Source organism: Mixophyes fleayi, chromosome 9 (assembly GCF_038048845.1).
Source record: "Mixophyes fleayi isolate aMixFle1 chromosome 9, aMixFle1.hap1, whole genome shotgun sequence".
NCBI classification, from domain to species: Eukaryota; Metazoa; Chordata; class Amphibia; order Anura; family Limnodynastidae; genus Mixophyes; species Mixophyes fleayi.
This window is the reverse complement of record NC_134410.1, coordinates 104,417,562-104,489,650: the sequence shown is the minus strand read 5'-3', so window position 1 is coordinate 104,489,650 and position 72,089 is coordinate 104,417,562. Positions and strand designations below refer to the sequence as shown.

The following is a 72,089-nucleotide window of genomic DNA, read 5'->3' as shown; positions in this document are numbered from 1 at the left end:
TAAGAAATGTGAGTACTCACATACATTGAGCTTCATCTCTGGTTATAATAAGGAGAACAGAATAGCTGTGTAAATGATTAGGAAAACAATTGACAGATATTAAAATTAGACCCTCTTCTTGAATCTGTCTTGATCGAGAATCCCATGTTCATACACGACACAGTCCCCTATCTCAAATCGATACCAATCCCTCCCTTTCCATGGCAAAGCCACTTGAACCTCTAAAAGGTGGATGAGTACACATATGCCATACTATTAGAAATATCTATGAATAGTTTTATGAACCTGAAAGGTACAATAAGATTATGTGATTTCCATTAATGGACGGCTTTGCTTACAAAGAGAATGTCTTTTTAATAATTACTCTGTCTAATATAATTTTCTGTTACATTTCTTCCTCTTTTCATTGAAAAATATGGTATTGTTTTGTAGCATATTGTAATAAATATAGTTTTATAATTTATAGAATAGTTAGAGCTATAGCCACAGACAAAATGCAAATTGCTCATATTTTATTTTCATTCACCTAGTGCTGCCCACAAACACAGCCCTATATCTATTCAGCAACGTCTAACATATATATTATGATAACTTAATGATAGTGAAAATTTGTACTTTATTAGGCAATTATTCCGTATCTGTAAGCAAAAATAAATATTGCAGCTAACCTGTAATTTTCTTTACGTACATTAATTAGGAATTATCTTTTATATGTGGACAAGAATAAAGTTTATAATTTACATGTAATTTTCGTTCTATGTCTGTGTGTTCAGCAGCTTTCTATTTTCAATAACTGTAGAGTGTAAACTATTTTTTCTTTGCTTCTCTAATATTGTAACAGTGTGGGTTCACATGGCATAAAACAGGCTTAAATGTGCTGGGCATATGGTAGAGTAAGTAAACATATGTTCTTGAACTAGAGGCACTAGGTCTATTGCTGGAAATGCCAAATGATACCTATTTTTCTTACAATAAGGTCCCAGCTACAAGTTAGGTGACATGAGTTGGGTTTCCGGGCTGATGAGCTGACAGTTAAACCATGGCTGGTGGCAGTGAGTTCCATGTTATTTGACATCACTTGTATCCTAGCAACGCTGATGTTTATTTTCACCAGTCCGTGTGGCAGTTGGAAGTCAGTCAGGCAAGTTGCATGATCTGGTGAAATGTCTTCAAAATCGGAGAAAAATATTTGTTTTGAGGAAGAGGAGTTTGAGATTTATAAGAGGAGAAAGAGAAGGAAGGTTTTAAGGAAGAGAAGGATTTCTGATAGCTCAGAAGAATATGGGTCCATCAAGAAGAAGGGTAGAAAGAGGTCTACAGCAGAGTCACATACTAAAGGTTTTGGAAAGAGTCTACATGTTGTAGAGGAATGTATAATTATCGAAAGTTCAGACGATGGTGGTTCCATGGTTATGGCAAACCGAAAGAGAAGGATATCTGCAGGGTCCAAAGGGAAGATTCCTAAGAGTCTACATGCTGAAGAAGGATGTATAATTATCGAAAGTTCAGAGGATGGTGGTTCCATGGCTATGGCAAACCGAAAGAGAAGGATATCTGCTGGGTCCGAAGAGAAGATTCATAAGAGTCTACATGCTGAAGAAGGATGTATAATTATCGAAAGTTCAGACGATGGTGGTTCCATGGTTATGGCAAACCGAAAGAGAAGGATATCTGCAGGGTCCGAAGAGACGGTTCATAAGAAAGAAGAAGAGATGGATAAGGGGAGAAAGAAACAGATTTCTGAGGAGGAAGAAAGTGTCAGCTTAGAGGGTTACTTTTATCAAATTGATTCCATCAAGACTGGAGATAGAAAGAGACAGAAAACAGCTGGGGAGGCCATTGGTGTGGAGTGGAGTTATAGTAGACAGAAAGGCGAGTGTAGTAAAGACCAGGAAATAGCAGGTATGGTAGCATCGATATATAAGACACGAAAAGCAGTAGAATTATAATGTAAACCTATTACAAAGAAAAAAAAAAGCGGTGGTTAATCATATGCGAAACACTAGGGATTTTTATAAAATCTCATTAATATTTATTGTTATGTATTGAAAAAAATTATTTGTGAGAATATTGTATGTTAAAATAATAGTAAGAAAAATGTGTAGAATGAAAAGAAGTCACTAAAATACAGTATAACAAATGTAATATATAATCTGTTACTGTGTATCATTTAATTAATCAATCTCTATTATTTTCGCATTCTACTTATTATTCAATTGTCCAGAGCTTTTAGGATTGTCTATCAGATCTACAATAATGTCAGTATAGGAAAAATGTTACAGATCAACAGATTAGCAACGTGATGGTTTTCCGATTTTAATGATAAATTAACTTTAAGAAAATGCTATCCAATTATTTCACGGTTACACTAAAACATTGAGAATATCATAGCCAGCAATGCAATAGGTTATATATAAACTTGGGTATATTGTATAGTGTTATAGCAGTTGTGTAGAAAGGTTATTATATCTGTATAGCAAGCAGCATCTATTATATCTAGTTTGTAATTAATTAATATCAGTACAGCGTCATGTTGTAACTTATACTGGCAGCAACTTAATATGTTTATTCCCTCACTTGTAGTCATTTGTCAGTCATCTGTATAGCCTTACTATAAAACTCTTAGTGCTTATTAGCAGTATTGGCCCTTCAAATGAGGTTTTTAGATCTTAGTTCATACAGTATCCAAATTCATATGTTGCCTATATTTTACTGCAAGCAGAATAAGTTACCTTATAAGGCAATAAGTAGTTCAGGAAATGCTGCCTAGTTGTACCTCAAGTTTGCTGGAGAAATGTTAATCCGCGACATAGTTTCTGTTTAAGGATTCAAGTATGTTCCATAATATTGTAACAATCATATTGCAAAGTAATTGTATAAATATAATAAACAACAGAATCTGCTCAATCATGTTTTTTTTAATGAATTAACCCCAGTTTGAATCCCAGTTTGATTCGTATTGGTATCCCATTTATCTGTTTGTTTCTTCATTTATGTTGAATTACTAATCTATTTACCTAGCAGACCCAGAAATTTTAGATATGGGTAAGTGTAATAACGATCAAATCAGTTTGTTTGTGATCTTCTTGCAGATGGATGTTTAACTAGTGTTAATTATATCGAACAAGTCTGCAAGCTACTTACATTTTATAGTACTAAGCATTTTAGATTTGATAGTTTTATGTGTCCGTATACTTAGTTTAATATTTACTATAGTGTTGACACCATACATTATTGGTCAAATAGCACTAAGAGGTATTAGATTATATTATTCATTAGTTCATTAATTTAGGGGCTTAATTTTTAAAACAGTAAGCAGAGATAGAAACGCAGACATGCATTTTGCTTGGTCTTCCTTGGTTTGTATATGAGGATCGGAAGGGCACTATCGGTGTTCACAGGTTTATCAGTGCAAACTGCCGGAGGATCCATTAGGATACCAAAGACACGGCCTACGATACCCAGAACCACCTGATTGCATTCTGTCGGCTGGATATTGAGACCGCAATCAGCGCTTACCATCAGGCGGCCAGCCTTCCTCCAGGAATACAGTGCTTATCATCAGACTTATTACGGGTCATATATAAACTGCAGTCCTTGGGAGGACGGATATCATCTAACGGAGTAACACTTTTATTCAGATTTGAGCCTACAACGGTATTTATGTTATGAAAACTATATTGGTTAGCTATAAGTTTATCTGCAAGTTGGAGAGTCCATTGGTGCATTTAAGGATCAAACAGTGCATGATTTATCATTGTGGAACACCACATGTTTCTCACACGCCAAATGTATTGTGCTTAATTGAGTTTATAGATGTGGTGTGTTATATGTTCCGTCACTGAGCGCTGCAGTAACTGCTTATAATCAAGAAAATAATCCCAAATATGTGTTTAAATGGTCTTTTGCAGGATTTTCACCCTTCTTGGTGTTTCCCCTTCTTTTGGGGGTAAATTTATCAAACTGCGATTTTCTGGCTAGTTTGAAAAGTGGACATGTTGCCTATAGCAACCACTCAGATTCTAGTTATCATTTATTTAGTACATTCTACAAATGATAGCTAGAATCTGATTGGTTGCTATAGGCAACATCTCCCCTTTTCAAACTAGCCAGAAAAATAGGAACTGGATAAATATATAAATATACCCTTTGAATTCCATCTGTTTGGCCCGGAAGTCTCAATTACTGTGGGTCACTGGTGGTCATTCTCCTATTATGACTGGGATCCACCATGTGTCTTTGGTAGGTAATTATTTATACCAAATCACTATATGTTTTTTTTTTTTAAATTCAACTCTTTTTGCCATTCAAGACGCTGACAATCCCCCTGCTGCATTATGACAGCTAATGCTTCTGCTATAAGTGTCAGGAAAGTCTTGTAATTCAGTGTTTTCTACACATAGAAGCTTTTTACGTGTCAAGAGCCCCATATGTGCAATGGGAAGGTTCAAAAAATATATGTAGGTGAACTTTAATAAGTACCTATCACTTACACACAACTGCAACTTTAAGTAGCATTTCACCCATAACTGATAATCTACTATTAGATAGAGTTCCCTAAGTCAACATTAAATGCTGAAATTTACCTCTCAGTTACTTGATGTGCAAGGAGGACCCCACAGCCTCCAACAGTCCTTCTGCTGCTCATGTTACTACTATCACTGCTTTCCTGATGCATACAGGCAGCTGGGTTCTTGGTGACCTTCCCCTGTCATCTTTCCAGTGCATGCAAATGGGAAGTACACAGAAAAGGGGCATCATCACTGCAGGTGTGTGTTGGTATATGGGGAGAGGTCATAGTATACAGAAGAGCAGCACAGGACCGTTGGAGGGAGACAGCGCATCAGACATAAGTAAAACTCAGAATTTAATATTCACCCCACTCAATACTAGATTTTGCATTTTTTATAGCTTCTTTTTAGATACCTAAACCTATGTTATATTTACTCTGAGTTATTATGATGTTTTTATTTATAAAGCGTTGACATGTTACACAGCACTGTACATTGAGGGGATCATGACATGACACAAACAAATTACAGACAATGATATGAAACATGTTCCAATCACTACAAAACTCCCAGAACAGTCAGCTGCTGACCACTACAACCGTCCCCATCATCTATCACAATTGAGCGTCCCTCCTCGGCTGCTTCTATAGGAGGATTTTGCTATTGTGCTGATCAGACACCCATGTGGCTATCAGTCTTTTGGTGTAACTACACAGCCTGGTGTTTTACTTTAGTGTCATGCTGCTGCTGGAAAATGAGCCAGCACAGTTGTTCCCCATGTTCAACGGCAGCTGCTGTCACCAAGGAGCAGAGGAAATCACCGAAGGAGGAATAAAGATGGTGACAGCAATAACAATTGACATATTGGACATTTAAAATCACTGGGTCAAGGGGCCAAACATAAATGCATTTGTGAGACATAAAGATGCAAAATTTAAGCACATCACACGGGCTCAACATGCTCCGTTTGCCCATATCATGTACATGCGCTTGCAGAGGCAGATCATGGGTATATTGTGCAATAAGTAAGGACATGAAAACAACAGATATGTCCTAATACTCCCACAGTATGCCGACTATTAGATACCATTACTGATAGTTACATTTTAAGACTAAGTTTATTTGCAAGATTCACAGCACAAAGTATTGGCATAGTAGATTCACATTCCCCGTGCCAAAATAGAAGTTTAAAATGACCCGAGTAGAGGAACAAAATTCAAGATAACCTGAAACAATTCCCCATAGTGTTGAATATCAGGAAAATGAAAGTGATAATGATAGGTGATATATTCAACAATTGTAGGGGTGAATCTACAACTTGTGTATTGATCACCAGGATATTGATTGTGATGTAAAATGCCAAGTTATGTGTATTTATCTGTTGATGGCTGGAGGATCACCAGGTTTTATTATGTACCGTGAGAGTTGGTTTCTGCCTAGATTGAGCCCAGACAGATATAAAGGATGGGGCCTCCATTATGTGAACACTGTTGTAATATGAAGAAACCCTGAGTGGACAGGCAGACACAAACAGTACAAGGAGACAACTGAGAGGAAAACATGCACATAGGACTGGGAGACACACTGGCTAAACAGGGAGACGCAATGAGACAGGGAGACACAATGAAAAGACAGGGAGACAGATAGACCAGGAATACTCAGCACAGGGTAAATCACTGACAGGACAGGCACACACTGACAAGACTGGGAGACAAACTGACATGACAGGGAGTTACACTGACAAGACTGGGAGACTCTAGCAGGTAGAGGAGAGATGCTGGCAGGAGAGAGAAGACACTAATGTTACTTACAAAGACAGGGAAGCATTATTATGATACACACATCTCAGAGGTGAAATCTCCATTCCTGACCCAAAAATGGCAATCAGATAAATCCCCTGGGTCAACCACCCCTGCAATGTGTTCTAGTAATTACATATTTCATATATGATTACTTGTAAGAAAGGGATCAAATACATTTTTAATTTCTGTTAGTGATGTCATTATCACAACCACATGTGGCAATGAATCTCGCACTTTAACCGCTCTTACAGTAAAGAAACCCTCCCTATGCTGATGGCGAAACGCAGGGCCATCTTAACAACATTATGGGCCCCCGGGCAAAGCAGTGCACCGGGGCCCCTACATATATATATATATATATATATATATAGATATAGATATAGATGTATAGAGATACAGATATAGATATAGATATAGATATATAGAGATAGAGATAGATTGATGTACTTGTTCTGTAACCCTTGAAGGTTTTGTTTGCAGGTTTTTTCTTTTGCAGGAATATTTATTCTAATTAAGAGCCCTGCCTACGGGGCCCCCTTGCCCGTGGGGCCCCTGGGCACCTGCCCATCGTGCCCAATGGAAAAGATGGCCCTGGCGAAACGGTCTTTCCTCCATTTACAATTGATTGTCCCTTGTTACCTGTATTTATGTTGATCTCTCTGTTGTACAAATTACAGTATGCTGATTCCACTACTGTTACAGAAATGTTTAACACTATAGAATACATGCATTTTACGTTTACAGTTATCTCTGAATGGTAAATGTTGCATTGTTCAAATCATTTTCTCCCCATAAGGAGGAAGTGGTGTTCAGAAAGCTGGTCCTGGAGGTACAGCGTCTAAATACATCAAGAGGCTTTCCTTTTACCATCAGCTCGGCCAGGGCAGCTTTGGGGAGGTAAGTCTTGTGACAGAGGTTGGACAACTCAAGTCAGATGACAACTGTGTGACTCCCAGCTTGTAGTAGAAGAAGAATCATGAACAATTATGTCGTTACAACTGTGCTGACTGAAAGCATATTTCTGTTATTACTTCAAAAATGTCAATTAAATTCTATATTGTTAAAGATTTTAATGATTTTTAAAAGTCTTTTCTTCTAAATTATAACATGTTACTGAAACCAGAAAGACAATATAACTTAACTCTCAATAACATTGACATACACATAGGAATGTAAATATATTGAGCTACCTGGGTGGTTCTACAGGTAATAAAATAAATATCACTTGTGCATGTCTCTATCTCTAGGTCCTGCTTGCTGAAGACCCTCTAACTGGTCAGCAACTGGCAGTTAAGATCATCCAGAAGAGGGATCTGTTGTTGGAGGAAAGGGAGCTGATGATGGTGGAGCGCAGGGTGCTAGAAGTTGCATCTGGTAGCGCCTTCCTCGTCCATCCATATCTTGCCTTCCAGACAACGGTATTGGTGTATTTCTTGTTGAAACAAAATCAAATTCTCTCTATATCTTTCCACATCTGACACCTATACAGGTTTCATCTTTTGTTGGTTAATGACATTGATATAAGCAAGTATGCTCACCTGACTGCGCTAAAAAATAGTTGTTGCTATGTTCTTCTATGTAAACATATTCTTTTCCATTGTCTGTGTCCAATCAAACAGAACCACCTATTCCTGGGGTTGGAATACGCAAGTGGCGGGGACTTCTTCAAATTCTTGCAGAGGAAAGGCTGTTTGGACATCACCAGCGCAGCGTAAGTACCTCAAATGTAAATTTGATTGTTCTAGTCTTCAGGTAACAGGAATGGGTACCCAGGAGGATGCCCCAAATTTGGTGTGCAGGTGGACAATTCATATTAAGATGAAGTTGTCCAAAAGTTAACCACTCCTTTAATAACAATAAAATACAGATCTTGCATGATGCAGTGTAGTTTCACAAGGACTGGAGCATGTTCAGGATAATCACTTTATCAAAGTGTGTTTGTCGCACCTTATTTATTTGATCTTTATCTCCAGCACGTCTGTTATTTCCTAAGTTTTATAGTGGGTGGGAATCGACCAATCGGGAGCCAATCGCATAATACAAATGTTTACAGCATCACAGAATATCAGTGAGTGCGCTACATTGCTATTTTGTTAGTGATAACAAAGGGTCATGTGACAGGGGCAGTGCTATGATGTTAGTAGGGGAATGGGGGCAAGCAGTAAGATAAAATACTGAGGGGTATATTTACTAAACTGCTGGTTTGGAAATAGTGGAGATGTTGCCTATAGCAACCAATCAGATTCCAGCTGTCATTTTGTATAATGCACTAAATAAATGAAAACTAGAATCTGATTGGTTGCTATAGGCAACATCTTCACTTTTACAAACCCGCAGTTAAATAAATACACATCTGAGTGTTAGATAACAGAAGGAGCAGGATCCCCCAACAACAGTGTAGTGACATCAGGCTTTCTTCCATCACTTATTTATAACATGTTACATTAATTTCTTCTCTTTAAGGTTCTATGCAGCGGAGATCACATGTGGGGTGCAATACCTGCACTCTAAGGGTATCATCCATCGGTAATTATAGTATTATTCTCAATTTCATACACAATCAAGTCCAGGGGCTAGATTTACTAAGCTGCGGTTTTGAAAAAATGGGGATGTTGCCTATAGCAACCAATCAGATTCTAGCTGTCATTTTGTAGAAAGTACTAAATAAATGAAAACTAGAATCTGATTGGTTGCTATAAGCAACATCCCCACTTTTTCAAACCCGCAGCTTAGTAAATCTAGCCCCAGGTCTTTTACTTACAGTGATGTCTATTTTCTAATTATCCTTCAATTTAATATTTAAAACACTGTCATCACTAACGGCCCAGTGTCTGGTGAACATTTCCTATCCATAGCAGTGCTATCGCCCTAGTTACAGAAAAGATTCTCCAGGTCTTGAGTCTATTTACCAAAGATTGAGACAGTAACAGAAAATTTTAAGAAAAAATATTTTATTACTTCAGTAAAGCATGTTTCCCCATAGAAATTATTGTATAATATTTATTTTTAATATGTCTATAATATTTTTTAAAACTTTTTTTCAACAAGTGGAGCTGAAAGCCCAAGTCTGCGCATTTAGTTCTACAGGGCATGTGTGAATCAGATAGCCGGGCACACATGGGCATAACCCTGGCCCGACTCTTACCACTCTGGCCAGTATCACCGGGCAGCTAAATTATATGTTATTATTAAATCATGTGATTGGTGGTTTTCTATTGCTGTGAGGAGCAGAGATAAAAAAAAAAACATCCATATGGCCTGCATTTAATAAATAGGCCCATAAGTGGCGCTGTCCTAGCGGGCAGTTGTCTGTAACATTTGACCTCTGTAATACTACTGATAAGTAAATTATATATTTGTCACTAGGTAAAACAGATAATTACATTTTTCTCTCTTTAGAGACCTAAAGCCTGACAACATCTTGGTGGCGGAGTCCGGTCATCTAAAAATTGCCGACTTTGGTCTTTCAATAGTCAATATGTTTGGGGAGAGGACAGCCACAGGGTGCGTTGGAACTCCTGGATTTATTGCTCCAGAGGTTAGTAGTAAGGTATATTTCTACTGTTTTATGAGGACATAATATCTTATGTAAATGTTTTAATAGATCTGAGAAAAACCTTTAAGGAGCTGTATATTTTATTTAACGTTTAATAGGTACAAATATTAACACATATCTCTACTAAACTTCATGTAAAAATGTACTGTGAATATATACTGATTTATAATGTAATATGTCATTTACTAAATAGATGTGGGGAATGTGGCACATACTATGGTAAATAAGCACCCACTTCCCTAACAATAACTGTTCACTCAAGTTATTGCTAGCGGAAATTAATTATTGTAGCTGCATAAATACATGAATTTAAATTTTCTATGTAATATACATTGATGACAGCAATATATTTAATCAGTAATATTGGATGGACTTTTCACGAGGCAGTGTTGGGTCAGAAACTCCTAATCCTATTTGCTGAATAACCAGCTGTTCTGACATTCACATTATCTTCATTTTTCTAAAACACAAAGAGTGACAAAGAGTAACCGAGTGAAAGAGAGGAGATGATAATAACAAGGAATCAGTGCCATAGAGACACAGAGACATTGGATAAAGTAGACTATCTAATGATAGATTAACGTTTGATATAATATCTCTCTCTTATGGTAGATGCTGGCAGGAGAGGAGTATAACGCCGGGGTGGATTGGTTTTCATTTGGAGTCATCATTAAGGAAATGATTACCGGAACATCTGGCTACAATCGCAGACGGGCCATAATACCAGGGGATGTGGCTAAAGACATCATTAACAAGGTAGATTTTCTAATCCATATTATAGTGTTCTGCTCTACATTACTCAAAGCTTAATTGACTTATTGCAAAATGAACAGTAGAATCTTACATTAGTATATGATTATTTATGTGGATATTTCACACCCCATATGTTGTTCTTTACCGTACAGTATTGGTAGTGTAGACTTGGATTACTTACACTGGCTCCACAGGAACACTTTCTTCTCAGGGTATCACACCTATTCACCATCAGTTCTGGCCTCTGGGACAAGTAGTAACCCCATGCAGCTTCATATTTAGGATGTCTGTCATCACAATCTTTATACCCACATACACACCTCAATGCTACAATGATGACAGAAACTCTTTTTTTTCTGGTTTTTCAGCTCCTGTGTAAAAATCCATCCCAGCGTTTAGGAGTCAATGGAAACATCCGCCAGCATCAGTTTTTCATGCATATAGATTGGGTCTCGCTGGAAGCCCTTAGAGTTGCTCCCCCACATGTTCCTGGCCCAGTAAGTATATGGAAAAAGCTGCTTTGCTTAAAAACAATGTGTGAAAATACATTAAGGGGTATATTTACTAAACTGCGGGTTAGAAAAAGTGGAGATGTTGCCAATAGCAACCAATCAAATTCCATCAATCATTTATTTAGTACATTCTACAAAATAACAGCTAGAATCTGATTGGTCGCTATAGGCAACATCTCCACTTTTTCAAACCCGCACTTTAGTAAATCTAGCCCTAAGTGTTATTTACAAATCTGGATAGATCCAGGTCTCCAAAACAAATGTCATTTTGTCATGACAAGACCTTATACCTACCCGTGTACAGAAAAGGACATGGCTTAGCATATAAGGCAACTGTGCCTCATATTTCACCATAATGCAAAAAGAGATTTCAGGAATATTGACAAGTTTAAATGAGCTTCAAGTGATTGAGACTGTATATTTAGGGGCAATCTTAGTGCTGGTGTTTGTCGCTCAGTACCCTAATGTACAATTGTAAATCAATTTTAATTTTACTCACGTTAAAAATTGGTTGAGATCAGGCTTTGCTTCTACCTTCAAGGAGATGCCTTCTGCTCCAACTAGGTGCACTTTATATGGTATATTGCCCTTATTCTGCTATGGAAATTGGGGGGAAAAAAAAATAGAAAACAAAAAACCCACATTAGATAGAAGTACAAATGTGATACATGAATAGAAGACAGGTCAGATGTTCTCTATTTGAAGATACACATGAGGCCTATTGAGCAGTTTGTCAGGAAAAAAAGGGAAATGTGTAATGTTTAATTTAGAAGAGAAGAAAAGGTGACAATAGGTGCGAGTTTGAAATGACTTTTATGACATTTGTACTGCCATGTAACATTATTATGTAGTATTATTTTATATGGAATACATTATATTCTATTGCCCGGGCCATGTGCACAAATGGAAGTTCACTTATTAAACCAATATATATAATTTCTAAAGAGTATTTTAAAAGATATAATTTATGTGTTATAGTTCCCCCCCCCCCCCAAAAAAAAAAACAAATTACAATTTTACTTTTATACAGTATTACTTTATTGTACTGTGACATTTGATAAGAAGGCTCTCAAAATTCATGTCTGCTTGTGAATGATTTTAGCCATTAATCGCATCTTGTTCATCTCATGGCAAATTGTACTGCAAAAGCTCAAACAATTTAATTAGTAAAGTATAGCAGAACCAAACTTTGCCTTTTCATAACTCTATTTAGCTTTCGTGAAGTTCTCATCATGGTTTCAATACATAAACATTTATTTCTTTTTTCCTGTAGCCAACCATTAGAACGAGCTCCGGAGTGTTTAATATTGACCACATTGAGAGAGAAGAGGCTCGAAGGTCACCAATAAGAGCAGAGGACCAGGAGCTTTTTGCAGGGTTTTCCTATATCAGCCCCAAGTGGAGGACCTTCCCATGAACACCACTTTGATGCGAGTGATATGGCCTCCCCAGCTACTGTAGCAGAGTGCCCCCGGAATAGTGATAATAAGGTGCTGCCAATCGGAAAGGCGAAACAGTGGAATCCCTACAAGGACAATTGGTACAAGACTTCAAGGACAATTGATACACTCCCATGTGGAACCCTTTTGCTGATGCTCCAGTGGATACATCGCGATCAAGTAAGATCTGTGCGATACTTCACATGCGCCTGTCCAGAGGAATAAGAAGACTGTCACGGGCACTAGGAGTTGCTACCCGAGTTTCACCAGATGGTACTCTGCTGGAGAGGCGGGGATATGGCACGCACCTCAAAGCAGGCAGGTGAATGATTGGAGCGACACAACAGCAGGAGAGTAGAGATAGTCTGAGGCAATCAACGACTTGGAGTTGTAAACTGGAAACTGGAGATAATGTAGACACGAGGAGTGAACGTGGATCGGTGATGATAGGTAGAGGAGGAGTCAGTGGTCTGCGTACAGCAAGTTGTACCACTGCTCTGATGGGAAGAATAGGATGGGTGCAGGTAGGTAGCAGGGTAGTCGGTGGTCTGCGTGCAGCAAGTTGTACAACCGCTATGGTGAGGAAATGGGTCCAGGTGTAGGTAGGTAATAGGAAAGTCAGTGGTCTGCGTGCAGCAAGTTGTACCACTGCTGTGAAGGGAGTGAGGACTTGTCCAGGTGCAGGAGAGTGAAGTTGAAAGGCAAACTGTGGCTGTATGGGAACAGCGCGAGTAGAGCAATGTCTTGGAAGGCACAATGAATAGTCTGTATATATAGCTGGTGCCTTGCAGTGGGGAGAAGCTGATCACAGCAGTTTATGCACAATGACGCCAAGTAGTAGCGTGAGTAGGTAACGAGCTTGAGTGACAGCTAGTCCTAACTGGAGCAATGCGAAAACACAGTCTATATGGGTACCTGTACCCTGCGCAATAAACAACAGTGGATGCAACTGGTATGCGAGTAGAATAAATAATAGTCAATAGTTAGTAATGCATACCCAGTTGTGTAGATCCGGAATCAGCTGGGAGATGAAGCGTTGTAGCGGTATGGGAACCGCCGCTGAGTTGAGCAGGGAAGCAGCGTAAAAGCTGTAACACGATCAGCAGGGTATCAGCGTTGGAACGATCAGAGGACCGCTGCTGAGTGGAGCCAGGAGCAGCGTGGAAGCTGTGACACGATCAGCGGAATGATAGTGTTGTAGCGGTGTGGGAACCGCCGCTGAGTTGAACAAGGGAGCAGCGTGGAAGCTGTAGTAAGAACAATCTGCACACAGTTTGGAAACTGTATAACGAGTAGAGCTGGAAGCAGTTTGGGATCTGCACACACCTATAGATGTTCACTGGGAATGAGACTTCAAGATCAGGCCCCTACCTAGGGTTGCAGGTGCCTCAAATAGGGTGAGGTGATTGATCTGTCAATCACCTCCATGGACAGGTGAAGCTACTAGCGAGACCTGCGCATGCGCAGATGGCAGGATAGCGAGCGGCCACGATTCCACACAGGTGTAGGGAGAAAAGATGGAGGACCTCGCACCAGCGTAGAGGCACTCACGGTCCGGTGAGTGACAAAGACTTTAAAGAGATTTTGGAAAAGAAGGATTGTCCGCCAGATACTGAACCTGTTACATTTTGTCGTAGTCTGCATTATTATGATGGCCAATCTGAAAGGGTGATTACGTGCCTGCAGGGAGCATTGCAGTGGCAAGGAAAATAGAAGAAGGACAGATGTGCACTGCTGCAGAAGCCAGAAGAACTGTAATGGTTAAAGTGTCAGCAGCAAGGATCCTTCACACGCAACTATCGAGAGAAAGAAGAAGACGACTTTGAAGAGAGGTCTCCCTCTTCTGCAGGAGACAAATTGTAAAATGTTGCATAAAGTGCAGGACTGGCCGATGGCCGTGGAGGAGATGGTCCCTGAAGAAGGTGGTAGACTTTAGAAGACTCTTCACTGGGGATTGCTGAATCCTTGGTCATGTGATGGTTACAGTAAGGTTTTGCAGATGGCATTTACAATTGGTGGAGCTGAGTACAGCTAGACAGTGAGGAATCCCTACAAGGACAATTGGTACAAGACTTCAAGGATAACTGATACATCCCCACGTGGAGGCCTTTTGTGGCTGACCCAGTGGCTGCATCCTGATAAGGTATAATTTCTGCATGTAGTGTTTTCTACCTGCAGACCCGGTACATTATGATGTAGTGGGCAAGTACACAATGGCCATCGTGGGAATCATTCTGACATACAAGAATGTGAATGTGTGCATGCAAAGAACATTGTAACGGCAAAAAAAAGGAATGAGGACAGATAAGCCCAGCTGTAGAAGCCAAAAGAACTACGGTGTTGGATGTGTCAGCAGCCACATGATTGTCCGGAGGGCAAAGAAGTAGGCTTTGAAGAACGATCTCCCATTGCACTGGAATTTGGAAAGAGGGATCGGCAGAGTCTTCTGGATTGCAGGTGATCATCCTATCTGGACAGGTGTCACGGGCACTAGGAGTTGCTTACCCGAGTTTAACCAGATGGAACTTTGCTAGAGAGGCGGGGTTATGGCACGCACCTCAAAGCAGGCAGGTGAATGATTGGAGCGACACAACAGCAGGAGAGTAGAGATAGTCTGAGGAAGTCAGCGACTTGCAGCTATGGTTAGAGGTAAGTCAGCGACTTGGAGCAGTAAACTGGAGGCTGAAGATAATGTAGACACGAGGAGTGGACGTGGATAGGTGATGGTAGGTAGAGGAGGAGTCAGTGGTCTGCGTACAGCAAGTTGTACCACTGTAGTGATGGGAAGAATAGTACTGGTGCAGGTAGGTAGCAGGGTAGTCGGTGGTCTGCATTCAGCAAGTTGTACCACCGCTATGGTGAGGAGTCTGGTCCAGGTGTAGGTAGGTAATAGGAGAGTCAGTGGTCTGCGTATAGCAAGTTGTACCACCGCTGTGATAGGATGACTTGTCCAGGTGCGGGTAGGTAGCAGGGAAGTCAGTGGTCTGCGTGCAGCAAGTTGTACCACTGCTGTGAGAAGGAATGAGGACTTGTCCAGGTGCAGGAGAGTGAAGTTGAAAGGCAAATTGTGGCTGTATGGAAACAGCGCGAGTAGAGCAATGTCTTGTGAGGCAGAGATGGAAGGCACAATGAATAGTCTGTATGGAGTAGATGCCTTGCAGTGAGGAGAAGCTGGTCACAGCAGATATGCACAATAACGCTAAGTAGTAGCGTGAGGAGATATCGTAGCTTGAGTGAAAGCTTGTCCTAAATGAAGCAATGCAGTAACACAGTCTATATGGGTACTTGTACCCTGTGCAGCAAACAACAATGGATACAACTGGTATGCGAGCAATAGGCAATAGTCAGTAGAGCATACCCAGTTGTGTAGATCCGGAATCAGCTGAGAAGTGAAGCATTGTAGCGGTATGGGAACCGCCGCTGAGTTGAGCAGGGAGCAGCGTGGAAGCTGAAGCACGAGTAGAGCTGGAAGCAGTTTGGAAACTGCACACAGGAGTAGAGCTGGAAGCAGTTTGGAAACTGCACACAGGAGTAGAGCTGGAAGCAGTTTGGAAACTGCACACAGGAGTAGAGCTGGAAGCAGTTTGGAAACTGCACACACCTATAGAAGTTCACTGGGAGTGAGACTTCAAGATCAGGCAACTACCTAAGGCTCCAGGTGCCTTAAGTAGGGAGGGGTGATTGATTCATTAATCACATTAGTGGTCAGGTGTAGTTGTTAAAGGGAACTGCGCATGCGCAGTGCGACAGGATGGCGGTCGGCCGCGGTTCCACACAGGTGTGAGCGGGAAAGATGGAGAACCACGTACCAGAGTGGAGGCACTTACACTCCGGTGAGTGACAACAGGAATCAGAGCAAGATGCGGATGTTCCAGAGGCTGCATCGTGATCAAGCAAGATCTATGCGCACTGCTTTCTCTTCCTCCAGACAAGTTACATTTTGGCATAGTTCACAAAACCATGATAGACAACCTGCAAGGTGCTTACAATGCAGGAGGTGACCGTGTGCCCATAAAGAGCATTGCAGCGGCAAGTAAAGGAGGAGAAGAACAGTTGTGCCTGGTTGTAGAAGCCATAAAAACTAAGGTGTTGTAAGTGTTAGCAACCAGTACACTTCGCATATGACTGGAGGAAGAAGAATACTTTGTAGAGAGGTCTCTCGTTATTGGAATATGGAGGGAAGGATCGCCGGTCCTGCTGAATACTGGATTGTAGGTGATCATCCAATCTGGACAAGATCCCTTGCAAGGTTACCCACGTCTGCAGGAAGCAGAGATCGGGAATGGGAGGCAATGGATACAGTGGACAACTGGTTGGTGCCCTTGGAGGAGGGGGTCCCTAAAGAAGTAGGTAGATCTCTGAAAACCCTCCACTCTGGTTTACTTTATCTGTGAGCATGTGAAGGTGACAGTAAAGCATTGCTGAACAACATTTATAGCATTTACAGATAGGTGGAACTGAGTATGGCGAGACAGTGAGAAATCCCTACAAGGACAATTGGTACAAGACTTCAAGGATAATTGATACACCCCCAGGTGAAACCTTTTTGTGGATGCCCCAGTGGCTGCATCATGATCACGTAAGATATATGCTGTTGTTTTCTGTTCCAGCAGGTTCGTTACATTTTCATATTCGGCAAGTTCACCACGTCCAACCTGTGGATCATCCCGGAGTACAAGTGACCCAGCATGGTGATATCAATGGAGGAGCTGACTGCGTGTCTGCAGAGAGCATTGCTGAGACAAAAGAGAGGACAGACATGACTGGGTGCCGGAGGCAGAGACCGGGGGATGAGAGATACCGGATACTGTGGACGAATGGCTGATGCCTGTGGAGTAGATGATTCCTGAAGAAGAAGGTACAACTGAGCAAATATCTGCTGAAGAGGTACCTGAGAGAGAAAAGTTACTTTGGAGAGCACAGCTGGTGTGGTGTTCTGGTACATGCCACAGAAGAGACTCTCTGAGTACTTACTCTTGGTGGGGAAGGCAACTGTCAGATTTGGGTTCTGTACGGAAGAGTACTACCAAAGAGATTCTGGCAGGTACATTTCCGGATATACCAGTAAGCGAACCTTGGACCCAGCTGTCGGGAAGGATAAGTTAGTTTTGGGAACAACAACAGAAAAAGTACGGAGAAATGTAATGGAGTACACCCAGAGCATTCACAGCGAATCTGAACAGATTCGCTGTCAGCCTATGATGCCCAGGATGGCGAGCAAATTACGGCTCATCGTCCACCAATTTAGTTTGACGCCTCAGCGACTGTTGTCACTATCAAATTTGTTAAGCTTGTCTAAAGAGATGTGAGATGGGAGAGAGGGATTTCCACAGAGTACATGTCTCCTTACTCATCTCCCGTCCTGTTGCCTAGCAACGGGACGTACTTTCGGTGCGCCTGGCGCACATGCGCAGTAGGGCTCGCATACCGTTGCTAAACAAAGGGACGCATCTTTCTCCATCTTTGCCGGCAGTCAGGTGTTCCTGACTGCGTCGGCGTCCTCCTCCTATTAGGGGCTTGGCTACGGTACTTAAGGCACCTCCTCCCACACACCTGTGCCAGAGTATTGGTTTCACCTCTTCAGTATGCCTTCTCCTGTTCCCTGTTTCCATTATTTGTCCTTTGGTTTCTGACTCCTAGCTTCTTCCTGACCACTCTATTTGTCCTGTGATTTGGCTCCATTGACTATCTGGTTACCGATCCCTGGCAGCTCCTGACCTTCCTTTTGGATAATCCTCGTGTACTGCGCTATCGATTGGTCCTTGACCCGGACCGTACGACAATTCCTGCTATCTCCCACTGCATTGTTAACTAGCTGGGAGAACCGTGACCTGCGCACCTCACGCAGCCAAGCCCAAACCTCTTTGCGGGGGTCCCTGGTGAATACCTGGGGTGCGTTAGACTCCGTGCCTCCCTGTTAAGTAGCACCAATATCAGTCAGCGGCATTCTCAAAGTTATTATCGTATTTCTTTTATCTTTGAAAGCCATTCCTACCCCCAAGAAGAGGTAGAGGGTATTGGGAGGGTGGAACCTCTTCTTGGGGGCAGGGGTGACCTTCATAGTGAATTTGTGCTGGAAAAGTTGATCAGCCAATCTATTTATTAGTATGTATTCTACAGTAGAGTGGTCTTTGTGTTGTATTCGGGTTAGTAGAATGCTGTTTTTGTTTATTAATTGTTTTAAAACATTGTATGTTAGTACCGAAAAGGACACCCAAGTCTGCAGGAGGCAGAGACCAGGTGATGAAAGATACCGGATACAGTGGACGAATGGCTGATGCCTGTGGAGGAGGTGATTCCTGAAGAAGAAGGTACAACTGAGCAAATATCTGCTTAACAGGTACCTGAGAGAGAAAAGTTACTTTGGAGAGCACAACCGCTGTGGTGTTCTTGTACATGCCACAGAAGAGACTCTCTGAGTACCTACTCTTGGTGGTGAAGGCAACTGTCTGAATTGGGTTCTGTACGGAAGAGTACTACCAAAGAGATTCTGGCAGGTACATTTCCGGATATACCAGTAAGCAAACCTTGGATCCAGCTGTCGGGAAGGATAAGTTAGTTGTGGGGACCTTAACAGAAAAAGGAGGGGGAAATGTACCCCCATAGCGGTCACAGGGAATCGGAACAGATTCTCTGTCAGCCTATCGATGGCCAGGATGGCGAGCAAATTGCGACTCATCATCCGCCATTTCAATTTGACGCCTCTGCGACTTTTGTCACTAAGCCAAACCCCTGTGATGGTCTGTGTAGACCAGGTGAAAATGCAAGTATCAGAAAGGCGCCAGAGTGCTAGAAGGTGGAACCCACCTTCAGTTAAGAGAAGCAGACTGATGGCGCAGACTGAAAAGAGCAGAGCCTCTTCAATCAGGTGAAGCGTTAAACAAAAGAATAGGCGCCGTCATCTGGAAGGACTGGAAGAAGAGGAAGTAATGGGGTTAAGATCTGTTTTCTGCGTGGAGCAGGTAAGTATGATTTCCAGATTTATTTTACTTTCCCCACTGACACCACTGTTGGCCTCAAGGCCTGTAGAGATATTTTCGGACACTAGGCCTGGGGAGCAGTTAGTTGGGCACAAAGCCTGTGGCTAATAGAGTGCTTAGGCCTAATTATTTTTTTGTTGTTATACACAGTTATTCAGGCTTTGAACCCTGTGCAGCATTTTACTAGGCATAGATTAAGGTGGGGACACAAAATTTATTCTTAGTGCCCGTGCACACATTTTACAGGCACTAGTGGGGACAAGTTAGGCAGTAAGCCTGCTACCCTATCATCATTAGACACCAGAGATTTCAAGGATAATTGATACATCCCAATGTGGAGCGTCTTTTACGAAGTCCCAGTGGCTGCATATTGATCAGGTAAGATCTGTGTGTGTTGTTTTCTCTTTCCCCAGACCCATTATACTAACAGTTTAGGATTGAAATAGAACTGAATAGGTATGAAATGGGTGCAGAGTTTGTACATAAATATATAAAATGTATATTTCCCTATATATGTATGTTTCTGTCTTTATATATTTATGTTTTGTATTGCATTCTGTATATATATGTTTATGTCCTACTGTATTTACATTATGTTATTTTTTGACCTTTTACTTAACATTTATCAGATACAAGCATTAACAGAAAATAAAGCCATAATGGTTGCAATCGAGTAGGATTTGAAAGTTGACAAAATAGAGTAAATGAAATTATAACAAGTTAAGAATTTGGAAAGTGGGTGTTGGGGGGAGAGTTTGAGGTATTCTTTCTGATATCTCAACTTGCAAGGTAAGCTAGGTACATACTACAGAATATGTCTCCCAATGTGATATCTTTAACATTTTACCAACGACCAAAAGTCCTGATCAACATGCCGATTAATGCGTACACATGTACTCAATTTTACACGATTTTCCTTCAGATCTGTGCTCTTCATATGCCAATACCATCTGCTGAAAAGATTGTGACTCTGTAAACTCTAAGAAGATCTGCCTACACTGCTGATGGTAAGTGCATACACACTGCAGAATTTGCTCGACATCGTTCCATGTGATTTTTAGTCCGGTTATAAAATAATATTAAATGATACTATGTGCTTTGGTGCATTAAAAAATGATTGGATGGGCGTACACACTAATGCAATATCAGACCTAACAGTCTTTTGTCGTGTGATTTGGCACAATAATCAGGAGAACAACCTGTAGTGTGTACCTAGCTTTAGCTGTATTTATGTATAATAATCAGAGTACAATAGTAGGAAAGCTTACTGTGTTTTGATAATAACCGGCATTATCAGGGAAGGACTGGCACATTTTAGCCCTGGGGCAAGACTTGACTTGGCAGCCTATTAGGGACATTTTAAAGGTAAAAAAAAGCAGATGGCCCAGTGACCCAGCCCAAGATAGCACATTATGGGACCGGGGGGCACATGTTCCCCTGCACCCCAGCCAAGCCTGCCCCATGGCATTATGTGTTATGTAAGTTAAGGGAGGAGTCTTGGGGATAAGGTGTTAGATTATGGTCAAGAGGGTGTTTGTGAGCATTGACTTTGGTGCAACAACCACGGGACCCATACCTGGTTAAAGGTATTTTCTTTATCGTGTAGATGGCAAGTGGCATTTCTATGCTGGCTGTCAGGGATAAGCCCCCTCTAGCTACTACTTGCTTTAATATCTAATCATATATCCCATCAGTCATACAATATAACACCTCTATTTTGTCAAGAAACCGCTCCTGATCCCCTTTATCTGACACAAACCGCCCTCTGCGCACTAGTGACTTGGAAGCTTACTGTAAGGGAACGCAAAAGATTCAAGCCCAAATCTCACACTCACCTCTTTCTCTAAGAGTACAGATTTACTGGTCCTTTTCACAACACAGACACCCGCTTTCACACCTCTCCACAAACTGCCACTAGCTACCTATAAGGCCCGTAGCAAACCTATGACTTAATTATCCAATTGCACAAACTCGGTGCTCTGGTAGCTAAACAGTTAACCCTTCACATGTTGGTTTCTAAAGAGTTAACCCAGCTAAGCAATCTCTCTCTTCTAAACAGGCAATGAATTTGTATAGAGGTCATTAACTATTACATTTTTAAATGTAATATACAAATTATACAATGCATACAGGTTACTAAAAACAGCTAAGATGACATGACATACATAACAAGCAAAACAGTTTCAAATAAAGGGATTAAATTCAGAGTATAAATTACAGATAACTGGTGTATTCTGGCCAAGGGAAATTGGCGTGAAGATGGACAGCTTATCAATAATGATTGTTTTCCCAAAATATTGACAATGTCTTGTAACTGGTCTCAGCTTTTAAAAGACACCTTTACACCTTACCCCCACTCCAAGGGAATTGTGGTCTGTGACACTTTTTACAATCACCATTTGCATGTTGCCTGATTTACTACCCAATTCTACTATGTGACCTAACTTTTCTGTAGAGTGTTACACAGACCAAATTTTATTAATAGATTCCCTATAAATCTACCCATGTATTGATACCAAACAGGCCTAAGTATAGGGTATCAGTTGAGCTTACTCATTCCCTCAACCTCTCTGTGTGGCAGAAATCTTAATTTGACATATAAACTGCCCTTCAACATGCTATTGAGGAATATATCACTACTTTTATTGATTTTAAGTGGCATATTTGAAAACTGAATTATTTTTGTCTATATAAAATATCAGCACATGATCTCCTTGAGCCAGACACCATGCTGAGCAGTTCCTAAAAGTCTCTTCAGGTGTCAAAACTCCATCCTAGGCCAGGACATAGCTCATCACAGGGGCTTTTGGAGCTGCCACAGGTGACACTGCTATCTTCTAACACCGGGATGTGCAGAGCCACCAAATACACACACCGCAAACTCTCTGGCTTCCCATTTTACATTTTATTTAGTAGCTCAATTTATCAATGGATTCATTTGATATACTATATTTACACTACAGTTATGATTTAGGCCTTATTCCCCACAATTATGTGATAGGTTAATCCTTATAACTGTAATTCCTCTATGATCACTACACTGGTGATAAACCAAATATAAGATTTAAGAGATATGTGGGTTGAATGTGGTGCCTCCATGATTTGGCGAAAAGACATTTAGCCACTGTCAAGATGAAGAAGGTTAATTCTGAGAGGGTGATATATAAATCTAAGCAGGTTTTGTCTATTGCTCAACAAATCAGTTGATTTATACTGATGATGACATTGTGTTTAAGCTTATTTATTATTATTCATCTGCTATTATCATTGTAATAAGCCCATGTTATCAGTTTTACTTTGAGTTCTTTGCTGTCTGATTCTCAATGGAGCAAAAAATCCACTTGTTGCAATAGTTGTAAAAATTAAAAAGTACAGTGTAAATAAATGTAATAACGTATGTTAAATATACAACATGAGGCACCATTTTGTTGAAGCCAAATTTCATTAAAACATAGGCAGATCTTTTTAATTTTTAATGCAGACAGGAGAAGGAGTTTCCTAGAAGTCAGTTCCTCTTTCTAAACCACAAAATTGTTGTGATTCAAGTTTAGGGGGGTTTCTGGACATCTAGAACCCTCTACCCCATCATACCTCCCAACATTTAGAATCCCAAAAGCAGGGACAAAAGAAGCCCTCTCATTGTTCTGCCCAATCCCCATCCACAAATGGGAAAATTTGGATAAAACACCTCCCATTTTTCTATTTAGCCCTTTCCCTTTTGTGGTTTACACTTCTGAATGTCTGTCCAAAATCCGGACCATTGGGAGGTATGCCCTAGTGGTGGAACTACCATTAGTGCAGCAGGAGTGGTGCACACGGCCCATAGAAATTATGGTTCCCGCTGCACTGGGAACTAGAGAGCTGTGGGCCCAGGTTCCTTCCTCCCTGATTCCCTGCACACTAGTTCTGCCTCTGGTATGCCCTATGTATGCCCCTGAATATGGTGTAGAAATAGGGTGCAGAGCAATATCCTGTGTCACAGTGCATTTAAACATATGTTCATAATAAGGCGTTGGTACTAGCTATAGAGGTGATGCATGTTAGTACGGGTTTGGAAAAGCAGGTTGGATGTTATGTACCCACAGCAACAACAATCACAATAAGATGTTGTACAATGTTGCCTACTTAGGAAGCTGTTTATTTTACATTGTAAAAACATGTTAGAGCCTTAATGTTTCTTTTTTTTTGTAATTTCACAGCACTTCAAACAGCATTAAGAAGAAAAGAAGAAGATTATGTTATGTTATGTTTGTTTTTGATTTGAATTTTCTTAACCATCTATTTTCTGTTTCTAAACTAGTTATTTTAAAAAAAAAAATAATAATAAAAAGGAGTGTGACTGGACGGCTGTTAAGGGGTGGTGGAGGCCGAGATTTAAATAAAACATAATATTGTAACCCACAGTCTATGTTTCAGTTATTTTGATCAAATTGACAGGAAGTGTCTGTGTCACTAACTAATGTACACTCACAAGGATTCTGCATTATGAAAGTCATACAGAATGGCAATCTATAAAAGGTTTGGTTTGGCATTGCCTGTTACATTATTTGGTGAAGGGTTATTAGTCCTGGAGTTGAGAAGAAAATGATATATTCTGACTGCTGAAAATACTGCTTGTGACTACTAAAGTTAAAATGTACTAAGAAAAGCTTTCTAAAGTGGTTTAGCAAATATGGAGATATTATAAGATCTGAATTACACTTTATGACGCCTTATGCAGAGTTTTTTTTTCTTTAAATCAAGTATTTTTATATTAAGGCGTTTTATACGTTTTTAAGAACATACAAACAAAGCAAGCATAAAGACAAAAAATAAAAATAAAAAAAATAATAACCATTGTGACGTACAATGTGGCATAAAGAGATTTAGCACTATATTTAAAGTGTAGTTGCAACAATGACTAAATAATGTAAGATTAAAATTCAAGTGCATCCGCTAGGGAGCCCGTTATCACCTTGAAAATACTATCATTGTAGTAAATACCATTTCTGGAGGCTCCACCATATCATCATCATCATTTATTTATATAGCGCCAACATATTCCGTAGCGCTTTACAATTGGGGACAAACATAATAAACTAAAAAACAAACTGGGTAAAACAGACAAAGAGGTGAGAAGGCCCTGCTCGCAAGCTTACAATCTATGGGACAATGGGAGATTGGCACATGAGGTTAAGTCTACATTTTGCATTTTGGCCCAGCCAGACTGCAAAGGTAAAAGTGACTTATAAGCTAAATGAACCCGTCACACAACAATGTTGGTCAGGGGGCAGCTGTCCCGCGTGAAACTGTGTAACAGGCTAAAGGTAGCGAGGTTATGAGGGTGGCCGAGGAATATTATAAGCTTGTCTGAAGAGGTAGGTTTTCAGAGAACGCTTGAAAGTTTGTAGACCAGAGGAGAGTCTTACTGTGCGAGGGAGAGAATTCCATAGAGTGGGTGCAGCCCGAAAAAAGTCCTGTAACCGGGAATGGGAGGATGTAATGAGGGTGGATGAGAGACGCAGATCTTGTGTAGAATGGAGTTGCCGAGTTAGGAGATATTTTGAGACAAGAGAGGAGATATATGTTGGTGCAGCTTTGTTGATGGCCTTGTAGGTTAGTAAAAGTATTTTATATTGGATTCGGTACAAAACAGGCAGCCAGTGTAGAGACATACAGAGTGATTCAACAGAGGAAGAACCATTTGGAAGGATAATCAGTCTTGCCGAAGCGTGCAAAATAGATTGTAGAGGTTTGAGTCTGTTTTTGGGAAGACCAGTAAGGAGGGAATTCTAATAGTCAATGCGGGAGATGATGAGTGCATGAATTAAGGTTTTTGCAGTGTCTTGCATTAGATATGTGCGAATTCTGGAAATGTTCTTTAGATGTATGTAGCAGGATTTAGATACAGAGTCAATGTGGGGAACAAAGGATAGGTGTGAGTCAAGGATTACACCTAGGCAGCGAGCTTGTGGGGTGGGATTTATGGTCATGTTATCAACAGAGATTGAAATGTCAGGTATGCTCTTGTTGGTGGGTGGGAATATTATTAACTCTGTTTTAGAAAGATTAAGTTTGAGTTGGCAAGAGGACATCCAAGATGAAATGGCAGATAGACAGTCAGCTACACGGGACAACACAGATGTCGAGAGATCAGGAGAGGATAGATAGATTTGGGTATCATCCGCATAGAGATGATACTGAAAGCCGAAGGAACTTATTCGATTTACAAAAGAAGCGGTATAGATAGAGAACAGCAGAGGACCTAGCACTGAGCCTTGTGGTACTCCAACTGATAGGGGAAGCGGAGCAGAGGTGGCTCCGGAGAAATTAACAGTGAAAGAGCGATTACAAAGGTAGAATGAGAACCAGGATAGAACAGTGTCTTGAAGACCTAGGGATAGCAGCGTTTGTAGGAGAAGAGAGTGGTCAACGGTGTCAAATGCAGCCGAGAGTTCCAAGAGAATTAGGAGAGAGTAATGGCGTTTAGTTTTAGCAGTGATCAGATCATTGACAACCTTGGTTAATGCAGTCTCTGTGGAGTGTTGAGAACGAAAGCCAGACTGAAGAGGATCCAACAGGTTGTTAGCGGAAAGGAAACGTGTGAGGCAAGTGTAGGCAAGTCTCTCTAGAAGCTTGGAGGGGCACGGCAGCTGAGAGATGGGACGGTAATTTATTAGAGAGTTTGGGTCGGAATCTTGTTTTTTTAGAATAGGAGTAATCACTGCATGCTTGTATAGTGATGGAAAGATGCAAGTAGAGAGCGAGAGATTACAGATTTGAGTTAGAGGTAAAATGAGCACAGAAGACAGGGATCTACCAATTTGCGAGGGAATAGGATCAAGAGGACAGGAGGTAGAGTAGGAAGATAAGAAGAGCGTAGAAATTTCCTCTTCATTTGTGGGGTCAAATGAAGAGATGGTGTCAGAGGGTAGTGGGAAGGAATTGAGCTGATTGCTTGTCAAGGAAGAGGATACCATTTCTAGTCTGATCTTGTCAATCTTGTCCTTGAAGTAGGAAGCAAGATCCTGAGCACTGATAGTAGATGGAGGGTTCGGGGTGGGAGGATTGAGAAGATATTTAAATGTATTGAAAAGGCATTTGGGGTTAGAAGCCTGAGCATAGATAAGAGATTGGAAGTATGTTTGTTTTGCCGTGTCCAGAGCATTTCGATAGGAGTGGTAGACAGAAGTATATGTGAAGAAGTCATTAGAGGTGCGAGATTTACGCCAGTGACGTTCTGCTTTACGGGACAGTTTTTGAAGATTTCGTGTTGCTTTAGTGTGCCACGGTTGACATCAAAGTCGACGTGTAGTATGTAGTGTCGCTGGAGCCACTTGATCAAGGGCCGTTTCTAAGGTTTGGTGAAAATGGGGTTCTGCCATCTCAGGGGATGAGAATCTAGAGATAGGGGAGAGAAGGTGTTGGAGAGATTATATAGTGTCCATGAGGCATTCAGAAAAAGTAGGCCTAACAATAAGGAATCTGAAGAGAACTATCACAAATCAACTAGGTAACATCAACACCATGATCCCATGGTATGATCCTTCATAGGTATAAAGAAAATTCAAAAATCCTGGAGAGAAGGAAACTATATTTCCTAGATCTCCAGATGGAAGGTGGATAAACAACTTAGGAATCTTCACCCCAAAAGACCTCCTCATAAACATTGACCTAGGAAGTTCTCATTGTTATTACAAAGAAATTCAGCTACAGCCCACTTCCAAGAACGCAAACCACAGACGACAAATAACGCCTTAATTCATCACAACAATATGTGCCTTTATCTTAATATGAAGAAGGCTGAAGAAGAAAATTACTAGGATGCTCTCAGCATTCTATATAAAATGATTGAAAGAAACCCCTGCCCCCAAAAAGAGGTACAGAGGGCTTTGGGTGGCTGGAACCTCTTCTTGGGGGCAGGGAATTCTGACCACTGTGTCTAGGATGCCCTAATGTCTTGGGAGCATGAGGTAAGCAAAAACAGTGTGATACCTCCTTTAGACTGCTAGTAAGAATTTGCACACTGGTAAGAGGTTTCTTGCATATTTCCACGTGGCAGAAATTCACGTTGCAGCAATGTGTTCCTAGAATTAGTGCAGAGCCAAATGGAAACTTTAAAAGCATAACCTGCAAACCAGTAAGGAAGAAATGCTTGAATCAAATGACCACATTAACTTCTACTAAAAAAACCAAAAAGAGAACACTAAGGAAAATTGAACATGTGAAAATAAGATTTGTATAGATTATATAGTGTCCATGAGGCATTCAGAAAAGTAAGCCTAACAATAAGGAATCTGAAGAGAACTATCACATAGCAACTAGGTAACATCAACACTATGATCCCATGGTATGATCTTCAGGTATAAAGAAAATTCAAAAGTCCTGGAGAGAAGGAAACTAAATTTCCTAAATCTCCAGATGAAGGTGGATAAACAACTTAGGATGCTTCACCCCAAAAGACCTCCTCATAGACATCGACCTAGGGAGTTCTCACTTTTATTATTAAGAAATTCAGCTACAGCCCACTACCAAGAACACAAACCACAGACGACCAATAACACCTTAATACATCACAACAATATGTGCCTTTCTCTTAATGTGAAGAAGGCTGAAGAAGAAAATTACTAGGATGCTCTCAGCATTCTATATAAAATGATTGAAAGCCACCCCTGGCCCCAAAAGAGGTACAGAGGGCTTTGGGTGGCTGGAACCTCTTCTTGGGGGCAGGGAATTCCCAACACTGTGTGTAGGATGCCCTAATGTTTTGGGTGCGTGAGGTAGGGAAAACCAATGCGATCCTTACTTTAGAGTGCTAGTGAGAATTTGCACACTAGTAAGAGGTCTCTTCCATATTTCCACATGGCAGAAATTCATGTTGCAGCAATGCGTTCCTAGAATTAGTGCAGAGCCAAATTGCGACTTTAGAAGCATAACCTGCAAACCAGTAATGAAGAAATGCTTGAATCAAATAACCACATTAACTTCTACGAAAAAAAAGAAAGGGAACACTAAGGAAAAATGAACATGTGAAATTAAGAATCGTATAGGTTATAAAGTGTCCATGAAGTATTCAGAAAAAGTAGGCTTAACAATAAGGAATCTGAAGAGAACACGTAGCAACCTGGTAACATCAACACCATGATCCCAAGGTGTGATCCTTCATAGGTATAAAGATAATTCAAAAATCATGGAGAGAAGGAAACTAAATTTCGTAGATCTCCAGATGGAAGGTGGATAAACAACTTAGGAAGCTTCACCCAAAAGGCCTCCTAATAGACATCGACCTACGGAGGTGTCACTGTTATTACTAAGAAATTCAGCTACAGCCCATGCTTGGTCCCCAGACTGATGGGACATGCTGCCATTGCTCCTAGCTGGACATGCAGGAAAGTAAGATCACTGGATAGTAGGAATGATGGAGTCTTTGATTGGAATGAATGAAAGGTGAGTGAGTCTGAATATATAAATGTTGTAATGTGCTGTTGAATGGAAGATGGTCGAATCTGGACGCATATGTGTAGAGTATATGAGACTGAAAGACCATTTGTCGTAAGTGATATGAAAGTTTGAATACAGATGATAAATGTGAACGGAATTGCCTGAGTTTCGTGCAAGAGTTATTTGGAGCTTGTGTTGGTTTCATGCATTGTAATAATGATACAATGCTGTGTAGATATAACATAGGTATGGTGTTAGTCTGAGGTGTATGTGATTGTGTAGTCTAATAAGACTGCATTGGCGAGCAAATGTATTAAGATGGCTGACACTGTGTTTGACTCCTGTAGTGCTGTACAATTCTTTGAATTCCTTTCATGTTTGGGATTGATTGTTGATTTAAATGGAGGCATTTGTGTTATTGTAACTGGATCACTATTAAATAACTTTTGGTAAAAATGTATTTAAAGGAAATAGCGCAGGGCGTATATTTATATAACTGCATAGGCACTTATTTCTGTTTATTGTAAGATAGGAAGTTGTTATCTCTAAGACCAGGATAGAAGAGTTGGTCTTTCCTGTTTTCACCTTACTAAAGGATATGCCTTATTTCTAATGTATATATCTGATACAATAGGCCTTTGTGGATGGAGGTCTTGTGTGTATTGGGATGTATTTAGTATGAAAGTGTCTTTTGTTTAGAATTAGAATTGTTTAGAATTTGTAAAGTTGCTTGTGGAAACCTGCAATTAGGACATGTGCAAGGAAGTCTGATAGCAGAAAGTGCTAACGAAGTTTTGTGCTGAAGTGTCATGCCTGCTCTGGCCAAAGACCTCATCAGGGGGTCCTTACTGTGGCCTTTGGCAGAGTGAATTTCATAGATAAGTGTAAATTTTGTTAGACTTGAAATGCATGTAAATTTCGGTTTAAATAGAGTATATCCTTTTTCTAAAAATAGACTATTTCTGAACTGTATAAAAGAGGTGCTCTGTGAGCATATAGTGGTTCTTCTGAATTGTCATCTGACCTGATCATACTGGGACCTTCCACCAGTGTGTGTGAGCAATAAACATCTTGCTTTAAAGACCTGCTTGGAATCATCTTCAATATTGCTGTTTTCCTGTGACCTACAGATTAGACCCTAAAATCTAATCCGTTCTCCAGCTGTCTCTGCGGTTTGGACCCAAGCTATTCCAGTGCCAATGCTCTGCGCTACCCAGCAGCCCTGGTTTGTGTGATAGGCCAGGGGAGATCCATTCACAGCAACCCGGATCCATAGTAAGAGGTCCGGAGTTACCAGCCAGGTACACCAGCAAAGAGACACGCTAGCAGCGTCAGTGACCCAGAAGAAACCCGGTACTGGATGCCGGTAAGGAGTCCAGTGGTGGCAGCTTGTCTAAGCCCCTCCTACTGCGGCAAGAGGGCGCTTTTTGGATAACGAAAGGGAACGGTGGCAAAGTAAGCCCAGCCGGTTCCCAGGAACAACAGACAGGGTGGCATAGGCGGTCCATCCTGTCACAATTATACATGGTTCTGTGTTGGTTAAGTTTTGGTCATGGATACATGGAGGGTGATTGGATGGTTCAGAAAGTGGTCAGATTGTTAAATATAACGTTTTGTTGGACTGTTGGTTTAAAGGGTAGTTTGCGGCTCTGAATCTCTGAGATAATGTGGTTGAAATACCATGTGTTAAAATGTGAGATCAATGAAGTGTGTCTGTGTTGTCTCCCCCCCCCCTTCCCCCTGCACATACACAATGCATTCACACGCCTGGTAAAATAGGTATAGTTTAAAACATACACACACACACCTTTAGACAATAGTCAGTCAATACACACACACAATTACTTATATGTTTATATTACAGGCAATTAATGTAATATATGGCACCAAAATCTATAATTTGTGTAAAATATTGTTACGCTGTTTACTGTTTTATAATATAATACAACACACTTTAAATGAAGTTGTATCTTGCTGTGGTTATTTTTGAAGATATGAGCATAAGATATTATATGAATATTGGTCCTGTGGATTTAAGGGAATATAAGAATTATATTTCTTTGGTTAATTTAGAAGTACCTTTGCGAGGAGTTGGTTGACGTTAATAGTCATATATAACGGTATTAAATGGTCATCCATACTTTACCCTGTAATATTTTGCAAATAAAACTCTTGTGCTTTGGAACCACAGCGTGTGCATCAGAAATTCTGTTATTTCATATGATATAACGGACGTATCAAGTCCCTTGGCAAATCCTAGATGGTGCAAATAAAAGGTATCTTTGTATTTAAATTAATTATGATTCAATAAAAAATGAATACATTCCATCAGAAATACTATGTGGTTTTCCCAAAAATTTGAATATTCATCCTCTCAGGCTTAATAGTAGAAATCGTCTTATCTTCCTCCCTTGTCCCACTGCGTGGCCTCCGATCTCTGCAAGTAGCTACACTAGCACCCTATCCCCTACAGAATCCAGTTTAAAATTCTTACCCACATCTATAAAGCCCTCACCCAACCCTCTCCCCCTACATCTCCAATTTCAAATCTTTTCACACTCTCTCCCGCCATCTCCGATCTGTCAACAACCACTGCCTCTCCTCCATTCTGATTACTTCCTCTCACCTCTAAGACTTCTCCAATGTTGCTCCCAACCTTTTGAAGTCACTTCCTCACCCAATCACAGTATCCACTAGTCTCCAAGGCTTCAAACGTGCCCTCAAAACTAATTTCTTCATCAAAACCTACCAGCTGCTCCTCCTAGCTCACACTACTCCCCACTTACCTCACACTGACTCACCCCCTCTGTGTCTGCTCCTCCCTGTACTATGCAACTCATTTTACTAGCAGTCGTTCTGCTGTACTTCCATTTGTCATATGCATGTACTATTTATGTTGTTTGTTCTTTGTGCTACTTGATGTAGTTTGCTCTTTCCCTGTGTTTGGCCCAGCAAACCCTTTGTGGCACCTTACAAATAAATGAAAATAATAATAACAATAATAAAAACCAGACAAAGGCCTCAATACATTGCTCATGCTCATTGACCGAATATAAAGATTTTAGGCCTGATTCAAATCGGAACGCAACTTGCACGTAAGTATTCAAAGCCACATTTCCACAGATATGCTCTGATGTGAATATAGCAGTAAACAAGTTACGCTACGCAATTCAGCAGTAAGCATAGTTGCGCATACGTGGGATTTATTTTATTATTTTTATTTTTAATACTTTTTTTTTTACTACATGTGCATTTACTATTCACATCAGAATGCAACTACAATCATTTCCTTAATTATCTTTATCAGTCATAAAACACTGCAGGCTCCTGACAATTTACTAATATTTAACCCTTTCATTGTATTACCTCATTGACCTACACTAGTCCATGCAAAGATTTTCCCCTTTAACCTTCTCTTCATTATCAAATATGTCTCATTGTTACACATTTGCATTTCAGGAATAAAACACACACACACACACACAATGTTCCACTATTAACTATAAATTTGAAATAACAACAAGAACAACTACACCAAACTAGAGATGAGCGGGTCCGGAATTATTAAATCAGAACCCCCCCGAACAGTGCCGATCCGAGCCTGGATCCGAGCACTGTTCGGGGGTTCCCGCCGATCACGAACGTCAGAACGAGGCAAAACCTCGTCATCACGCCGTCGGATCTCGCGAGATCCGACTCCACCCACTCCTGAGATCCGTGCAACATAAGGGTATAATGTTCCATTATTTCTTTTATGGAATTAATGTTTAAACCAGGATAAAGGGAATGACAACATCTAAATATTTTGGCAGGTTTGACTCTTCAGAAGACCATACAAAGCAGTCCGGTATCGCAGCCTGTGACCACCATCAGCAGAATACCCTCAGCCATTGTTCAGCCTCAGCAGATATTGATCAATGCCACTAATTCCAGCGTAGGAGCCAGTGCTGACACCTGGTCAAGGCCCAGCTCATTGTATGATGCTTTACCTCTACTTGGTAGACCAGTTGATTATAGAAGATACTCTGCAACTAGTTCTACTGTGTTTGAGCCCAAAGAGTACACAACTAAAAATGACACAGTACTGAAACAACTAACCTCTGCTCCTCCATCTATACTGGTGAAGTCAGACACACCTAAAAGTGGCTCTGAAAAGGTAATTATTGATCTTTAAGCAAATTAATCCCAGCAATGTAAAACTTATTTTCTTTATCAGTAATTTCTCTTTGACTCTTTGTATGTGTGTTACTTGAGATGAGGTGGTGGGATTAGAGAAGATTTTAGGTTTAAGGCCCATATAGCCTTCACATTAGCACTATGATGAAAGGATGTGCTCATTTATAAACTATGGTCTTTAATTAAATAAACAAGAAAGTTGTCTGTTAAAGTAATTTAAATGTTGACGTTTGCTAATAGTTGTTTTCCAAAATTTAGATTATGTCATCTTGGTGGGACTTCTCTGTATATTCCTGACCATATGTATTTTTGTGATGTCCTCAAGTTCTAGTCATATGTTAGTGTGCAGTCCACTTTGACCATATCTTTAGAGAAGGAATACTGCTGACCACAACACAAGAGAGACCCTAACCAAAACTAGACCCCAAATAAACTGGAGTCTTAAAATAAGTGAATATTATTGTGGAAAATATGGACAATGATAATGTCAAATCGCGCATTTCACATAAATTTGCTGTAAATGATATTCACAGCATATAAGATATATAAAAAGATGAATAGTATACATATAAAAAAAAGCTAATGCTAAAAAAAAATAATTGCTTATAATTGCAGACATCGTGTAAATCCAAGGTGCGGTGTGAGCATAATTTATGAATATTCTTCCTCGTACACAAAGCAAACAAGGGTTCAAGTTATTCAGGATGATTTTTCTTGCTCACTACATTAAACTTGTGTCGCTTAGCTTAGTCATCCAGCTACCTCGGTGCAACCTTTTAGCCTAAAAACAATATTGTGAGGTGTGAGGTGTTCAGAATAGACTGGAAATTAGTGGAAATGATTGTTATTGAATGTTATTGAGGTTAATAATAGCGTAGGAGTGAAAAAAAACCAAAAAACTGGATTTTAGCACTTTTTATGCTTTTTTTAAAAATAAATCAGAACCCAAAACCCTAAATCAGAACCAACACCTTTCATCGGGTGTTTTGGCAAAACAAATCAGAACCCAAAACCTCAAGCTAATCAGAACCCAAAACACTAAAAGTGGCCGGTGCACACCCTTACACCAAACACAACAACATTAAAAAAAATGTTTTATTTTTTTCCACCAAAATATTTTTATTGTGGCATTGAAACAAACAGAGTAAAATTCCATATGCTGAAATGAGAAACAAGTAGCATACAGGTATAAAATGGAACAGAGTGTTTTCCGATTGTAGTGAGACAGACGGTACATGGTCTAAACCGGTATGAGTATGCGATCAATCCTCACCAATCTCTCATCGTCAATAATAACCAAAGGACCAATTAAAAAAAACAAAACAACACATTGTTCTACAAAACAAAATACCACACAGAAAAAGATTCCAGAACATGTATAACACAACACAATCAATCATATAGTACAATAAAATAACATTCCAGCTCAAAAATCCATTTGCACTTCACAGCAGGGCCATCTTTTCCATTGGGCACGATGGGCAGGTGCCCGGGGGCCCCACGGGCAAGGGGGCCCCATAGGCAGGGCTCTTATTTAGAATAAATAATCCTGCAAAAGAAAAAAACTGCAAAAAACCCTTCAAGGGTCACTGAGCAAGTACATCTATCTATCTCTAGCTCTATATATCTATATCTCTATACATCTATCTATCTATCTATCTATATATATATATATATATATATATAGGGGCCCCGGTGCACTGCTTTGCCCGGGGGCCCATAATGTTGTTAAGATGGCCCTGCTTCACAGGTTAGGTGAAGTAGAACAGGAGTATAAAATACAGCCCGTATTGGACTGTATTAAGACCATGAGCTGTGTTATAATCAAACCTATCATCATCATCATCAGCTATTTATATAGCACCACAGCGCTGTACAGAGAACTCACATCAGTCCCTGTCCCATTGGAGCTTACAGTCTGAATTCTCTAACACACACACACACACACACACACACAAAGAGAGACAGAGACTAGGGTCAATGTGATTATTATTATTATTATTATTATCGTTTATTTGTAAGGCGCCACATGGTTTCCGCAGCGCTGTACACAGTACAAACAGTAGACCATACAGGGTAAAACAGTACAGAACATTAAACATAAAATACCAATACTTCAGAAACTCCGGGCAGGCAAATACAGTAGAGACGGAGTGGAAGAACAGGTATGGAGACAGGAGGAAAGAGGGCCCTGCTCATACGAGCTTACATCCTAAGGGAGGGTGAACAAAATCAGCCACAGAAGGGAGCCAGTGAAGCAAAGGGGAGAGAAAAAAATGGGGCCAGGGGAGAAACAGAGGAGATGAGAGGTTAAGTGGATGGTTGGTAGGTCTTAAGGAACAGGTGAGTTTTAAGTGCCCATTTGAAGGAGCACAGGTTGGGTGAGAAATGGATGGAGCGAGGGAGGTTGTTCCAGTAAAGGGGGGCAGTGATAGCAAACAATTAATCTACTAGCATGCTTTTGGAGTGTGGAAGAAAACCGGAGCACCCAGAGGTAACCCACACAACACGGGAAGAAAATACAAACCCCACACAGATAAGGCCATGGTCGGGAAACATATGTTGCTGTTCTGTACTGTGATACCATAGGCTGCCCTGTGACATGTTGTGCCCCTGTATGCTGCTCATGGCTTCTTTCTGTGTTCTGCAATTGAGCACTTTTTAATATTTTTGCACACAAGAAACTTAATGAAAATCATAGAGAATTCCAGTAATGACAGTACCTCCAAAGGAAACCATATAAGGAAAGTCTGAGTGTTGGGTCTTCCTTCCATCTCCTATTCATCTGTGGTATTCAGGTTGCGTGCACGTGGGGATATGTGGAAGATCAAGTACACCACAAGGTTTAAAACTGCAATCCCGATTTGAATACACTGAAGTTATACAAACCGTGCAATGTTTTAAGGGGTGTCAGCACAGGAACATGTAAATAAATATTTTTTTTTTATCAGCCCAGCAATGCTGCCCCTAGGGGAGGGCATTGCAAAATTATTATTGGGCCATTGCACCTATTGAGGACAGGCCAAAAACTAAATAGCACTGCTGATGGGCACCAGTATAACACAGTTAAAATATAGCACAAGCACTTGTGGCACTACAAATGTCAGCATGCACTCACAGCCCATGACTGTCATTGCTTGCAGGCGCTTGTCGAACTATAATTGTCAGCATGCACAGGGCATATTTGCACAACTAAATAGTTATGAAACAGCAGCAGCAAATTTATTTATCACCCTTTGGCTTAGGTTGACCCTAAAACAATTAAGAACCATATTATTATACGGTGCAAAGCAAAAAGAAGCCCTTTTGCTGGCAAAAACATTAGATTTTTAAAGCAAACAGGATTTTTGCAATTTAATAAATCCCATTATAATCAGCCAGGTATGTTAAAAAAAAACAGTGTTGTAGGGAGAAGGAACATATAAAAATAAAATGCAATATGAAGTGAGGTTTGTTTTTTGTTGCATAATTTATTTTTCTTATTCAAGATTTATTGTTTATAATAATAACGTATCGCTGCATTAAGCAACACTAAAATAGCCTCTTTTTGTATTGTTAAACACATATTGTACCGAAACCCTTTAAGGATGGTCCTTAAACCTTCTCCTAAGCAGCCATATCATCCAGTATATGGATGGAGAGACACATAATCGCTCAATCATATCCTCCTAAACTCATCAACTGCTAATGTATACACATTGTGTAGTGTGTTATGCATAGAGGTGCTCACTGACCCCCGTGTTTTGGTTTTGGATCTGTATTACCATCGGGTTTTGGTTTTGCTAAAACCGCCCTTGCGTGTTTTGCTTTTGTTTTGCTTTTTTTGACAAAATGCCACTTGTTGGACGAAAATCATATAATTTAGCTATTATTTTGTATCTACATTATTATTAACCTCAATAACACTAATTTCCTGTCATTTCCAGTCAATTTTTAGCACCTCACAGGTCACAATATGATTTTCATATACTTTTGCCCAAAAGACTGTGCCATAGCTCACCCCCAAATAGTTGCCAGTGTTCAGTGCTTCAACAGAAGTAATCGGCCTTGAATTTATTTTTCAAAGTCTCCACTCACATTGTATTGTGCCATAGCATTATTAATAGGCCTGTCAGTGTTCTTTAAAGTGTAGTGACATTGTACTGTGCCATCGATATGGATTCACATCAGTCGAGAACAGACCAGGAGCACCAAGCAGCTGCTGGCACCAGTCATGATGATAGGAATGCCTGTACGTCAGCTGCTAAAGCCTATGTTAAAAACTGAGGTGCATAGTGTTTTTAAAGTGAGGGAAACCAAAATGTAAAAAAACACAATTTTCCTTGGTAAATTAAAAAACACCTGTAATCAAGGCAAAGTTAAATGGGGTAGGGACTGATGTGAGCTAACATAACTTAGAACTATATCTTGTAACTATCTACATAACTAACATAACTTATAATGGTTTCTGCTTAGTTCTCATCTGCTCTGTACAGCGCAGCACAAATACTGGCGCTATATAATTAGCTGCTGCTGATGAGGATGATGACAGGGACGTGCAGGAGATGCTGTCTGTGGCTGGAAAAATTTCTGGACTTTACCACCATTCTCCAACAGCATGTAGGAGATTGCAGCATGTACCCAAGTACGTCACATTTTTCAGAAGTAGGCTACTCTGTGTATCAGCGGCTTCACTAAGAGGCATACAGCTGACAATTTGTTACAAAAAGTAAGAGATGTCATTGCAACATAGCTAATCCTGCTTGGACTCTCCAGAGGATATGTGATTTCTGATAACGACACCAATATTGTTAGAGCACTGCAGCAGGGGGAATTCCATCACATTTTTTGTTTTGCTCACACAATCAACTTGGTATTACCGAACTTTTAAAAAATGACAATGATATGCAGGAGATGATGTTTGTGTCGCGAAAAATTTAGGGTAATTTTCAGGATTCTGCAACAGAATGTAGGAGAATGCAGCAGCTGCAAGAAGACTAGCATTTGAAGGGAATGTACTTTAGTCCAGCGAAGTAGTCACTGTGAAGAGAGTGCAGACACGGTTAGCTTGAGTCAAGTGATTACCTTAATTATACTTTTTGAGAAGCAGCTAGAGAAATTTTACGGATGAAATAAAAAGTAAATCTGCTAACTATATTGTAGTTGTAGATCTAGGACTTAATTTGCTTTGCCAGGATCCAAGAGCTATCAACATCTTGTAATGACGTCTACTCCTTCAGTATCTCTGGCTACTGATTCTCGGAAAAAAATTAGCTTTCCCAAGACACACAGTGGTGATGCAGATGAGTCAGCACAACATTTTGACATTTGCTCTGCTGTAAAAGAATTGCCAAAAAATCGTGACAGCTCTGCCATAAAATGAACTACAAATTCCATGAAGAAGGCCATTATCAGCAATTACATCAAAGTATACAGACTTCTATGATGGTGGATTCCTGCGGGGATGAATTAGTATTGTTTGAGGAAGATGTACACAATGATGAGGGTGATTATGATGACAGTGTAGATTGAAGCAGGGGCTGAAATCTAGCTAAGAGAGGGGAGCTACCTGATGTTGGTATGCCTGGTAATATTTTGGGTAGAATGGCATGTTGGCAATTTTATGTTTTTCTACAATAAACTTTCACCTGTTTTAGAGAGTTTTTTTCTTTAAAAAGGTAAGGGATTTTTATTTACATTTTTGTTTCCCTGACTTAAAAACAGTATGCATTTGAACATAGGCTTTAGTACATGTGGTAGAAGGATTAGTATCATCATAACTGAGACTGGAGAGTGACAATAACAATGCCACCCCTCCTGTTTCTGTATGAGCTATGGCACAGTAGAATGTCACTGGAGACTTTGAAGAACACTGACAGCCCTATTATTACAATTTCTGTTTCAGCACTGAACCCTGCCACCTCTCCTGTTTCTGAGTGAGCTATGGTACAATAAAATGTAACTGCAGATTTAGACAAAGCCAGGCAGGCCTATAATTTCTATTTCAGCAATAACAATTAGCAATGGAACTCTTCTCTTTGGGTGTTACCTATATAGGGCAGTAGAATTTGCCTGCAAATTCTTCAGACAAGCCTGCTTGTCTTCCTCTTCATCAATGACTCTTAGCAATTGAGCACTCATCTTTGGGGGTATATCAGACCCTATACTTATTAGTGCAAATTAAGAAAAAAAGTCTGCAAGGACTGGTAGATTAACAAAAATGACCAAAGCACCTTTTTTTTGGGTGTATATTAGACCCTACACTTTGTAGTGCAAATTAAGAAAAAAACAGTGCAATGACTAGTATATTTACTATAATAGGATTTCAGAAAGGAGCAATGCAGCTCTTCTATAGGGGTGTATATCAGACCCTACACTTTGTAGTGCGAATTCCGAAAAAAACAGTGCAATGACTGGTATATTTACTTTATTAGGATTTCAGCAATGGAGCTTTCTCTAACACTGCTACCACCCTCCTATTTCTATTCTATCACTTTGCCTGCTCTATACTCTGACCTAATCCTTCTCTGTCCCTCTCTCAAATGTCGCTAGATCGCCGTGGAGGCGGGTATTTATTGATTCCAAAACTCGCGAGATTCGACGACGTCACGATGACGTTTTGCCTCATTTTGGAATCCGAATAAGCGGGAGAGTACCCCAAAGTTCGGGTGGGTTTGTTTTTCAGGAAACCGAGCCTGCCCATCTCTAGTTATGCATCAATAACTTAAAGCATTAGAATTAGACCATACTTGCCGACTTTTAAACGTTGGCGTCCGAGAGCTGCGTGGGGGCGGGGCTATGAAGATCCTGCTATTTGGCCTTGCCCTGTGACGTAATGACGCAACGTCATTTTCCAGCGGAGAGTGGGGCCAAATTCCGCGGATCCATGAGAATCGCAGCATTTTTTATCTAATTCTGCCCACTTCACTAGGAGGTGAGGCTGCCATACTCTCCTGGGAGTCCGGGAGACCTACCCGGAATCCGGGAGTACCCCAAACATTCCGGGAGAGTTGGCAAGTATGAATTAGCCATTGTGATGAAACTGGATAGAATGCCATCACTTCTAAGGATCTAAGCAGTGTAAGGCTAAAAGCATTAAACATGTAAAAAGGACTTCCCAGAGCATAGGAACAAATATACGTTGCACTTATCGATTTGCACAAAAAATTTGTTTTTTATTTTGCACATTTGATAAATACTGTCTGTTTTTTTGTGTAGCACACAAATACTTGATAGCTTATTTGTACACTGAAATGTAAAGTTGATCTAGGACATGCCCTACCCCAAATATCAACCTGACAACACATTTTAAATTTACATCCCCTCCAATGCAACATGGTTTTGCCAAAGTGCAAAGTTGCTAATTTTTTTTGCTTTACTTTCCTTAATGAATCAGACCTATTATCTTTATACTTTTCTAAATAAAACATTTGCGATATTGCTGGTGTTTACAGCTGAAAAAAACTAATTATATCATCTCATAGAATATATTATAAAAATCTATGCATTTAACAACAAATAAAAAAATATTGTTGTTATAATCCCAATAATCAGCGACTGATAAACCCTTACAGAATTTATGATGTGGAATGTTTTTCACCATTAGCAGCCGCCTTTCCCGGAACCACACTGTTCACTGGTACCCGGATGCTGCATGGATCCCAGTAGTGTATATTTGTTAACAGCCGTGACTGAGGTAGAGTCAGGGCAGCTCGTAGCTATGGATCAACACACAGACAAAACAAGTCAAACGTGACACAAAAGAGGATAGTCAATTGGCAAGCTGGGTCAGAGGACAGGAGAGGTCAATAAACAGGCAGAGAGTTCAAGGTCAGTCAGAGATCCAACAGATAAGGTCAAACACACTGAATCCAGCAGTAGAACAAATACCACTTTATATAGGACAAGGATACAGGAACTAGCCTAGGTAAACCTAACACCAGCAAGGCAATTATGACAATGAGTGTATTTATCAGCTGCTGGGTAGAAATCATGTGAGCAGCAAGTATTGACTGATCAACTGCTGGGTAGAAATCCTTTGAGAAGAAAGTGTTGACAAGTGTAGGTAGTGAGCAGTGATAAGTCTTGCATGAGCTGATAAATCAGCTGCAATGTGGAATCCCTGTCAGCAGCTCAGAAAGCAGGGTGAGTATGAAACACAACAGCTCTGACATTAGCAAAATCTTGGATTTCTGAGGCAAAAGATCAGTAAAAACATAATATTATCCCCTCTTCATCGAACTCTTAACAGGATTGCTTAAATGGCTTACTCTTATGGAATAGCTTCCTTAAACTCTCGGCATGAAGATATTTTAATGGCACCCAGGACCTTTTTTCTGACCCGTACCCCTCCCAGTGAACAAGATCTTGGAGCTGGTTTCTGACCTGACATGAATCTAGAATATTCTCTATCTTTAATTCATTGTGCCTGTCAATACTAACAGGAGAAGAATAAGGAGTAGGTTTCCTATGAAAAGTTCTGGACCAAAATTTGTGTTTCAGCAATGAGATATGGAAGACTCTGGGTGTTCCCATGGACAGGGGCAAGTCCAGATCCTGGATTGATCTTCTTGACTATGGTTTAAGGGCCAATATGCCTAAGACTGAATTTTCTGTATGGTTGTCGGAGTCAAAGATTTTTTAGTGGCTAACCAAACTCCATTTCCTACCTTAAATTGGAACTATGTGCGAAGAAGGTCTGCTGCTGTCTTCACATTGGTTTGGGCTCTAGATAAAGCTTCTTGAACCTTATCTATAACCTTCTGCAACTTGGAGACATTATTCCTAAGTCGTCTACCTCAGATGTTAAAACAGGAGAAAATAAGAAGACTTGAGGATGAAGGCCAGTAGTGCAAAAGAAGGGAGACATCTTCGATACTAAATGGGGGGAATTATTATTGGCGAACTCTGCCCAATAATGTAGTCAGCCCAGTTGTTAAGAAATTGGGATATATAGCAACTGTTTCGATACTTGATTTATCCATTTAATCTGGCCATTAGATTTTATGATTAGATGATATGCTGAAGAGAATGAAACCTCGGTTCCTAAGGCATTACTGAAGGCTTTCCAAAAGGTTGCTAGGAACTGTGAACCCCTACCCAAAACTATGCTGAGTGAAGCCCCATGAAGTCTGAAGACATGAGACATAAATGACTCAGACAATTGTATGGCTGAATGATGTTCTACCACAACCCAGATGGCATTGAAACCCTTGGACAGATCAACTATGAAGTCCATGGTGATATAAGTCGATGGAATTTTAGGGATAGCTAGTGGTTCTAGAAGACCCAGGGGTACTTTTTATGGAGACTTAATTTGTGCACAGACTGGACATGACTGGACAAAGTTTTGAACATCTTTGCAGAATTCTGGCCACCAAAGAGATTGGGACACCAACTGAAGTGTTTTGCAAATTCCAGGATGGCCTGATTTTGTGTGGTCATGGGTTTCTTAAAGAACTTTGCCTCTTAGTTCCCTGGCAGCATATATTGTTGCAACATCCGCTACTCACCACATCTTTGGAGGCAGTTCTGCCCACACAGCCTCAGTCATCTAGAACTGAAACCACAGCTGTTGTTTACCTCCATCTGCCTGCACGCATTGTTTACCATTCATTACCATTATTTACCACTGTATCAAGCACTGTATCAAGTGTTTATTATTGTTATTACTGTTTTCATTGCATTTACCTGGGTGAAACTGTATCATAATGTAACCATCACCGCAACATGTAACATTGAAACTTCCTCTCCATATCTCCGCGAAGGCACTTTTGCCTATACAGCCTCAGTCCCCCAGGACTGGAACCTTAGTCTTTACGATTGCATATGCAGCACCCCTCAGTGACACCCATTTGCCTGTTCGCATTGCCTACCTATTATATCAAGCATCACCAAGTGTTCACTCTGTGTATTGTACTGTACTGTACTGCCATCACCCCGTTTGTTACATCATTGCCCAACCTACTCATCCATCAGCCCATCACCCATCGAGCTGCCTCTCTTATATACCCCTCCACCGCAGCCACGTTTATTTACCACACTTGCTGATACCCACCGATGTACTAGAGCGCCAGAAAATCCCTACCATTTAAAAATTATTTGAAACGGGGCTTCTTGTAAGTGAGTGGATAGATTTCTAGAAAAGACTCCAATAATCCTGGCAGCGGATACAATAGGATCCAAAGGTAAGTTTGACCAGTTTGATAAGGCATAAGTTTTCTAGACAGGGCATCTGACTTCACACTTTTGGTTCTGTGTCATACATTATAAATAAAAATCTGGAGAAAACCAAAGACCAACAGGCCTGTCTGCCTCTTGGCAGATTCTATATAGACAAGGTTTTTATGATCGGTAGAAATCATGACCACATGCTTGGCTCCTTCCAACCAATGGTGCCACTCCTCTAAAGCCCATTTAATTACAAGCAGCCCCCGATTTTCCACGTTGCAATGACCCTCTGCCACCACAAACTTTCAGGACAAGGCAAAAGGGTGCATCTTGTGATCTATAGAATTTTGTTGAGAAAGAACTGCACCAGCCCCAATATCTGATGCATCAACTCCAACAAAGGTTCCTTTAAATCTGGATGGATGAGCAATGGAGCAGTACAAAATGATTCTTTTAATTTGATAAAAGTGTTGATGGTTTCCAGAGGCCAGTTGTTAGGGTGTGCCCCCTTCTTCGTTAGAGTAGTTAACAGGGCTACAATTGAGTGTAACGCACCCCCAGTCTTTGCCAGGGACTCCTGCAAGAAGATATGGACTTCGCTGCGTGGGATGCACAGGTCGCGGTTCTCCAAGTTAGTCACCAGCGCAGTGGTGTGATGAACAGGAATGGTTGAACGATCTGGGTCAAAGCCACTCAGTAGCGCAGTACACAGAGATAATTAGAAGGAGCATCAGGAACAAGCAGAAGGTCAAACTAAATAAGCTGTGCAGTACCAAATCAGAAATCATGCCAACGAACAAGCCAGAAGTCAGCAAACAATGGGAAACAGGAAATCACAGGAAGTGCTGGAGCTGGAGTGAACCAATACTATGTCACGCTAATGATGCCAGAGTGTTCTTTATATAGGAGAAATGGTAGCCTGATAGGAGGAAACAGATTTGGCTGTCAGAACACAGCTGACCGCCAACAGGAAGCAACAGAAGAGCATCCCATTGCTAGGCAACGGGACTTAAACAGCAGGGCAAGACAAGCGACCATCCCCTGCACTTAGGGGAAGTGCAGGGACGGCACCTGACAATATGTATTCTTGCATATTAAATTACACCTAATAAGTTCAAGTCTCTGTGTTCTTACAAATTCACACAACAGATTGGTCAAAATGCTACATAGTTGAAACAGGGGAGAACATTGTGGTTTATGTTAACGCTGTTTAAAATAAATTGTGATAAATTAGTTTTAAGGGAGAGGAGGCTTCCTGAAGAGGAGTGTCAGCTATTCACAAGCAACCTTGGTGATGGCATAATTGGTAAGGCAAAGGTGGGACATATATAGGGAAGGATTTAATCATTTTAGACAGACCACCAGGTTGTTTTTTATTAACCCTTTGTCACACACACGTCACGCAGACTCAAGTGAGTGCTGATCTTGTAGGAGTTTACAGTAATCATTAGATAGGAGATTTGACCGCCTTAAGGCCCTTAACTGCTTTCACAGGTCTGCAACCAAAATACTGTTTTCATAATTTTATCTGATTCTTATGTTTTTTGCGCTGAATTCGAAAATGACCACCATTTTTTCCTGGGACGTCAGGTTTTTTCACAATCGAAATGTGCCTTGGTCAAACAGGTAGCTGGAAATCGCTAAATTTCAAATTCATCATACTTGGGGAAAAAAAACTGAACATGGAAAAACAAATTTATTTTCACTGCCAGTGCTCCCAAAAACATGAAAATACATGTTTATTGGTCCTGATGGTGATCACTGCATTGTTGAGTGTGCTTGCTAGGGCCTGCCCGGACATGTTCTTTCATGCATTAACTTGTTCTCTGATTCTTCCACAATCTTATATTTCATTTCAGTCGTCATCCTGCTATTGTCTGTGTGGTTCAAAATTATTGCAATGCCTCCAAGAAAGTGTGTAAATTCGCCTGACAGTTTCTGTTTCATATGTGGAGAGTTCATGGTGAAAAAGCAGCAGTTGAATATTACAGATTTTGTTAAGAAAGTTTATTTTGTTTATTTTAAATTAAAACTTGGTGACCAAGATAAAGTTTGGGCTCCTCATAAAGTATGTAAGCGGTGCGTCGAAGATCTTCGTAATTGGTCAAAAGGCAAGATAAAAGCTTTTCTATTTGGAATTTCTATGATGTGGCACGAGCAAAAGAATCATAGTGATGATTGTTATTTCTGTTCCTTTGATGTGAAGGGGTACAATTTAAAGTGGAAGTGCACCATCACGTATTCCAATCTTCCTTCTGCTATTCGTCCCATTCCCCATTGTCCAGACGTCGCTGTGCCCGACCCTCCTACAAACCTGGTTGAAGTCAATTGGCCTGACGAGAATGGAACTGTACCTCAGCCTAAAAAAGGATCAAGTTCTTCAGATGTTGAAGTTGATGAACCAAAACTTTTCTCGCAAGAGGAACTCAATGATTTGGTGAGAGACCTAGATCTACCTAAGCAATCTGCTTAATTACTCGTTTCTAGACTTAAAAGCAAAAATTTGTTGATGGAAGGTACATCTTTTGCATGGTACAGACATCGGGAAAAAGACTTTCTGTCTTACTTTTTTCATGAGGGCAATTTGGTGTTTTGCTCTAATTTAGAGAGGTTGATGGCTCAGTTCCACATTCAGTATGATTCTTCTGAATGGAGGCTTTTCATTGACTCTTCCAAAAGAAGCTTAAAAGCAGTTTTACTTCACAATGGTGGCCGTTATGCGTCCATTCCTGTTGCTCATTCGGTGTACTTGAAGGAGACTTATGAGAACTTGGAGTTGGTACTCAAGAAAGTGGGTTATCAAAACCAAAACTGGTTGGTATGTGGGGATTTAAAAGTATTGTGTATTCTGCTGGGACAACAGGCTGGGTACACGATGACCACCTGTTTGTTCGAAAACCTGACGTCCCAGGACAAAACGGCTGTCATTTTTGGATTCAGCGCACCAAAAAACGTAACAATCAGTCAACTAAACCAAAACAGCTGACACAAAATTTTTTTGGCAGACCTGTGTAATTTAGTTAATGGTATTATCCTCTCCCAAAGTCTCTGTTTGAAGTGCGGTCAGTTTGGGTAATTTTGCTGCTGCTAAAAGACGAGTCTGGGTGTCCCCATCTATGTCTTTAATAGCATAAAGTGATGAATGGTAGTTCTTAAACCTGGCAAAGATTTCCCTCGGTTTTATGTCAAGAGTCTGTGTGTTGGGATTTCTAAACGCAGTAGTTTATGTCATTTTTCTCCAGGGCTTAGACATGTTCGTCAGTAATTTGCCTGCTTTGTTTCCACCGGAAGAATTTATGTTTGTTAAAATCAAGATTACGTTTAGTTTTGGAAAGGAGGATGTTTTTTTCAAAATTTGTTTGGCCTGATTATACCCAGCGTGTGCATATAGGCCTAAGGAATTATGGAAGGATTAATAGGTAGCATTTGATTCCCTTTTTTTCTGGATACAAAGCTAATGACATGTCCCCTCATTGCAGCCTTAGAGGCACTCCAAAACAAGGTAGGCTCATTCTAGTGTTCAAGATAATCATTTTGATAATTCTTCCACTTCCCCAAGGAAACTGTTTGAATTCATCAAAGTTGCTTCATTATCCTGGGATTCTCCAAATGAACGAAGAGGTACAACATTTTCTAGTGTAACGGAAATTGGAGCATGATCTGAAATTATTAAATCATATTTGTGTCATGGCTTTGCTCTATTAGGGAATCCACCACCAATAAATAGTCTATTCTCGACTACGATCTATGGACCGCTGAGAAGTATGTGAAAGTTCTGTCGTTAGGGTGAAATAAGTGTTTCCACACAAAAGCACGATTACCTCTGTCGACTGCAGGATTGTTGACAGTGTTGAAATCACCTCAGAAGAGTGTAGTTGTCCTATTGGGCCAGGGTCTGTAGAAGTCTATGTAGAAAAACATTAGTGACATAGGCATTCAGTAGGGTCAATTTACACTGCCAATACTATCGAATAGCAGGCTTCTGGGTCATAACCCCCCTTGCTTTTCTATTAAATGGGGCTGACACACAATCACCCAACCAGGGAGTTCTAAGGGTGAAATGATCCTCATTGACCCCATGTGTTTTTTGAAGAAACATCAAGCTAGCAAGCAATTTTTCTTTGTTTTTAAAGTTTGATTTTTGCAAAGTCACATTAACCGAGGATAATGGTTGACAGGGTGAATACACATATTGAAGAAAACTGAAAAATCAAACAAGGACTATTACCAGCGCAGAACATAGAATTCAACAAGTCAACTACATATTTAAATATAGAGAGAGTGAGTGATGCAAAGTTTTCATACAGAAAGAGGAGAAGAAGAAGATGGAGAAATGAGAGAGAAAAGAAATAGGAAAGGGTAAAAGAAAGAAGAAAGGGGAGGGTGAGAAGTGACTAGATCCAATGTGAGAGGAGGGAAAAGCTCTGAGAGGAAAGAAAGTGATACTGGGTTATGTAAAGGGTGGATACACCTGAAAAAAGGATAGCCAAGGATCCCAGACCCTGGTGAAGGCTCTCGAAGAGTTGCGGTTATATTTCATCCGTTGGGTCTGCCAAATTCTATTGATTATTGACTGCAAGCAAGGAGGGGTTTGCAGTCGCCAATCTGCCGCTATTTGGCAGGTAGCTGCCGAGAGAAGGTGCCTAATTAATTTATTCTGATGTCTGGATGCCGAGGGAACTCCCACGGGAAGAAAAAAGAATTTAGGCTCCAGGGGAATGCTCACCTGAAGAATTGAGTGAATCAAGCTTTTGATCTCAATCCAGAAACGTGACAGCTTTTGGGCACATCCACCATATATGGAGGAATGTGCCCTCGTGGTAACACTCCGATCAGGGTCCACGCCCCCCCCAGTATTGTAATCAGCTCGCTGTTCCAGTGGTATCCTCAGTCCGCAGACTATCACTACCTAGTATTCAGCTTGCTGTTTCAGTGGTATCAAATCCGCAGACTATCACTTCCTAGTATCCAGCTCACTGTTTCAGTGGTATCCTCAGTCCGCAGATTATCATTACCTAGTGTCCAGCCCGCACCTCTGGGTAGAGTAGTGTCAAACTAGACAGATCCCAGGGTCCGAAAACTCTGCTTCTGTGCCAATAGTGCAGTTTGGAAAGCCTCAAATTTTGTATCTATTTGGGGCGTGATCAACTTAGAAATCACCTTGGCAAATTCAGCCTTGGAATTGGGTGTTAAAATCACTGCCAGTCATTTCCATACAATTTTTACCACCTCATAGGTCACAATATGATTTTCATACACTTTCAAAGAAAAATTGCTGCAGGTCTTGCCAGTGATAAGAAAAAGGCCATTGTCATGCCTGGGCATAAGACCAAAAATCCACCTATTAAGTGTGGAATTATTTTTACACAAATCCTGACAACAGTTGTCTAGTCTAGTCATTTGTGGCGTTTTTAAAGCCACTCAGTAGATGTAGGGACCTTAACCATCTAGGATCCTCATCCACGATACGGCATTTTTCAGCGAGTTCATGGAAAGCTGTTGGGAAAATCAGAAACTTAGGTTAAAAAAAATAACAACAAGCAGTCCAGCATCATCTACCTTCCTTCTCTCATCTACATCATCATCATCATCACCATTTATTTATATAGCGCCACTACTTTCGCAGCGCTGTACAGCACCTGCATTCTACACCCCCGACACCTTCATCAATATCCCCAGAAGCAACAACTGACTGTTAAACAATCCTTTGCAAGAGGAAGCAAGTATGAAACCTGTCACCCAATCGCAAAGCGGATCACGTACGCCATGGGTACTATGTTAGTATTAGATCTGCGTCCAATGTCCACTATTAATACAGTTGGTTTAAGACATTTAATTGAGGTCTTCTGTCCCTGTTAGGGTCACAAGCTGCAGCGGTGCCCAGCCGCCGCGACCCTTTTGCCTGCGTCCCGGGCCGTCGCTATGACGACCGGGACGTCACTTCCGGGGATTGTCCCGGCCGCTGCAGTTCACAGCGCCGTGTCCCGGCATTAGGTCCAGCGGGGCGCGCGCTATTTAACACATGAGATTAATTATGACAGCCACTAGTGCTTCTATTGGCCAGTGCTTGTTTATTAGGCAAGGAGGGCTTGGCCTCCCTGCCGGTTATAGCTCAGTGCTCCTGTGCCTAGCCTGCTCATGTGCCTCAGTGGTGTATTGCCTTTAGAACTTTGTCTTCCCGTGTATGACCCCTTGCCTGTTTACTGGATTCTGCCGTCTTGCCTGTGTCCCTGATCTTTTGGCCTGTACCCCAGATTCTGCTGACCTGCTCGTGACCCCGATTCTTTGGCATGTTTTTGACTATCCCTTTCTGCAAGTGACCCCTGACCTCGGCTCGTTCTCTGGAAACACGGACTGCCATAACTCTCCGTTCCTGGGTTCTCCGCAAACCAGTACACATCTCACGACCCTCCGTTTGTCTGCAGCCAAGTCTGGGACTACCACTAGGGGCAACAGTGAACACCAGTCTTTCGGAGTAGACTCCGGGTTTTGTGGTACTGGCTGCTGGGGTTCCTAAAGGTTAGCAAATGTCATCACTATACCATTTTACTAGAAAAGCTATTAATCACCTGTACCGGAAGGTTCCTAAAAATTTAATTATTGGGCTACAAAATGCCATTCTACCCACTGTACACTTAACCACAAATATGTGGACAAGCGGAACTGGGCAAACTAAAGATAATATGACTGTGACAGGCCACTGGGTTGGTCATTCGCCTTCACCAGCAGGGACAGTAGCAGCATGTACCCAAGTACGTCACATTTTTCAGAAGTAGGCTACTCTGTGTATCAGCGGTTTCACTAGGAGGCATACAGCTGACAATCTGTTACAAAAAGTAAGGGATGTCATTGCAACATAGCTAATCCTGCTTGGACTCTCCTGAGGATATGTGATTTCTGATAACGACACCAATATTGTTCAAGCATTACAGCAGGGTGGAATTCCATCACATTTAATGTTTTGCTCACACAATCAACTTGGTGTTACAGAACTTTTAAAAAATGACATGCAGGAGATGCTGTTTATGTCCCGAAAAATGTATGGTCATTTTCTGGTTTCTGCAACAGCATGTAGGAGAATGCAGCAGCTGCAAGAAAATATTTGAGGGTAATGTACTTTAGTCCAGCGAAGTAGTCACTTGTGAAGAGAGTGCAGACACGCTTAGCTTGAGTCAAGTGATTGCCTTAATAATACATTTTGAGAAGGAGCGACAGAAATTTAACGGATGAAATAAAACAAAGTAAATGTGCTAACTATATTTTAATTGTAGATTAAATACTTAATTTGCTTCGCCATGATCCAAGAGCTATCAACATCTTGTAATGACATCTTCTCCTTCAGTTTTTGTGCCAACTGCTTGTTGGAAAAAAAGTTGCTTTCCCAAGACACCCAGTGGTGATGCAGATGAGTCAGCACAACATTTTGATATTTGCTCTGCTGTAAAAGAATGGTCAAAAATCGTGACAGCTCTGGCCTAAAATGAACTATTAATTCCATTTGGAAGGCCATTATCGGCAATTACATCACAGTACACAGACTTCTATTATGGTGGATTCCAGTGGGGATGAATTAGTATTCTTTGAGGAAGATTAGCACTGAACCCTGCCACCTCTCCTGTTTCAGAGTGAGCTATGGTACAATAAAATGTAACTGCAGATTTAGACCAAGACTGTCAGCCCAATTATTTCTATTTCAGCAATTACAATTAGCAATGGAGATCTTCTCTTTGGGTGTTACCTATATAACGCATTTGAATTTGCCAGCAAATTCTACAGACAAGTCTGCTCGTCTTTCTCTTCATCAATGACTCTTAGCAATTGAGCACTAGTCTTTGAGTGTATATTACACCCAAACCTTATTAGTGCAGATTAGGAAAAATACAGTTTAATCCCTGCTAGGCCCTCCACCATCCTTTGCATATTAATAGTAGGATTGGTTGGAATTATGGGCAAGGTCACACATTTTTTGGTCAAGTCTTTCAAACCAGCCCAGATGTCAAACTGTTGTGGTCTGCCACCTGTGTCATCCCTGCTTGTGTTTGGAAAGTGCAAATTGGTGCCAGAACCTCACGTGCCAGAACTGCTTCCACTGGTTCCACACTGCTGCCACTGGTGCAAGAAGAAGGCTCAGTAACATTTTTAGATCTGGCAGTAATAGAGAAAGGTGAAGGCCTAATTCTTTCTTTGCCACTGCGTGTGTAGAATGACATGTTGGCAATTTTTTTTTTCTCGCCATTTAACTTTTCATCAATTACAGCTCTTTTTCTCTTTAACACGGTTAAATTTTTTCGTTTTTTTTGTTTTTTTCCCTGACTTAAAAAGACTATGTACTTTTACATAGGCTTTACCAGATGGCGTACAGGAAAGACTACCATCAGGACTGGTGCCAGCACCTGCTTGCTGATCCTGCTCATATGTGGACTGCTTTGAATCCATTTTAATGAGCCCAAAGCACTTGTAGTACAAAATATTAAATAGATAGTGCTGCTAGATAAGACTTTCAACACCAGAAAAATTGTAGTTTCACACTGGGGAATATGGGACACCCCAAAACACTTGTAGTGTAAAATATTAAATATATAGTGCTGCTAGATAAGACTTCAACACCAGAAAAATTCTAGTTTCACACTGGGGAATATGGGACACCCCAAAACACTTGTAGTGTAAAATATTAAGATAGTGCTGCTAGATAATACTTTCTGCAGCCAGAAAATAGTTTCTGTAGAAGGGAATATGACACCCCAAACAGTTGGTAATGTTTGCAAAAATGCCTACTCTATCCTTCTGTCGGGAATCGAACTCAAGACCCCAGTGCTGTGAAGCAGAAGTGCTAACCACTAAGACCAGATGACAGGTATGCCGACAGTAAGGAAGTGGTTAAAGAGGTATAGGGAGTCCCACATGGCACTTGTACTCACTGAACGAGCACGAAGGATACAGTGTATCATGCTGTGCCAGTATCGTACAGCCTGCATATGACCAAGCAGAATCAATGACAACCATGCAAGCCCCAGCAGAAAGACAAACAAAGTGGCGCCGCACGTGGAAGCGGAGAACGTTCTGCGGCGTCTGGATTCATTCCTATAGCTCAAAGGTTCCAGCAAATCAGAAGCAGGTAAGAGTAATCTATAGGGTCCCAACGACTGCCTCTCCTCAGACCAGACCAAGGTCTAGGGATGGTAGCCGCAGACGGAATAGGGAATATGCATGCCATAGTGCTGCCATACTAATTTCTGTTCAGCAATAATCAGCCAAGGGTCAGCAGCGCAGACACAGGCAAAGGTAGTCAGAATCCTACCAGGTGTTGCAGATATGTGGCTCCAAGAGCCGGTAAAGTCTACCAGTATTAGAAGAGCATTCTGGCTGAGATCAGTACATCCTGCACATTCCACGAGGAGACACCATTGTAGGCTTAGCAGGAAAAATGTTCGTACAGGCCTCTATTTTAGAGCCGTACTCCAGGGAAGAAATAAGTCCTCCATGAGCACAGGTTAGTGCTCGTTAACAGACCTCAGCTTCTCCCACAGGGATAGATGGTATGCGATTAGATGGCTGAGCGCGGATTAAAAATGCGGACATCTTTGCCGTTATTGAAAAATGATTTATTTATATGTGTTACTAATCGGCTTCTTCTTGGGATGGTGGTTGATCAGTGTCATAGACATTTACCCCTTGAACCAGCTCTTGGGAAAGGATCTGGTGGAGCTCATCTTGATATTCTGTGAATCCCATTTTAAGTGGGGGAGTACCACCTGTCCTTGCTGCTGCCTTCCTCTCCTCAGCCAGTGGGACTTGGACCATTTTAAGGGGCCCACTGCATTAACTATATGACACACAGTGGCCCATAGTTGCTTCTCCCGCGACACAGGGGTCTTAGCAGTCTGGCTGCATAAAATCTGGTCATAGCAGGAAATAATTGTTGATACTAAAACACAGATTTACTCAAGGTAAAACCATATGTTGCGCCCTGCTTTTGTCTTTTGGACCTGCCTCCTCTAATCCCTCCTGTGCCTCCTCTGTCCCTTCCTGCTCTACCTGTTCTCCCTGCTTAGCCTCCAGTCCAGGAGACTCACGAATTTCTGGAAGTCCTTCCGGACTCCCGGGAGAGTAGGCAAATCTCCCGGATACCAGCCAGCTCTGTAAATTTAATGGAAGGGGCGTTGCTTAGTGACAAGCGTCATTGTGGCCTGCTCCCTATTTTTATTGGTCCAAAATACCGATGACACCCACCTGACTCCCGGGAAACAAGTTGCCTATGTTGGCAAGTATGACTTACCCTTGTGTTTCAAACTCCCATAGTCCCATAGATTGTAAGCTTGCGAGCAGGGACCTCTTACTTCTCTGTCTCTATGTATTACGCAGTATTGTTTTATTAATGTTTGTTCCCAATTGTAAAGCGCTACAGAATTTGCTGGGGCTATATAAATAAATTGATGATGATGATTGTGTGGCATTTCTATGTTCTCCCTAGGTGAATTGGCTGCTATCAAATTGATGTGGGTGTGTGTTGCAGGTTTCGACTGTAAGCTCAAAAGGGGCAGGGACTGATGTACAGTGCTGTGGAATTAGAGGCGCTATATCATCATCATCATCATCATCGAAGGGAAAGCACTGGTGCTGCGCAACGAGATTCTTCCCGTTCTGCAGTACATGACCCAAGCTTGGCCACCACTTGCTGCCGTCTATAAGACCATCACAGGACAGTCATCCACTTCATCTGGGGCTCCAAAATGGAGAGAGTGAAGCGGTCAGTTATGTACAAGGAGCCCCTCAAAGGTGGGAAAGGGATCCTCGATATCCTCACCATGCTGCAGGCCTTCTTTGTTTGTAACTGCATCTGCAGGACCCTCATGGAAAAGAACATTTGCTCTGCTAGGAAGTCCATGTCTCGCTTCTTCCTTCTGCCTCTTTAGAGGACCCTTGGTTGGGACAAGTGGGACAGCTCCTTCTCTTACAACTGGACTACACCTTGGTTTTACCTGGATGTTGGACAATTTGTGAGGGAGCACCATCTGGAAGGACTTAAGCCAGACTTGTGGAAGCCAAAAACTATCCACAAGCTCATCAGAGTGAAAGACTTTATGGAGTCTGTTCCAAGGCTTCCTGTTGCTACAGCCAAACACGTCTGGGAGAATGTGGCCTCTAAGAGGCTGACTAAAAGACATAAGGACATTGCAAGGATGGCTATCCAGGGAGGTCTGCCTCTCAGGATATTCATGCACTCCCGGAACCTGTGCAGATATGTTCATTGCCCCTTTTGCATCACCAGAAGGGAAACAGCTCAGCATATTTTTTGGGACTGCCCCACTGCACAGGCACTGTTGGATGCCCTGGCACATGAACTTAATAACAGTGTGCCCAGGAGTTGCCTTTCATACCATTCGGTATTTTATAGGGATGTGCACCGGCGACTTTTGGTGTCTCGTGTTTTGTGTTTTGGATTCGGATTTTCGCGATGTTTTGGGTTCGGATTTGTTTCGCAAAACACCTGCCGAAAGGTTTTGGTTCGGATTTAAGGTTTTGGATTCGGATTTTTTTTGAAAAAAGCATAAAAAGTTCAAAAATCAAGTTTTTGGGCTTATTTTCACTCCTACGCTATTAGTAACCTCAATAACATTCATTAACAAGCATTTCCACTAATTTACAGTGTATTCTGAACACCTCACAATATAGTTATTAGTCCAAAACGTTGCAACGAGGTATCTTTCTGGACTGCGTAGTGGAGTGGTCCCCACAATATATTAAGAAAACCATCAACTGGTCTTAATCGCACCAAAAAATGTACCTGGACTGCGTAGAGGAGTGGGTCACCACAATATAATTTTAAAACCCTGAACTTGTATGATTCGCACCAATAAATGTATCTGGACTGCGTAGAGGAGTGGGTCACCACAATATAAGAAAACCATCAACTGGTCTTAATCGCACCAATAAATGTATCTGGACTGCGTAGAGGAGTGGGTCACCACAATATAATTTAAAAACCCTGAACTTGTATGATTCGCACCAATAAATATATCTGGACTGCGTAGAGGAGTGGGTCACCACAATATAATTTAAAAACCCTGAACTTGTATGATTCGCACCAATAAATGTATCTGGACTGCGTAGAGGAGTGGGTCACCACAATATAATAAGAAAACCATCAACTGGTCTTAATCGCACCAAAAAATGTACCTGGACTGCGTAGAGGAGTGGGTCACCACAATATAATTTAAAAACCCTGAACTTGTATGATTCGCACCAATAAATGTATCTGGACTGCGTAGAGGAGTGGGTCACCACAATATAATAAGAAAACCATCAACTGGTCTTAATCGCACCAAAAAATGTACCTGGACTGCGTAGAGGAGTGGGTTACCACAATATAATTTTAAAACCCTGAACTTGTATGATTCGCACCAATAAATGTATCTGGATTGCGTAGAGGAGTGGGTCACCACAATATAATAAGAAAACCATCAACTGGTCTTAATCGCACCAAAAAATGTACCTGGACTGCGTAGAGGAGTGGGTCACCACAATATAATTTAAAAACCCTGAACTTGTATGATTCGCACCAATAAATGTATCTGGACTGCGTAGAGGAGTGGGTCACCACAATATAATAAGAAAACCATCAACTGGTCTTAATCGCACCAAAAAATGTACCTGGACTGCGTAGAGGAGTGGGTTACCACAATATAATTTTAAAACCCTGAACTTGTATGATTCGCACCAAAAAATGTACCTGGACTGCGTAGAGGAGTGGTCACCACAATATAATTCATAAAAAACCCTCCACGGCTCTGAATTTCCCAAAAAAAAATTCTGGACTGTGTAGTGGGGTGGCCCCGGTACTAAATTTGTTACCGGGGCCACAATACCTGCTCCAAGTTCCAAGTGTAGTGTTTATAACATATTAACACTACACTAATTCTAGCACGTCAAACCCTCTTCTTTTAAATAATGACAGGGCATTTAACTTTTGATTAAATTTTTTGAATTTGTTGACATTTTGTTTTACTTTTTGAACATGGCAAACGACTGTTGAATGGTCACATAATGCCCAAAAAATAGTTGCAAGATGGAATTGTCCTTGGGCCCTCCCACCCACCCTTATGTTGTTGAAATAGGACATGCACACTTTAACAAACCAATCATTTCAGCGACAGGGCCTACCAAACAACTGTGGCTGAAATGATTGGTTTGTTTGGGCCCCTACACCAATAAAACAATTCATCTCTCCCTGTACAGACTAAACAGGCTCTACTGAGGAAAGATGTCGTCCTCATCATCAACCTCTGATTCCTCTCCCCCTACAGTGTGTACTTCCTCCTCCTCACACATTATAAATTCGTCCCCGCTGGACTCCACAACCACAGGTCCCTCTGTACTATCTGGAGGGCAGTGCTGTACTTCATTGAGGAATTGATTATTCATTTTTATAAACATCATTTTTTCAACGTTGTGAGGAAGCAACCTCCTTCGCCACTCACTGACCAGGTTCCCCGCTGCACTAAAAACTCTTTCCGAGTACACACTGGAAGGGGGACAACTCAGGTAAAATAGAGCCAGTTTGTACAGGGGCTTCCAAACTGCCTTTTTTTTCCTGCCAGTAACAATATGGACTGTCTGACATGTCTATTTGGTGGTGTTTTGTATATTTTTTTTATTAACTTTTTTTTAATTTTTTAAACACTTGGGAATATTGGGGAAATAACTATGCCCTTAGAAGCACAGAGCACGGGACACAGGACCACTGGACTGAACAGGACACAGCACACAGGACCCAGCAGCACCACTGAACTCAAAATTGACAGAGCACAGCACACAGCACCACTGGACTGATACTGCAGAATGTGTGAACTTTGTAATATTGCAGCAGTACCACTGGACTTTTACTGCTGAATGTGTGAACTTGGTTATATTGCAGTACCAATGGGCTTATACTGCAGGATTGGTTTGGCAAATTTTGTTGTAATTAAAAAAAAATTTAATTAGTTTTTTGTATATTTTTTTTTAATTTTTTTAAACACTTGGGAATATTGGGGAAATAACTATGCCCTTAGAAGCACAGAGCATGGGACACAGGACCACTGGACTGAACAGGACACAGCACACAGGACCCAGCAGCACCACTGAACTCAAAATTAACAGAGCACAGCACCACTGGACTGATACTGCAGAACAGAACACAGCACAGCACAGAACTAAACAGCACAGCACGAGATCTACCAGAACAAAGGACCACCTAACACACCCTCCCTCTACCCTGATCAATGCCCGAGTGAAGATGGCGGCGACTAGCGGGGAATTTATAGGTTCCGAGTATCGCAAGATCCGACAACGGGATTATGACTCGGAGCCTCGCTTTCAATTTTTCATTTGGCGCCAATACCCGGATCCGTCTTGGATCCGACTCGGATCGGCAACGTTCGGGTGGGCTCGGATTCAGGAAATCCGAGTGCGCTCATCTCTAGTATTTTATGAATTATTTTCTGGCACCCACACCGTTGAGGCAATCCAGGAGGCCTGGCGCCTTATGAACTGTTTTAAGGACACTATGTGGCTTGCCAGGAATCGCCTCATCTTGAAGCGTGAGATGATCATCCAGGACTGTCGCAGGCTGATCCACGGCCTGCTAAGAGACTATAACACCCTTGACAATCGTGAGGAAGAAGACGACGATTGATTGTTATTGATTGTTGTCTCCCTCTTCTCCTTCTCCTCCTATGTATATTTTTGATCATTAAAATGTTGGTTTGTGTCTCCCCTCCCTTCCCCCCTTGCAACCATTCCCCCATCACATATTGAAGTATTATTGATTGTAATGCCTTATTTATGCACTCTTCCCTTTTTGTGTCTGTCCTCAATAAAGGAGCTCGTGACTTCCCCACCCTACCCATCTCACCTACCTCCCCCTCACATCCAATGTTTTTCTGATATGTTATGATGATTAAGTTTGAATGGTTAGTGCAGTACTTGATGTATAGTGTAGGATGTTATATCTTGTAGTTTATGCCTTGTATTTTACTAAAATGTATGCATGATTATATTTTATGATGTACTGTGTACACTTGAATGTAATGTATTGTATGTGTTTTTTTTGTACTTTATGCAAAATAAGCTAGATTTTCAATAAAAAAAAATCATCAGCTATTTATATAGCTCTACTAATTTTTCCACGCTGTACAGAGAGCTCACTCACATCAGTCCCTGTCCCATATGAGCTTACAATCTAAATTCCCTAACATACACACAGACAGACAGACTAGGGTCAATTTGGTAGCAGCCATTTAACCTACTAGTATGTTTTTGGAAGGTGGGAGAAACTGGAGCACCCGGAGGCAACCCACGCAAACACGGGAAGAACATACAAACTCCACACAGATAAGCTATATAATTGATGTTTGTGTGTGTTTCCTCCGGTTGCTCCTGGTTGTCTACAGAGCACTGTGTTCACATGGCGGCACAAAATACATAAATGATAACAAAATAAATAAAAACAGAAAAAAAAGGTAATCCTGGATCATAGGAATTCGTTTTTTGGGTTTTTATTTTACTGTAAGGCTATTTACTATCACACTTCAGAACTTGATCAGCAGGAACAAACAGGTTCTTTCACATGAAGGGAGCTTGTGAATAGAGGAAGCTATTTACCCTTCAGCATAAGGTCCTTGCCGAGAAGGAAAAACTAGTTGCAACTCTCCAATTGCCCAGCCCAGATAATAGCAGTAATATTCCCAATTCACTAACAAGTGCTCGCTTATCTGCCAGCAGAGTGCGCTGTGCACTACCATTCAGCTCCCTTCTGCTCTTCCCTACAAAGTAATATATACATCTCAACAGCAGCATCTTTAGCTTAGTCCTCTTATATATGCGCAGTAAGCAGCTGAGACAGCCAATCATCAAATGATGACTCATTCTTTCGTCCTATCAGCGGCGGGTGTGCTCCCTGTTGTTCGTTCAGTACCAATCAAATCGTCCTGGAAACGGGAAGTAAGATTTAGCCAATCATCATTCTTGTGACACTGTTCATTTCAGCAAACAACCAATCAGAACAATGGTTGCTTGGAGCTGTTGGCACTGGTGTGTATGGGAGGAGAAGCTATCTGACCGCTTCCCGTTTGAACACAAGGACCGGGAGGAGCAGACCAGACATCGTATGTATTCCTTGTGTATTGTTTACTTTGTCCAGCTTATTGCCGAGCATTGTTTGTGTGACTGTTTACCACATGTAATCATTAGCACAGTCTTGTCCTTTCGGAGGCGCTGTGACCAGGTATGTTCCGGAAGTGTCCGGCTCTGATCAGTATTAGCAGATGAGCCTTCTTCTGGAGGCTTATATCGGCCTCCACCAGCAGGCGGCGCTGTGACTATGTATTTTCCAATAGTGTTCCTGTTTAGTATTTTACATAGTTGGCATGTTATCTAATAAATTCTGTCACTAGTTACTATATGAGTAATTCACATGGATATTACGCTTCAGGACATCAATACCTCTCACATTAGGAATCCCTGTATAGGTTGACACAGCTTTAGTTTGAAGATGACTGAGTAGGATATGGTGGAAATAAGTACTAATGTATGTGCAAGTTGGATAAATTGCATTTGAGCATCAAAAAAATGTATTGTACTTTTGTAGTTGACCTAGGAGCTTACCTTATTGATTGCATTGAGGCTGGTGTCACATTGGTGAATTTTGCCTTAGCCTTCCCATTTACCATCTTTTATCAATAAATGTAGTTTCTGTATTGATGTCATGTACGCAACATTACTCTGTAGAAGTCTTTTAATATAGCATATACCTATTATATTATGCAGTGATTTACAGGGAATATTTTAGTCATTCACATAAGTCCCTATCCCAGTGGAGCTTACAAGTTGTACCCCATACAATATGGACACACTAGGATTAAGTTAATCAGAAGCTTGTGAACCTACCCTGTAAGTCTTTTGGGTGTGGAAGGAAACCAGAGCAAACTGACACAACATCATCATCATCATCTATTTATTTATATAGCGCCACTAATTCCGCAGTGCTGTACAGAGAACTTACTCACATCAGTCCCTGCCCAAATGGAGCTTCCAATCTAAATCCCCTAACATACACAGACCGAGAGAGCCTAATGTCAATTTAATAGCAGCCAATTAACCTACCAGTATGTCACAGATGGGGCCTCTGTTGGAATTAAACCCATGACCCCACCCCAATGCCGTGAGGCAGCAATTCTAAGCACTGTACAATCTTCTTCATCAGCAGCTATTTATATAGAAGCACTAATTCTGCAGCGCTGTACAGAGAACTCATTTGAAGCTTACAGTCTAAATTCCCTAACACACGGGTCAATTTGATAGCAGCCAATTAAACTACTAGTATGCTTTTGGAGTGTGGTAGGTAACCGTGCACCTAGTTTCAAGAGTGTATTAGTCCTTATGACAATGGATCCCAAACATTCTCAGTTCGAGGCACCTTTAGGGTCTCCATAATTTTTTAAAAGCTCCACTAAGCAAAAATAATTACCAAGTAGTCCCCTGCCTTGCTTATCACCGGCCCTGGCAACGGCACCCCTGTGAGATCGCTGCGGCACCCAGTTTGGGAACCACTGCCTTAATGACATAAATTCAGAAATTAAATTATGACCCATAAAAAAAAGTAGAAAACCTTGTTTCTTTGGCTTGAACACAGGTTTTTTGTTTGGCAGTGACCCCAGCCTGAAAGCTTCAGCGTACCTCAGGAGATTGAAGCTGAATACACTTCAAAGCAGCATATCTGTTGCTTACAAACATTTAGCAAAATAGAGGAACAGTGCTTTGATACTTCAGTAGCTTTTGACAGCTCTTGTGTAGCATGATAGAGCTTTTTTCATTAATTTCAATAAACCTGGATTTCAGCAGATTTTATCAAATTATTTAATTTGCTAGGTGAAATGATTCATGAACGTTAGATACTTTTGAATCGGCTAGTGCAAATGTAATGAGCGGATCCCATAGACTTTAGTGACATGAATTAACACCAGATATCTGCTGTTTTTTTACTAACACACAAAAAGGTGCTTCCAAAACACAGGTGTGACATCAGCTTAACATGGAACAGAAATAAGGCTGACATCAACCAATGTGAAACTTATTCCATGTTACACTGAATTAGTGAGTGCTGGTGTGCAGGGTATCAAGGCATAAAATCATATTTTTGGATGGCCTGACAGTACTTACAAGCAGATTTACATATTCATCTCCAAACAGACATTCCTCAGCCCCCAAAATGCAGTCTTCAGTTTGCTTTTAATTTGCAATTTTCAGTTATGGCAACCTATTAAAGCAACTATAAATTAACACAGTTAAAAACTGTTCTTGCAAATATAAAATTTTAGACCGTTTAATGTTTGTATGCATTTATGCATTTGCCATGCATTCTAAAGACCATTAATAATCATTAAAAGTGCAGTCTCACATATAGGATTTTTTAAAAAAAAATTAGCAGAATAGCGTTGATGGCTCTTTCTTCGCAGATCTGCTTTCTATCTCGCTCTCATTGCAAATGTGCAGGCGTGGTCAAGCAGGTCTCTGCATGCTTTTTTTTTGCAGAGAATAAATGTAGCAGTGCCAGTATTAGTTGCACACAACCACGGCATTGACATGGAGACAGGGCCAGGGAAGTATCTGGAGACACTTTTAATTGTTGTCACTAAGAACACTGCAGATGTGCACTTGTGCAGTAAGCTGAGTATGTTTGCTGGCAGTATTTTTTTCCCCAGACACTTTAAGGAAACAAACAGTTGTAGTGCCTTGCAAATGACCTCCTATTTGATGGTAGCAGGCTGTAATTTTGCACCCTGGGGTGAACATGTTAAAACTGTGTTCAGAGATCACTTGAATCAGAATTAATGTGCTCCTGGCCATGTCATTTTACCAACTGATTATTAATTATAGTCTTCATCTGACAGTTCAATAGCTAGACTGCCTGCATCCTATAGCCATATCTGATACAGTTTCCTAAATGTCAATTTGTGCGTACGCCACTTGTTCAATGCTCATTTATAGACCATACTTACCTACTTTCTCTAATCTGTTTCTGGGAGGTGGCGGGGCAAATCGCATCACTTTGGCCCCGCGGCGAAAATTGCGTTTTGTCGCGCGGGGGGGGGGGGCTGCAAAATGACGCTATTTACAGCGAAACGCGTAATTTAGTGGTGGCTGCAGCGGGATGCGGGAGATTTGCCAGCTCTCCCGGGAGTCTGGGAGACTGACCCAAATTTCGGGAGTCTCCCGTGAGAGTGAAAATATTCAGGACAAGTATTCATGTTTTGAGGTTGGCAACAGTGCGGTGACGTTACACCAAACCAATAAGTTATCGCTTCCCTGTGTTTTCTATACATGCATTTACAGTATATATTAGGATTAATTCAGAAGTGGGATCGGAATATCAAGATTCTTTTGACCATTCCTGCTCTAAATAAAAATGTACTTCATTTACATTATGTTAAAGTTTTTAAAATGGTCTGAACCTCACTTTGTTTCTTTGCAGGGGTAAGTGAACTGCCCCAATATACAGCACATATGAAAAAGGGTTTTCCTTCTGCTCAAAACCCAGTGAAGAGGGAGCACTTTATATATACCTTATCTTTGCAACACCAACTTTGTACCGCCACCATCTTATAGAGACACCACAATACACTCTGCCGTCTGCTTCATGCTTAATCCCTCAAGCTGCTTTGTATGCTTAACTGAATGCAGCGCAAATTTGGTACAGACCCTGACACACAAAATATAAATACAGCTTTTTGACGTTGAGATCTAAGCATCGGAAGCCATACTTTAGTCTCCATGGCAACTTAGCCAGGATTTACTGAGGCATAGACAGATGCCTAAGCTCTAGAGGGCTCACCTTCTGTTTCATTGTCTGCCCTGTGCTAGTATCATGGTATGTCCAATGTCACTTTCTTTCTGTAAAACTATATAGAAAAGGATAATAGTAATAATAATTAATCTAAGTGCTTTTTGGGGTCACCTACCCTCACTCCACTAGGTGAGCCCTTTCCCTTGTAATCACGTCTGCGTTTATTATGTCCCTGTTTTATGAATACATACTTTTTCTGTGAACTGTGAATGACATAATGCTATGCAATTAGCACAGCCGTCAGAAAACAAACTGCTGCACAGCTTAGATGTAGGGGCTTATCTAATAAAATAGTGCAAAGAGCAATGATGTGCTGTAATCCATAGCAACCAATCCGGTATCGGCTTTTGACATTCTTGTACAGTAGGACTTTTAAATGGGAATATCTGATTAGTTATTATGCATGTGTACTGCTAGCAGTTGTTTACTAAATGAGCCTTATAGCATACCTCACAACAGTCCCGATTCATAGACCTTGATAGGGTCAGGACTTATACACAATTTGTCAGGCTTCATCGAAAAGTGGGTATAATTGAGCAGATCTGTCGGGTTTGTGTAGATCAAGGACAAGGATTATTTTGTCTTGCTTTATCCTGGATAAATGTTATGATGTAAATGCAACATAATATAAATTCATATTTTTATGTAATAAAAAAGAAAACTTGCACAGATCCACTCATCTTTTTCGATATGCTTAGGACACAATGACTACCCTTGATGATAAGCTGCTGGGAGAAAAGTGTCAATACTACTACAGCAGCAGCAGTGATGATGAGGACAGTGATCAAGATCGCAAAATACGACAAGACCCTGTTGGAGAATCAGATGGGGGGAAAGAAGGTAGCACCACTAATACAGGTAACTTCAAAGGTTTCAGAGTTTACTTTGTTGTGAAGTTTGTTTTGTCTTTTTTTTTTTAACCCATAAAGTTCATTGGTAAATAACATTTCACTCCAATTTATATTTTGACAGTCTCATTATAGAGTAGAGTAGCACAACATAAAGTTTGAAGGACAATATTGAGTTACAGACGGACAATTCTTACTTTACATCTGTTGAACATGGTTACACAATCGCACAATGATAAGAACATTATCATGTATGCTGTATATTGAGAATTCCAAGAAAAGGTGATGTAGATTAGGTATGGGAGCTGGGTTAATTCAGGAGTTATCTGACAATATAAGTATTAATTTACGCATGGACCGGGATTAACAGATTCATTTACAGGTTCTCTAGAAGCGTCATAACTAAACTAAGCCCTGAGTTGTGTAAGGCCGATCTGCATGAAAAAACATAAATTAATGTCCATTAACCTGTATTATCACTGGTTCATAAAATGTCTTACATTGGAAATGATTAAAATTTGACAAAGTACTTGCATTTCAGCATACTACATTATAGCAGATCTGTCACTTTCTCAGTCTCACAAAGTCTAAGACTGGAGGGAATTTGTGAAAGACATTTTTTGTTTCTTTTAATCAAAAAATGAAAACTGTACCAGGAATCTACCCCGTTACTACTCTTCCCATACATGCCCTGTTTCCAGCCTTCTATTGTATCCAAAATGTACTGGTTAGCAATTTCAGGGGGGCATCATCCTAGTAATGACAGCCGACTCCTAAGCTGGCCAGCCCAAGGTTGGTTTTTTTTAATTGAAGAACTGAAAATTAAATCTATGGAGCTGTTCTCTAATCCCTCTGTTGTTGGTGTTAGAGTCAGAATATTGACTGTTGGGCTCCAGGAATGACAACTGCTGCCCCTAACTGTACAAGGTGTCCCTGTCTATTATACCAATGGTAACAGAAAAAAATAAGTTTAAAAGTATTTTATTGAACTAAAAAAATCCCACCCTTTCCCAAAGTAAGTGATTAAACCGTAATTCTAGAACATCCTCTTGTATTTTACTTCTAATGCCAATAAGTGGTTCATTGTACTTAGTCCCTGTGTGTGGCATAGTTAACACTTCTGGAAGCGCACCCAGGTGCTAATTTTGGAAGAGGCCATATATCCATCATAGACAGTAAACATTAAAGAGTACACAGATGCACTTGTGCATGTGTTCCATTCATTGTTCCCCATATGCACGATAGTGTGATATTTGGGTTTTCATTTATCAATGTTAGCTTATGTGGCACCAACACATTTTGCAGTGCTTTACAATTGAGGCTATAATAAAACAAGACTGGGTATTGACAGAGGACTAAGAGAACCCTGCTCGCCAGCTTAATATATATATATATATATATATATATATATATATATATAATATATATATATAGAAACTAAGATATATTGCTTTTCAGATTGATCTCACCCTGCAATGTGTGATTGTTGCAATGTTATTTTTGTATAACTTTTTGCTTGAGAAGGCTTATCTTGATTCTTCTGCTTTTTTACTCATTTACATCTCAATTTCTGAGGCTCATCCAACAGATTGTTATCATGTACAGTGTTCCCTTTTCCTAAAATACTATCGCAAGGGTATCACATGACACAGTGCAGTTATATTGCAAAGGAGCCTTAATAGGCGGAGGGTTTAATAGATTATCTAGGTGGTCTACTTGAGCTACTAAAATGTCAATAAATCTGGATAAATAATAATACAGGGGTAGTAGGATAAAAAAAAACAATAGTTTTAGAAATAACCTTTCAAAATATGAGTGTTAAACAAACATAGCATTAAAAACTGTTGTTGCAATGCTCCGTCTTTATCGTTGTTTTCATTCTGAGATTCAATGCTTATTTTTGTTTAGGTCCAAAAGGGGTCCTTAATGACTGGAGGCGTTACAAACAGATGGAGACTGAGCAAAATGAGGAACAACGGAGAGAAATGGAACAGCTTATTAAGAAGCTCTCTATGACGTGTAAATCTCACCTTGATGAAGAGAAGGACAAACAGAAAGAGAAAGAGCTTGGAGAAAAGATGAACGGGAAGGTATAATCTAATAACACTGTGCAGCTCAGTTTTTCATTATATTATAATATCTTCTTATTTTCACATCAGTCCAGCAAGGGTATTGACAAGTTTTGATTTTAAAGTTTTGGAAAGTATTCATTATTTTGCTTTTTTTTTTTTTTTTTTAAAGTTGCCCAGAATCGCATATGAAATCTTTAAAACAATAGAATTTTTCTTTACTGATCTAGGGGTAAATGCATCATACCCCGGTTTTTTCAACTCGCCGGGAATCGGCGAGTTGACAGCTAAAATTTAAAGCGGCGCTGGCTTGTAAAGGCAAGCGCTGCCTTTACAAGCCAGCGCCACTTTAAATTTTAGCTGTCAACTCGCCGATTCCCAGGGAGTTGAAAAAAACGGGGTATGATGCATTTACCCCTAGAGTTCTTGACTTGACTAGGTTCATCTATTCAGGAGCAATAAACTTTTAATGTGCAGTATTTTACAAAAGAGATCAACTAACAGCATTAACAAATCTGCATGTAAAATTAAAGATGTTTAATATAAAGGATTGATCATGGTGAAACATGTTTCTCCTATGCATACTACACTTCCTGCCAGTAACAGGAGGACAATATCTTGCAATGAGTTAGATAACCAGCTAATATACAATATCAAGCATTTTAGATGCTGTTTTGAAGATTGTACATATTTATTTGCGAAGGTGTCACATTGTGTTTTTATATTAAAAAAAACAACATGTAACTTTTTCTAGAGCTTCAGCACTCTTGTGGGACAGGAAACACAGTATTCAAAAGAATCTTTGTGACACACCCCTTAGTTCAGATATTATAATGAAACATTTGTATACATGATGCTAGTGCTTATTTATTTTAAAGTAATTTGCATCGCAGATGTGTGCATCTTTACAATATCTCTGCTGTTGTGGTCTGAGGGCAAAATTTGAAAACTAGTGGTCTAACCTCCTTTAATTCAGTTGTGCCACTGGCATTATTTTTGGGAAGCTTCAAATAAGAATTGCTGTTGTACAGTCAATGAGCTCAGTTTACCGGTCACAGAGATAAAGTAGTCATAGTAGCAATATAGACATTAAAGTAAGTTTGGCCTTTTAGGGACAGCTGTAACATAGAATAGTTGATGGGATAGCAACAATTTTTACATTTATACAAATTGTAAGAATATTATAATTCCAAATATCGGTGAGCCTTTCATTATTATTTTCTTGTTAGATGACCATGCAAGAGTACAATATGCTGAATGAGGAAGATGATGAAGATTTCTTACAGCAATACAGAAAGCAAAGAATAGAGGAGATGAAAAACCAGCTCTGCCAATCTAAGCTCTTCAAGCAAGTGTTTGAAATTAACAGTGGCCAGGAATTCTTGGATACTGTAGATAAAGAGCACAAAAATACTCTTGTGATCATTCTCATTTATGAGGATGACATTGCTGGGGCAGAGGCTGCAAATGGCAGCATAATCTGCCTGGCATCAGAGTACCCTGGAGTGAAATTCTGTAAAGTAAAAAGTTCCCTTTTAGGAACCAGCACCAAATTCACCAAGAATGCTTTGCCGGCCCTCCTTGTCTACAAAGCGGGAGAATTAATTGGTAATTTTGTTCGGGTAACGGATCAACTTGGGGAAGATTTTTTCGCCGTTGACCTGGAATCGTTTTTGAACGAGTGCAGCTTGTTACCGGAAAAGGATCTGCTCCGCACTTCAATTTGTAATCCGTCTATTCATTGCTATAGCGATGACAGCGACCTTGAAATAGACTGAGCGATGAACATTTCTTGTTTAGTGATTTCTTGCCAGTAATTGTACATAGATGCATCATTATTTACATGCTATTTAATACTTGGTAGTTTTTTGATAAAATGGGTCAAATAAAGTGTAACCTGTTTTAGCATACTGTTTGTCATTCTCTCTATAGTTCACGGATACACAAGAAATCCGTTTAAAATTTCTTATACTTGGGCCTAGATTTACTAAACTGCAGGTTGGAAAAAGTGGAGATGTTGCCTATAGCAACCAATCAGATTCTTTCTCTCATTTTGTGAAATACACTAAATAAATGAAAGCTAGAATCTGATTGGTTGCTATAGGCAACATCTCCACTTTTTCCAACCCGCAGTTTAGTAAATATACCCCTTAGTGTTCTTATTAATTATTATCCCACCAACACATTCCGTATTGATTTACATCTCCAGGTGGTAATTCAGTGCAGTATCAATCCATTCCTGAGAACTTTTGTGACACAATGCTAGTGGTTGTGTTTTTAAAGTAATTTGCATCAAATCCTCTCTAGGACAGAATATGAAAACTAGTGGTCTAACTTCCCTTTTTCTTATTCTGTTGTACTTAGGAAGGAATATTCATTTCCAAAACATGATTGGTAGGTGACGTGGAGAAGGCTGAAATAAAGTGCACCTTAATATGACAAAGGCTTAGGCAGATGTCTTGCCTCTAAATATTTAGTCCTGTTGCTATGTCGAAATAAACCTGGCAACCATTGATAGAAAATATCCTGATAACTAGTTTCCAGGGTTGACAAGGAAAAGCGAAGGAGAAAAGAAAAGAGCTTATCAGAATTGAATGCGTTTCTGCTAGTTATGATTGTGAAAGGAATGGCAGACATGTACTGTCAGTGATCCCATTGAAGTACACCACCGTAAGCCTCTCCTCAGCCTTGAATGGCTGGTAATGGTGAACAGTAGCTTGCAGTCATATATAATGTGAAATATCTCAAGTTCTCAAGCTTTGGGAACTTGTACCTATATATCTGAATGTTATTAGTAGTGTCTTTATGTAAGGCACTTGTTATAAGTTTAGTAAATTGATAACCTTTGATTTGGATATATGATAGGCTGTGGATTTTTGTCATCTGTCATCTTTTGTGTATATCTGTCAGTTTGTTTCTTTTATTTCTGATCTAATCTGTGGTCCCTAAATAAATATCATCTGACCTTCTTATTCTTCACTAATCTTCATCACTGGAGTATTAAAACAAATGTCCGATGTAGTTTGGGTTATAGAGCGGGTTAACGTCATTACTTTAAGTGGTTCTGTAAACACAAGAAAGAAAATACTTGGTTGCAGGCTATTGAATGCAGGTGTGTGTTCCTCAAAATTCACCTGTGAAGCAATGGAACTTTTCCATTAACTAAAGACATGGGAGAAAAGGCTCTACTCCCTCCTTTAAAATATCTAACACTCCTCCTCCCCTAAATGTGCCTTATACACCCTTTCATCTCACTTAAATTGCATCACGCAAAACAAAATCTTGTTCTTGCATTGGGCTCAAAAGTAGGTGCACCCATTCATCTAATTCACACTGCAAGGAATGCCCCAGCTCATCCCATCAGAAGGTGCAAACTGCCATCTTGGCTCATAAATCCATGCACTTGCTTGTAAGAACGGGTGCATTTAGGTAAAAAGTAGGCATGCAACATCACAAAACAGCATTTGCACTGCATTTTTGTTCATTCATAAATAAGCTTTAATGTTACATGTAGCAGCTAGGGATGTAGCAATTGCGTAAGATTGGTTAAGACAATGGTGGCTTTGAATTGTGGCGGGTGCAAGGAGCAATCGTGTATCGGAAACATCAACATTGGTTTTTCTAAATGCAACCGTCTTTTTTTTTATAGGCAATGAAGTTGTAAATTAAACATTGAAAAAAAGGTTATGATGAAGATATATTCAGTCAGCTAATGTACACCTCATTGTACCATGTCCCAGATAGGGTATGACAGCTGAAGATCCCATTGCACTTCTGTCAGTTGCAGTAGGTCAGAGAACAAAAGCACTGAAGAATTGAAAATATGCCTGGAGTAAGAAATGCCAGTTCCTGCTATGTCACGCTGATGTGAATACCATTGTGAAAACTACATGAGTTCAAGCCATTCTGTTTGGTGCTAATGTGTCAGATGGCAAAGTAAGTCCGGGAACAGAACAGTGAGTTCAGCTTAGTACAAATGACCTTACATTTTCTCAAATGGACTTAATTGTACATCTCATGCATCATGAATATATCCAATTCCAAGTTCCAATTGTCAGTACCCCTGGAACGTGCAAAAAGCATCCACCTGAAAGAATAGGTCCAGGCCTGGTCTCCACATTGACATTGGAGGACATGTACAAAATTATTATTATTTTTTTTTGCAGGAGAAAAGGCTCTGCAGCCATCCACTGGCCAGGGGACGCCTCCGTAAATGTGTCCTATCCACCACTTGAATCTCCTTTAACACACATCTAGGGCCTGATTTCTGTTTGGACAGAACTTGTACGCAAGTTGTGTTTTAAAAAAAAAGAGCACAGGACTTACTTAGTTTTCACCATGTTGAAATTGAAGCGAATCTCGAGATGCGATTTTATTTGAATCTGGGTGCAAGTACGCTCTGCCTAAACGTTACTTGCCTTACGTAGACAGAACATACTTCTGTATATGCACTGTAAGATCACATCAGAATGCATACAAAAATATTTTATTATAAAATAAATGAACCATTAATAGTATATAATCATCAATATAAATATGGATTTTCAAAGTTGTTTTTATTTTTTATACATTCAATACATAAATCAAGATGCTTGTCATGGGTATAGTACATAGAATGTGTTTTTATAATCTATCTTATTTGTATACACATATTCTCTGCTAGCTAGTGGCATGCATATGTGTCCTGTTTAAAACAAAGACTATGCTGCATCAGTCAGCTGGTGCAATGGAAACAGCTAACATCAAGTGTACTTACTAGAAACCCAGGACTTGATTCAGTGTCATCTGCATCGGCAGGTGACTACAGTACACTGCCTACATTAATCCACCCTGCCCCTCCCCCGTTTCCGCCCCTCAAGTTGTAGCCTGTTGTGTCATTTGCTTACGGACATGAATTTCATGCAATAGCGTTCATTGGCAAAGATCCGTTCTGAGCAGGCGTAGAGCTATTTCACGCAGGATATGCTTTGCAAATTACTAAGCCTAGCACTTATTAGAGTGCTACCGAATTGCCCAGTTTCTCCAATGTGGCCAGCAGGGTGGTACAGTGATTAGCTTTGCTGCCTCACAACCAGAGCACATGCAAACACAGTTTGTGTGTTCTCCCTGTGTTTGTATGCAATTTCTCTAGTTGTTCAGGTTTCCCCCTACGGTCCAAAAACATACGGTTAGGTTAATTGTCATCTGACGAAATTACCCTAAAGTGTGTGTGTGGGTAGAGAATTTAGGCAGTAAGCTATAATGGGGCAGGGGCTGATATGAATGATTAAATATTCTCTGTAAAGTGCTGCACAATTTTGTGGCACTGTATAATTAAAGCTTAATAAATATTGACAACATAAAAAAATTGCACTCTTATAGCCGCTGCCACTCTGGCAATCAAACTCCAAGAACGTTGCATAAAAACAGGCGCAATTGCACTATAATAGATGTATGCGACAATTGTGCTGTGGATAAACCGCTCTTTAAGAGGGCCAGAGAACCAGGGTGGTTGTGTAGGTTGTCAGGGATTAGGGGGCGTCTAAAACATTGACTGAGTGACACAATGTGTCTTATATACCCCTAGGTGCCCCCACTTTGAGTGATGGCCTCTGACATGAGCTGGCCTATTTACTTGTGAAGGTGCTGGCTGTTACTCCAGCCCAGTGCCACAGGAGCAAGGGGGTGGCACTAGAGAAAGGTGGGAGCTGCTTTGGACACCTAGGACGACTGCATCGGCTCTTTCTGTTTTCAAGAATGGCCAACTATAGGCATACATGCCAATTTTCAAAACTTGTAGAAGTTATGTGACGGGGTAGGAGGGGGCATGGTGACGTCGTCGCTCCGCCCCCACTATAAAATGTTTCTAAAACATGTATTTTTTAAATGTCCAGAAAATTTACAATAAATAAAAATGAACATTTATATACTTTTTTTTAAAATATATTTCATATAATGAACTTGAACTGTGCAATTTATTTAAAGTGTTTCTCAATTTTGAATAAACCCTCCT

General features: G+C 40.5%; 2 protein-coding genes across 2 annotated transcripts; both read left to right on the top strand.

Annotated features, from left to right (window-relative positions):
• Positions 1-8,074: 8,074 nt before the first annotated feature.
• On the top strand, positions 8,075-13,533 carry LOC142101853 (protein kinase C delta type-like). Its single transcript, XM_075186289.1, has 6 exons — positions 8,075-8,112; positions 8,777-8,839; positions 9,713-9,851; positions 10,482-10,625; positions 10,991-11,119; positions 12,408-13,533. The coding sequence occupies exons 1-6, from the start codon at positions 8,075-8,077 to the stop codon at positions 12,549-12,551; spliced, it is 657 nt and encodes a 218-aa protein (XP_075042390.1). The 3' UTR covers positions 12,552-13,533.
• Positions 13,534-59,335: 45,802 nt separating this feature from the next.
• Positions 59,336-68,007, top strand: PDCL (phosducin like). The gene is made up of 4 exons (XM_075184765.1): positions 59,336-59,443; positions 63,879-64,038; positions 65,937-66,118; positions 67,327-68,007. Exons 2-4 carry the CDS (start codon positions 63,885-63,887, stop codon positions 67,873-67,875), a joined length of 885 nt encoding a protein of 294 aa, XP_075040866.1. The 5' UTR covers positions 59,336-59,443; positions 63,879-63,884; the 3' UTR covers positions 67,876-68,007.
• The last annotated feature ends 4,082 nt before the right edge of the window (positions 68,008-72,089 follow it).

Excerpts from the sequence above, each read along its gene's own strand:
- PDCL (XM_075184765.1), top strand. The coding sequence starts at position 63,885 with ATGACTACCCTTGATGATAAGCTGCTGGGAGAAAAGTGTCAATACTAC. Across the intron at positions 64,039-65,936 it reads AGGTAGCACCACTAATACAG|GTCCAAAAGGGGTCCTTAAT; the intron begins GTAACTTCAAAG and ends ATTTTTGTTTAG. Across the intron at positions 66,119-67,326 it reads GAGAAAAGATGAACGGGAAG|ATGACCATGCAAGAGTACAA; the intron begins GTATAATCTAAT and ends TTTTCTTGTTAG.
- LOC142101853 (XM_075186289.1), top strand. The coding sequence starts at position 8,075 with ATGGGTACCCAGGAGGATGCCCCAAATTTGGTGTGCAG. Across the intron at positions 8,113-8,776 it reads GCCCCAAATTTGGTGTGCAG|GTTCTATGCAGCGGAGATCA; the intron begins GTGGACAATTCA and ends CTTCTCTTTAAG. Across the intron at positions 11,120-12,407 it reads CCCCACATGTTCCTGGCCCA|CCAACCATTAGAACGAGCTC; the intron begins GTAAGTATATGG and ends TTTTTCCTGTAG.